The 71,364-nt window shown below is 43.5% G+C and overlaps 3 protein-coding genes across 4 annotated transcripts in view; 2 read left to right on the top strand and 1 right to left on the bottom strand.

The window, feature by feature from the left end:
* Positions 1–24,848: 24,848 nt before the first annotated feature.
* On the top strand, positions 24,849–44,963 carry lzts2a (leucine zipper, putative tumor suppressor 2a). Its single transcript, XM_053436302.1, has 8 exons — positions 24,849–25,176; positions 36,555–37,178; positions 38,286–38,948; positions 39,068–39,190; positions 39,374–39,520; positions 39,812–40,321; positions 40,708–40,812; positions 40,963–44,963. Exons 2-8 carry the CDS (start codon positions 36,588–36,590, stop codon positions 41,143–41,145), a joined length of 2,322 nt encoding a protein of 773 aa, XP_053292277.1. The 5' UTR covers positions 24,849–25,176; positions 36,555–36,587; the 3' UTR covers positions 41,146–44,963.
* Positions 44,964–46,346: 1,383 nt separating this feature from the next.
* Positions 46,347–62,261, bottom strand: LOC128453573 (PDZ domain-containing protein 7). The gene is made up of 16 exons (XM_053436545.1): positions 61,951–62,261; positions 60,014–60,819; positions 59,486–59,623; positions 59,199–59,373; positions 58,613–58,789; positions 58,373–58,520; positions 56,779–56,839; positions 55,842–56,363; positions 53,899–54,054; positions 53,341–53,513; positions 52,902–52,993; positions 52,710–52,801; positions 52,076–52,144; positions 50,242–50,910; positions 49,836–49,936; positions 46,347–46,660 (listed from the first exon to the last, which is right to left on the bottom strand). The coding sequence occupies exons 2-16, from the start codon at positions 60,201–60,203 to the stop codon at positions 46,490–46,492; spliced, it is 2,934 nt and encodes a 977-aa protein (XP_053292520.1). The 5' UTR covers positions 60,204–60,819; positions 61,951–62,261; the 3' UTR covers positions 46,347–46,489.
* A 1,283-nt stretch (positions 62,262–63,544) lies between these two features.
* sfxn3 (sideroflexin 3) overlaps positions 63,545–71,364 on the top strand; it is a 9,032-nt gene continuing 1,212 nt past the window's right edge. Inside the window, exons 1-11 of one of the 2 annotated variants that reach the window (XM_053435903.1) lie at positions 63,545–63,653; positions 65,590–65,762; positions 66,076–66,246; positions 67,194–67,292; positions 67,829–67,904; positions 68,005–68,090; positions 68,175–68,302; positions 68,800–68,849; positions 68,997–69,046; positions 69,144–69,191; positions 69,297–71,364. The exon at positions 69,297–71,364 is cut by the window's right edge and continues 1,212 nt beyond it. In XM_053435903.1, coding sequence (XP_053291878.1) covers positions 65,599–65,762; positions 66,076–66,246; positions 67,194–67,292; positions 67,829–67,904; positions 68,005–68,090; positions 68,175–68,302; positions 68,800–68,849; positions 68,997–69,046; positions 69,144–69,191; positions 69,297–69,393 — 969 coding nt within the window. In that variant the 5' untranslated portion in view covers positions 63,545–63,653; positions 65,590–65,598 and the 3' untranslated portion in view covers positions 69,394–71,364. Of the gene's footprint in view, positions 63,654–65,143; positions 65,199–65,589; positions 65,763–66,075; positions 66,247–67,193; positions 67,293–67,828; positions 67,905–68,004; positions 68,091–68,174; positions 68,303–68,799; positions 68,850–68,996; positions 69,047–69,143; positions 69,192–69,296 lie in introns of those variants that run through there. The other variant, XM_053435902.1, reaches the window with a different exon arrangement.

Raw genomic sequence — 71,364 nt, 5'->3', positions numbered from 1 at the left:
GTGCGGCCGCGGCACAGAACCTTGTTGAATCTGATAGAAACTGATCTGTCACATTGGTTTACAGGACCAACCTTGACGAAGAAGAGTTGAGGGGCTGAGAACAGACAGCAGTATCACAACAGAGATGAAGCTGTTTTCTGCCCCATTTCTCTGATTCCCAGCCACACTCATTCCACTTGCAGACAAAGAATTCAATATTGGATGAGCTCGCAGGCTCCAACCCGATTTGGAATTTGAGGGAATAAAGTGTTTCATGCTACGCTGCACTGTCCTGATTCAACCATTATGGGAATATGGAAATAAAGCTTTAGAGAATACATGCAGGACATGCCAGCTCTGGGATTGAAGGGATCTAATTGGGAAAAGAAATGCCAGGGCCCAAACTAAGATAAAGGGATTATTTAATATATCCCACTTTATTGTTTTGCCTGGAAGATTCATCCTGGACGGCCTTAGAGCTTCATTGTTTATTGAACATCTAAAAATGTCCCACTTGGCAAATAAGGTAGAGTAGTGAAGTGAAAGAAAATAAGTATGTTGAGGAGTTCCTTAATTTGGAAGGTGCTGCTGGTTGCTCTTTGATGTTTCTGAATCATGTCGAGGTTGTTAGGTCGGGCTTTGGTCAGGTGTCCTGTTCTGGATGAAGACCCCGGGGGGACAGAGCATGTGTGAGTCATATGATCCAGGCTCTCAGCGTCCACGCAGACGGCCACAGACAGACAGACCAAAGCGGATTGGAAACAAAGGCTCGCAGTGTATTATTTCTGCCGGCGAATGAGCGTGAGGAATTCTCCATTAATCTGTTTCATCTTGTTTTACGAGGCCCTTACACCAAACAGTGTGAGATGGATCAGATGGGTTGTTTCTCCGAGTCCCCCCCCTGGGAGCCCCATGGCCGTTCCCACAGAACTGCTGGAGGCTTGTGTGCTCCACTGTCAAGACATGTGTGTACTACATACCGCAGCACACATGGATACTACAGCAGCATAGTGTGCATGGAGGCATGAACATATAGCTGAAGTGGGGAGGCGAAGATATGATTCATCAAAAGCCTGTTGTTACATAATGCTGATATAAAAAAAACACCTAACTTGTGTTTGGCCACAGAACAAAGTGTAACCAGAAGACGTTGCTGCAGCCAAAGTCAGGAGATCATCAAAATTATTATAATTCATCCTCTGGGGAACATGAGTGTGTGTACTATTTCACAAAAAGACATGAAAATACAAAAACATGAAAATATGAACTTCATTGTGGTGCTAGAAGTTCGAGGAGTGTCAAAGTGTACACACAAACACACACAAACACACACACACACACACACAGCAGCAACCGCGTACACACATATTCTTTGCATTCCGTGTCAGTAGATAATAAACTGACTTGGCTATGGTAATACTGGAAAAATATGTGTCATTCGATCCACAAACATGAGGCCCAGAATATGTCCAACTTTAATACTGTCGTCTTCTGCAGCCCTTTAAAAAAAACTCCACCCATCCCAGTCTAATGAAGCAAACTCTAAAGGACGCCACTGGGGATGAGGAGAGGCTGCAGCACATTTGCACGTTTCATTTCAGCTGGAAATCATATTAGCGTTTGTGGGCTGGCCAAGCCTGAAGTTGAAATGAACCGTGGAGGCGATTTAAAGGAGAGAAGGTCTGAGAAAGGATGGGATGTGGATGGCGCGTGTGGAGGGGGGGGGGAGGTCGGTGTTGGGGATGGATGAAGGGAGCCTGCGGGTGAAACTACAGATGAGGATGTGTTCCGCAGGCAATGGGATTAAGGTGAAGAAGAGGAGGTGGTGGTTTATACTCTGAGGGGACAGAGGAGCAGGAGGAGAGGAGGAGGTGGAGGTGATGGCTCCACACTTGGCATCGGGGCGGGAAATAAATTGGTGTGTCGTACGCATGCAGCGGAGGAGAGGTCAGCGGGAGTTCAGCAGTGACAAAGCTCCTGCCTGACGAACATCAGACACACGAGGTGAAGCCGTGCACGCCGCGGTAGAATGAAAATAAAGCTTCCTGTCTTCATGTCTGAGCTGTTTACAAAGATGAAGTCACACACGTGATGAAGATGTAATGCCGCTCTGCAGTAATATTAACCTTAACGAGCTCTTTAATGTCACAACGAGTCAGGAAATATCTCTAAAAGAAGCTGTACCGCTGTGATTTAGTATTAGAGCGTTAAGTTTTAAGGTCATCCAAATCAAGGCTTCTGCAGGTTTCCAAAAGTTAAATTTAAGATTTATAAACTGATTGATTCACTGAACACACATTGCCAGAACTTAATGTAAGTGGTTATTTATACAAACTATATTTTGGTCTAAATGTAAAAGTAGTAAAATAGATGCAGCTGTCTCATCCATGGATTTTTTAAGTATTTTATACATTATCCATATATCGTATGTATCTGTTTATTGTTAGTGTCCAGTCTAACTCAGTTCATTTTGACTGGCAGGGATTTTTTGCATCTTAATGACCTTGTGGAGATCAATCCATACTTCTCTCAAACAAATTAGGTCATTCATGCATTCACACAGCTCCTCTTTCACGGGTGAATCAGGCAGGTGGAGGTCTATTGTGGAGAGAGGAGAAAACTCCATATTGTGTTTCCAGGGTGTGTGTGAGTGGACAGGTGGTGGTGGGCGGGAATCTGTCCGCCTGAGAGTTCAAAGCAGGATGTTCACCTGTAACCACCTGGCTCAGCTACAGCTTTCAGAAGGGAGGATTACACAGAATCTATTGAACAACTTGGTGGAAAGACATGTGCCGCAAAAGAACGCTTAGATTTTAGGGTGGATCCGGACAAAGGGGCAAGTCCAGGTTATTTATCTTTGACAAAATAACATTTATTTTACATTTTTACCAATTTCCCATGGATGGATTCATTGATATTGATTTGAAAAAATCTAGAATATTTAAGGGGATTGATATGAGTGTGTTTAAGGGAATGTTGTATTAAGTCTCTTTAGGGAATAATAGTTTTTCCTCAGTGCAGACTGGAAACTTCCCCTCAGAGTTCAAACATCATGTAAATGTAACATCCCTCTGTGGTCAAACTGTGTGTACGTGCACAGTCCATTCACATAAAGCTTATTCTGGCAAATACCACAACTGAATAAACAGAATACAACAAGACGTTAGGATGTGAGACATGAAATAACCCATTTGATATTGTCTCTAACAAAATAGTTATTAAAACATTTCCATTGTCCTTCGAATGACAATTCTCCAATAAACGTTATTTATCAACAATTTAAAGTGGACTATCTGACTTGCCTAATTTCAGACAATAAGGTATTTGGAATTTACCTGACTGCTACTGTGAAGGGTGACACTCAGGAGCAAAAATCAGTCTTTCATCTTAACAGAAATATTTATATAATGTTACATTTATCATGATAATTATTGATATCGACTGAAATGATGATTTTTTTTGGGCCGAATAAAAAGGCATAAACAACATGGATGAGAATAAATAATAAAATTGAAAGACAATTGTAATTGTTAGAAATATCTAACATCCCTAAGGATACCCTCTGTCCATCGCACCCCGCACGTTAACCTTGTCACCGTTGCGGATGAGCAGCGGTGGCGCCCCTGCTGGAGAGCTGTCAGAGAGCCCGCCCCGCGGAGCAGCGGACCGGTCTGTGGCGGTGAGAGGAGCGAGCACACTCCGCCTGAGCAGCGGCCGCAGCGGATGTACCGGAGCTGCTGCTGAGACCCGCAGGAGCCGCTTGTTTGGGGGAAACGTTTCAGGGATCCAAACTACAGCAAGGAACGAAAAGAGGAGTTGATTTCTTACAAAGCCAGAGGCTGCTGTTTTATTGAAGGAGAAAGTTCCGCTGACAGTAGACGACGGGATCATTTTGGGGGGTTTGCAGTGCGGGCTGCTGGAGGAGAACATCTTGTTTTAAGGTGAGTGCAACAGTGATCCAGGCTGTGCTGTGTTTTTGTGCTGTGTTTTTCGAAGTCTTTTTTAAAATCTTGTTCCTGTAAGTGTCAGGTAGAATGAGAGGAACTTATTTCATGATGTTGTATTTGTTTTTGTGCTGTATTTTCTAACAAGGGGTTAAATAAAGTTATTGGCTTCGATTCAACGACCTTTTATCCTGTTTTCCTACAAATGTTGTTTTTTGTTTTGATTTGTTTGTTTGTTGTGAGACATAACATTAAATCGTGTTGGGTTTGTGGAGCCTGAACACTAAATCTGCCTTGTCCTGATGGGACTGATTCTGCTGCATGGATTAGTCTCCATGATTAATTGGTTACTGATAGTTTGACTCCTCTGAGTGATTAAAGTATTTGAGTTTAAGCTGTGCTTGATCCAGATGAATGGAGTTTCCCAACAGTTTAGTTTCAGCTGTTTCTTTCCTCAGAGAGAGAGAGAGAGAGAGAGAGAGAGAGAGAGAAACTAGAGAAGAAGTATTGCTCTGTTCTTCTCCATCCAGCTGTTTGAGTGAATGGGGTTTTTCAGCTGCACGCACACATCTGCTCTTGTACCATTTGATCTTTTTCGTTTGAGTCATGCAGTTCGTTTGATAAAGACATAAAGAAGCCTATAGCAGGGGATGAAGGGAGTGTGATGAAAAGTAGGGTTCACAAGAGAGAGAGAGAGAGAGAGAGAGAGAGAGAGAGAGAGAGAGAGAGAGAGAGAGAGAGAGAGACCCCTGAGCACCACTTGTTTTATGCTCTCAAGGTCTACTTTAATATATGGATTAGCTCTGACTTGAACTGGAAGCGCCCAGAGGTCTGATTGGACCATAAATAATCCCCACAGGAGCAGATATAAACGCTGAAGGAGCAGCAGCACGCCTGAGACGCCACTCCATCTCCTTCTCGTCTGTGTTGAACTCCCCCCCCCCCCCTGCACTTTTATTGATAGGGCTTGCTTGGACGTCATGTTGTCGCGAGCTAAGAGACGTTGGCTGGATTCAAACATCAACTCAAATGTGCAGACGTAAATTGTTAGACTCTCCCTCCTCCCCCTGCTCAGGTCAGTGCCACCCACCTCTAAACTTGAGGCACATCACTCGGAGACCCTCCATCATCTCCTGTCCTGTCACCACAGCACAGGCAAGGAGGAAAGGAGGGTGGAGGAGGGAGGATAGGTGGTACGACACATCCCAAAGGAAGGAGGGAGAGGTGATAACCATGCTGTCAGGTGATCAGGATTGGAGCAGTTAAGAGGAGAAAGGAGGTGTTTTTGTCACATGGCTCCAATTGAAGCCCTGGAGGGGTGTCACGGTCAAAGTTCTTTCGATAGCAAGTAATCCCTAAACACTAAAGCGACCTCCATCCTCTCCATCCACGTCTGCGTTGAGTCAACAAAATATGTGTGAGTCAAAACTAGAACACAGCCAGAGGTGCAATCTCAGCCGAGGCACACATGTCACCGCTCGGCTCTGAAGATCCTGAAAAATCACAGCGACGCCCACTGTTCAAAAACGCAGCAGCTTCATTTGCTCATTGATGTCAGCTGAAAATATCACACACATGTGCACACAGGGGCACATCTTTGCACTCGGGAGAACTCTTACATAAGTGAAGGAAAATCCCACAAACAGTTTGTCTGAGCTCATATACGGAGAGAGAGAGAGAGAGAGAGAGAGAGAGAGAGAGAGAGAGAGAGAGAGAAGAGAGAGAGAGAGAGAGAGAGAGAGAGAGAGAGAGAGAGAGAGAGAGAGAGAGAGAGAGAGAGAGAGAGAGAGAGAGAGAGAGAGAGAGCAATCTGATCCCTATACCTGTGATGCTCAATTAGCAGAATGCCTCTGCAGCCATCTGGAATTTGAAGTCATGACGGGCCTCCATTTCATTTTTGCTGCAGTGACACCGGTGGCGTAGATTGATTGGATCTGATTAAAAGCGTGGAAGCAGCATGTCGGCATATTTAATTCATCGCCATCCATCATGGTGTAACATAGACCCCCAAAAGCCTTACACAACACAAACACCAGCTCACACTGCTCTGATTAAACGCCACTTCGTCTGAGAGAAGCCAGGAAGTGTCTCAGGTGAACAGTCTTGTGCAGGGAAGCTCTGTGGGACCCTCGAATTCCACTGAGGGAGCGGCGCGGACAAATCAGCTCAACAGATGTTTTCTTAGTTTTTGTCTTTCGTCTCCCTCTGCAGCCCATTTCATATCTGAGGTCAGACAAGCAGCTCTGCTTGATGTCAGGCTGCAGTTCAGTGTCTTACGTGTGTATGTGTTTGTGTAGATCGTGGGAGTATTGTTGTTTCTTGGATCGAACTTTTCTCTCGATTTCCCCGCAGCTGTGGATGTGTCGGAACAGCAGCGGGAGTGTCATTGAGATTTCTGTCATAGTTTCATAGTTTCTCGCTGTCGGCCCATTAAAACAGGACAAGAGCAGGAGCACAGCAGGGGGGGGACAAGCTGCCAGTCAGACTCACACACAAACACACAGTCTCTCTCTCACACACACACACACAACACACACACACACACACCACACACACACACACACACACACACACTCACTGACAAACAAAGACTTGCCCTGTATGTGAAACTGTAATTAGTAGCAGCCATGGGTTTTACAGTGGCCCATTCTGGACTCAAAGTGCAGCCACAACATCACTATCGCCTGTGACTGAGACATTATACATGAATGGATTATTTTTCACTGCTAAAGTTGAATTTCAACATTGTTTCCCATTAATTATCTAGACTGTGGGTGCCTGCCGTATTCTAATTGGTCCCGCCACAGTTTCATAATGAACCAAAAACATATAATCATCATATAATCATAAGAACTTTATTGCTGCTTTGTATATCTGTGTGCAGGGCTATTTGCTGCGTGATTTGCCGCACAACCTCGCTATTGTCCATGAAGTTGTTATCGTCCACGCAGACAGTCAGACCTCAGTTGCAGCTGCAAATTGTGCAGGTAACCAGCAAGTGGCCTGTCATGTGAGAGCTTGTCTTTCACTTGCGGTCACACATACTCATATGGAGCAGTGGTGACGGTATGTAGGTAAATGCACCATCACACATAGTGTTTACTGCTACAAAGCACCTTTGCTACCTGGCTTTCAGTGAGTGCCATACTCACCTAATCCTCATAATCAATGTTTTAAAGCTGTAATTTGTCTTTTGATCATGATCTGTTTTTGTCAGTACAGTTAAAATTTAGAACAGAATAAAACTCCTGAAACTGAGAGTCGTATAAAACGAGTTCTCAATGTTCTGTTAATTTACTGTCTGTGGTTCATTTGGACGCATTTTAATGGACTCGCGTTCCAGAGATGTTGCTGTGGCTTGAATCAAAGTCCTGCAGGAAACCACTAGCAGCAACCGCAGAGCAGAGGAGACGACATATTAGACTTTAGCTTTTACAGTTTCTCAATAGAAAACAGCACACTGTTAAAGAAGAGACAAACTTCTGCCATAAACATTTCCCTCCGAAACACATTTGCAAAGTTTAAGCGGTTTGATTATTTTAGATTTGGGTGAGCCTGTCAGTGCAGGCACCATGTTTACTTCAGACTTACCTTTAATCAAGTGGAAAACACTAATCTTCCCTCGTTCACAGTGACCTGCAGGCGTCCACATGTTTGTTCTGCTATTGTAGCTTGAGTAAAGTTTACTTGACTTGAATAGAACTAGATATTAGACGATGAATACTGATTCAGACGTCACACAGAGCCATTGATCTCATGGCTTTGGATCTTCATACCAAAAGAAATGTATTATTGAACCACATGATTGTTTTGATTTAGATTTTCAGCGTTGAATTTCTTTACTCAGCTTGAGGCACAGCTTGAAACAAATCACTCACAAATGTGATGTTGTTTTTTTTAGCATTGTGGGTCCTCATCATGTGGCGTTTCACTTTCCTTCATAGTTCATTTAAGACGAATTAATGTTTTTTTGCTGTAACCGAGAACAGGACATTTAGCTGCATGTTCTCAATAAATATTATGGAGGTTTTTCACAAATTAGTTTTTCTGTTTTATTGTCTGGTCTCAATAAAAGTACTAAATTCTCAGACATTTGATTCCCAGTCTTTTCAGACATTAGGAGAGTCCAATCACAAAATGAAGAACATCTCATTATGTGAGTGATTTCAGTTGGAGCCACCAGGTCTCTTCAGTGTAATCAAAGTGAAAAATACTGTACAGTCATTTCTGCCATGAATGGAAAAAAGAAAGAAAATTGAATTACTTGCTGGGAAAACTTAAAATGATATTATGAAGCTTTCCTGGCTTTAAAACATAAAGACATTACTGTCTAGATGAGTGTTTAAGCTCTGTGTCAGAATCAATCTCCATCCACACTATCGCATACAAATGCATATATCAAATGACTATTCATGTGTGTAAACAGAAGACAAGTAATCTATTTTCTTGGACCGATGATGTGGTGTAAATGTCACTGAAACTATTATGTACTTAGAAACACCTTTAATTTATTATCCACGTTCCATTCAATGCTGGTAGTCGAGTTGTGACTCATGAGACCCAATCAGTAAGTGAACATCAGTGTAAACATCTTCTTTTCCAAACGTCTAAATTTCTGCTCGTCCATACTGAGTTTTCAACCGAAAACCGAAGAAAGGGGCTTGTAAACGTAAGACTAGTGGATGTAGCCTTAGTATTTCACTTCTATAAAGTACGTTTTTTTGACTACTATCGAGGCAGTAAAGGCTTTTGATCTTTAGTGTGGGTTTAACATTTGATTCTTCAGTTCCAATTATGTACCTCAACAACATTTTACATTAGGCCATCTCTCCCTGTTAAACTAAAGCGTTGTCTGGGTTCTGCTTTTGGGTTTCAGGAGGCTCCCATCAGAGCCACAGGAGCGTGAAGACTAGGTTCTCTGGCTGAGTTTCATCCCCTATGATGGTCAAACTGACCTTTTGTGAGCAAAATCAATAGACTGCCCTTTTGCGTTTGAGAACATGGCTGAATCAAGCTTTGTTATGTTTTACCAAACAATTCAGGAGGAATGTGGAGCTGTAGTTGCTCACCATTACATCCGCCCGGCACAGCTACTCATCAGCCCCAAGGTGTTGCTGTACAAACTCGGGTTGGACCACGTCTGCTCTTAGTCTCAGTTTGTCAGTACCCCTCTTTGACTTTTGCAGACTTGAAATTGGCCTCATGAACTTGTACACTTCCATCTGTCTATTATCCTCCATAAGAAGGACATTTCTGCAGAGTGAAGAGGAGACTCAAAATGTCTAAGTGCATGAGTAGATTGCAGGTCAATCAAATTGCTTTTTCATATCTGATAGCTGAGATTGCAGGCGGAGATGGGCTCTAAAAGCCCTCACAGTCGGTAAGAAGACACGGAATCAATGCAGAGTGGAGTAAGTCTGTGCCTATTGGACATTAGTGGGGAGGGCTTGGCACAGATCACATTAGCACCAGGAGCAGTAAAGTCTGCCAACTGCTCCAAACATCCATTATTAGGCCAATGAAACTGTACAACAAACAAGTACTTGTTCACCAAGTCCCTGTTGAGAAACTTCTAGCATTCGTTGAAATTGCAATTTGAGTTTCCAGACAAAAATTTGTAGGGAATTGCCTTTCACATATGAAGATCACAGCAGGAGATTGTCTGGTTCAGACACGTTCACAGCCACAGGAGCATTTCTGGGACATTCAGGCGACGGGTGGCGCCCGGGCGGAGCACGAAGAAGGCAGAATGTTAGTGTATCAATTTGTATTCTTACATTTTCCTATCCATGTCGAGTTAAAACATCATCAACATGCCCACTTGCTTGTTGTTCAATTTCCGGACATTTTCTCTCATACAGCACCTCGGGGAAATGTTCGAAACCAGCAATCATGTTATAATGCAACCAAATTTAAAATTACTATGTAAATTGTGTATCAACCTTGGCACTGTATACGGAGCAGCTGTCCTGTGAGCACAGACTTCACCCACCCGATCACACCACTCTCTTTCCCTCTTTCCGTTTCTGTGGAGAAGGTAAAGTGGCCTCTTATGTCACAAAGCGTCACTTCACTCTTCAGGGGGTTGATGTATGAGGGCAGGAGTGGACAGTGCTGAAACAGCAGACCACACACGCGCACACAACTGCACACAAACACAAGATTGATGGATGACACGAGTATTAGTTCCAGGATTGAGGCTCATTGCTTGGTAGCAGATGAATGGTTTTGGGAGGTGGGGAGCCGACTGGACGGAGACGAACCCACGGCTGCAACAATTAGAAGTTTTTTTTATTGGCAGCAATCCTTTCTCACTTAGAAATCCTGCTCTGGTTTCTCTGCATCGTCTTGTCAGGAGAAGTTTTTCTTCCTTGAGCTTGAAATCAGTTTAGAAATCCTGCTCTGGTTTCTTTGCATCGTCTTGTTAGGAGAAGTTATTCTTCCTTGAGCTTGAAATCAGTTTAGAAATCCTAAACGTGACTAATAAAGCTCATCACAAGTGTGAAAACCATTGATTAAGCTGTTTGTTCATTTTCATCGATTGAAAACCTGATTTGTGCCAGCAGGAGAGGCAAAACATGAATTATTGATCTGGTGTGAAGGCTAATAGGCTCCTGCTGGGTTGGTTTAGCTGTAACGTCCTGTGGATCTCGGAAAGATTCTATCTGTACAAACACTACCCATTTAGTTTTTCCCTGCCCCGTCTGAAACAACTGCCTCAGCAGAATTGGATCAGTGAGTTTTTCAGCATGTCACAGTGGGACACCACTGAGCTAATAACATAAGCAAAGGTCTGTTGACACCCAGTTGTTTGGACTTGTGTCTGATTTATGGATTAGATTTCCTCCACCCTCTTGGCGAGCGACTTCCCGTGTGTGTTTGTGTTTTGCTCAGCAGAGAAAAGCCTCCTCGGAGGAAGCGTCTGCCAGATGACCCTTCAGTCGAATGCGTACCACATAGCGACCCTCCCATTCCCCCTGTCAGCTGACTCGCTTGGGTTAACTGTGGTCGGCTTCTCTCATGGAAGCAGGGGGGGGGGAGAACCACAGGTTTTAACCATGAAAAAGTGTTTACATCACAACCCTGTCATATCCCTCCAACTGTAACTCTCAGCAATTAAACTATGGAATCAATCCCTCCTTTTTTAATTGGCGACAGATGTCTTCGACCTTATTGTCCGTGACTCCATCCCTCTCTTTCTCATGCACACATACTGGGCCCCAATGTTCCCAGAATTCTTCTGGGAACCTCTGGGATGCTGTCCCAGCTGTGGTAACATAACTCCCACCGCCCTCTCGTCTGAGCCAGCCCTCATCCCCCTGCGGTCCCGTCACAGAGGGCTGGAAGCGGTCCTGCGCTTATGAAACATTTGGCAGATTTTTAACATAGTTGCAGTTAACAAACTGATGCTGTCACTGCTTTGCGGCTCAATTTCCAATCGGACCTGGGCCTTGGCTGACGGGGCTGAATCCTGGAGGTGGTGTCCGCCCGTGTGTCCTGCTGTCTTTGTCTGCTCGGCATTATCCTGCAGAGAATTGGCTTTGGAGGATCATATCCATCTGCTGAGTGAGATTTGTTGGAAACAAGAGACAGGGTATGGATAAAAAGAAGGACAGGGTTTGTCTTGTGGCTGATCAGCAGGAAAGTGAAATCAAGTCCCCTGCATGACATTTACAGTATCGGTCTGTCAGTGCCCGGCTGAGTTTTAAATATACAATAATAACAATGAGTGCAGTGTGATTCTCTCACATCCACGCGTCCTCAAGCCTCCCTCGGCTTCCCTCTGCGGTTTGACATTCAAAAGATGTATTGTCCAAGTAAGTCTTTGATATTCAGATTATTATTAACAGGCTGGATCAGCATGAAGCTCACTGTGTTTGGGGTCTTGGGGGTGTTTTTCTCCCCCTGAGGGCCGACAGAACTAGGTCAAAGTTTAGTGAAGCGTCCTGTCTGGGCAGGAGGATTGAAGAGGTGCAGTGGGGGGGGGGGGGGGGGGGGGGGGGGGGGTTAAGGGTGTTGTTGGTACCAGGGACCGCCTGTCCACGTCATGAGCGCTGCCCTTTAGTTTAGTGAAGTTGAAACAGGAACATTTAACCCATGTCAGGGACTAAAGGAGGGTTTAAAAGTTCTTGCTTAAATATTAATAAACTAGAGTGGTACTTAGTAGAGCACATACCTGTATCTCTGCCAAGGCCCAGCAGTCCCCTTAAATTCAACCAAGCTGCACCAAATTACACAAAGTCCCCTAAATGTGCCTCTTTTTTTCCCCATCAAAATCCATGAATTATTCTCTGAAAAAAAATAGTAAATAAAGGAATAAAAAAAAATCAGGATCCTCACGATAATTTAATGGGTTCTTATCTGACCCATACCACATCCCCCGAAACCTATTTCATTGTAATCCACCCAGTAGTTTGTGCGCAATCTTGCTGACAAACAACCTTGACCTTGATGAAATGATAAATTCCTTTGGCAAAGGTAAAAATGGAATGAAGTACTGATGTTAATCCGTAATAATGTTGAAGAACATTGGATGTCATCTGGACTAATAATCATCATCTTTTAATTAAAGGAGATTCATTTTTGAGAAAGAAACATAAAAACCCAGAAGAAAAGTGGTTGCTCAGTAGCACTAAACACAAAGTACTATTTCATACTAAAACTTTAATACGTGATCGGCTGCTCGGGGTCATGGGCTCACTCTGCCGCCCTCGTTGACCCACGTTGAATAAAGCATAACTCTGCCGATCAGGATGATTGGGAGTCTTGTGAGCCGGGATTGAGATGAGGTGGGTCAGACTGTCTGTCTAGAGTTGAGTGGAGAGAGGCCCTTAGGGGTGAAGGTCAAATGGTGGTGGTGGTGGTGGTGGTGGGGGCTGCTAAATTATTGTTTCATGAGTAATAATCCAAAGAATTGTATGAATGTCTAGCAAACAATTGCAGAAAGGATCTGGGAATGTTTATGTGTGGTTTGATCGTGTCCCAATTCCTTCCTGTTCTTCTCGCGCTGTCCTGATTGCCTTGTGTTATGTAAGAGAGCTTTGAAAGATCAGATGTTATCACCGATATCTGGGGGGAAATGAAGAGGGAGGATGGGACGCAGATTTTTGCAGGAACATCTTCATGATTGAACCATGAATTATATAATAACTCATCTGCTGTGTGTCAAACTTCCGCTCATTGTCAGGCTGTCTGTGATTGGCTGGTGTGTTGCAGAGGTTGAAATGTAGCTTTACTCTTCCCAAAATGATCAAGTAAATACAATCAAGGTGGCGGGTGAGCAGTTTGGAGGGGTGGCAGCGGATACGGAGATGAACGGATGAAATGAGGCCAGTGTCATCCTGTCTCATTTACTATCCAGGGCTGGGAGGGGATTAGCCCCACTTACATAACTTTGTCTCCCCCCCATCCCCCTTAACTAGCCCATCTCCCTCTCCTCTCAATCCCCCACACTCTTCTTTACTCTTCTGAGACCACAACATTAGCCTTGTCCTGTTATTATTATGTTTGATCTTTTCTTGTGCTTCTCTGTCAAAAATAGAAGAGGGGGCAGGAAACATTAAAAACGCTGTGGAGAGAGAGAGCGGGCGAATTGTAAATAAAAGGGCTGCAGACGACAAAAAGGAAAAGAGGAAACAGGAGAAAAAAGGGGGATGGGGGGAACATTGGAGGTGGATGAGATGGTCTATTTATAGTTTATCCTATCCCTGCTGTTGGGTTAGACCGCCTGGCCCCGCGCAGCACAGCTCAGCATCCATGTCAGTCCTCTTGCCGCTGTCCATTAGCTTTATATACACACGTGTGTATATCTGGAGGACAGACATACAGAATGTCACGGAAATGTCGGGGCACTGACCTTTGCCTCTGAAGTACTGAGAAAATTAAAAGTCTAATGTATTGTGTGTGTGTGTAGAATCAGTCATTCGGCGTGAGATATGACTATGCTGTGAAATAGTGGTATTGCGTGCCACTCAGCTCAAACAGCTGAAACAAGCGACACACTTCAATGGGTTCAATTTGAAACACACACACGCACACGCACACGCACACGCACACGCACACGCACACACACACACACACACACAGTTGTTTCTCCATGACTTCAGAGGACAATAAATTGACTAATGTTGATTTCCTGTGGACTCACTCTATAACTCCATAGTTACTTAAGCTTATACCTTAACCTTTCACAATTCACATCTTACCACTAACCTTAACCAGGTCCCTAATGTTTTGCCTCACTGGGACCAGACTCATCTCCCTGATTCTACTTCTTAATCTTGGGAATAAATTAACTGTAGATCCGCTCCCATGCCCATCTAGTTCACTTTTGCATATCTACATCTTTTTTGTTGTTCTTTCACACACACACACGCTGAGCGACACGTGCAGGTGAACACATGTGTTCCGGTAGAGAGAAAAACGTTTTCCCATTACAGCATCTAACTGTGGGCTTCCCTTCTGCTGACTTTGACCTGACTTTGATGACATCACTGCACTTGTTTATTGTACCTGCTGCAGGCAAATACACACATATACACACACGTAAACACACACGTAAACACACACGTAAACACGGGATGATATAATCTATTTGTGTCACAGGCAGAAGAAATTGTTCTTATTTAAACCAAACACAGGAGATGTTCAGTGTTTCTGTAAATAACGTCCAGTTAGCAGGACGACGCAAAAACTGCTCGACAGATTATTTCGAAACTTGGTCGAAGGATGAGATGAGATACGTCACTTTCTTTAACATTTCAAGTTTTTGTGTTTTGCAATTTCTTAGAGAGCAATTCGTGGATCTTGATGAAGAAAAATCTGGCATATTTAAGAGACTTGTGTGTGTGTGTGTGCAAGTTGATTCAGATCCAAATAAATATCTGGATCTAGTGAATTTATAAGTGGGTTTCATAAGAGGACTGTTATATACTTATTTATTGTCACAGTATTCAGAGTCATTTTTCGTCCCAGATTTTGTTCTCCTACACATAAAAGCTAATTTGCTTACATTGTAAATAACACTAATTTAAAATGGTCTTAACCAGCCCACTATGGGAAATATGGCATGGGAAAGTTGTGGAGGTTGTGACCTGAAGGTTGTGAGGACTGTGGCCAGCTGCTGTGTAAGTTGACTGATGATTCATGGGACAGTCTCAGAGTTGCACAGGACCTCGTTTGTTTCTGCTGTTCCTGCCCCCGGCTCACTCTGCTCCAATAACACACATTATTTGGCTGTGGCAGAGGACACACATTCGTGAATTCACATAGATGCAAAGTACTCACAACATGCACATGTGCAGGCGTCTACGAGACGGATCGTTTCTACTCGCTCTCACGTTTTCACTGCCTTCATGTACTGCTGCATGTTTTAGAAGCAGACCTGGGAATTATCTCAAGGCTTCAGACATTTGTTTTTTATATCTTCTTCTATCTGGTTAACTTTCCTTCGCTCTGTAGTATCTTACTGTTCACAGACTTGTGCTGACGTAGAGTTTTTTCCTCAGCCGTGGAACAGTGTAGCTCGTGTGTTGCAGTGCTGGGAAGAGTTGTACATTTGAGGTCCTGTGCTACTGTGTTAATCCACTAGAGGGCACATCATAGAACTCAAACCATACAGAATTTATCGCTATGCCATTTTTACTGCTGACCCTGTCATTTACTGCCTCTTCCCTTCATGTGCGAAGTGTATCTTGTAGTATTAAATTCTGAGGACAACCTTGCACCAGATGGACACAAGGCACATGAGGCAGCCATGCTGTGTATGAGTGGTTATATCTGTGGCCTGTAGAGGTCAAATTTAGACACAATTCACTTATGATCCCAGAACCACAAGGATTAAACTACATAGCTGTATATAAAAACAACTGACCAGCATTAATATGCAACGTAAACATGAAAACCTTATATTCACTTTAATATTATCTTACAAAATGTAACCAATCAGAGTCATTCTGTGTAATATTATCTTCTAATTTCCAGTCTGAATTTTTTTAACAGAGCTCAGGACTTTCACTTGTATTAGCATATTTTTCAATCGATACATTTTGATTTGTATAACCCATATTCACCAATCAAAATTTGTCTCATAGGGCTTAACAATGTGCAACATCCTCTGTCTTAAACCAAAACAGGATTTAGGAAAAACTACCCAAAAAACGTCAACATTGATTAGAAATAAACATTTTGTCACATAAAAGAAAAGTGTGAAAATGTTTAAAATATTCATACCCAAGAAAATGTGTGTATTCTCACATTGCTGTATTATTACCTCATTAATAATTTAAGAAAACAAACAATGCGCCCTCAGATCGGTTTCCCCGTGTTCTTCCTGTGACATCACCAACCATTCTGTGGTTGTAATAGATGGTGAAACGTGACGGAGGTGAAAATCTTCCAGGTCTCGGCAGCTGGCTTGAAGCGTGACAGCAGTGGCTCTCCTGCTGTTTGTCTCATTTCAGCTTTCTATTTCACTGCACAGTTCAGCAAGTGCAGCCAAATACTGACAGGTGCTCGACTGTGTTTCTGTGAAATATGTTCAGACATATTGCCTGGCAGACCCCCATCGCTCCCCCCCGCCCTCCTCTGTGGAAACTTCACCATGCGTTCCCGCTCCTCTGGGCTGAGACAGAGGGAATCTGAGGGCGTTTGAAATAATGGAAGTAAAGTTAAAGACAGGGGGACAGGGAACCGCATGAGAGGAGACAACGTGTGTGAATGAAAGAAGATGATTCACATCCTCCACACAGATACATTGTTACAGAGCTGGAGACAGACACAATCACAAGATTTAGCTTTTGGCTCCATCTGAAGGTTCAAGTGCTGGAAAGCCAAATGAAAACTTTCCTACAGTGTTTCCCATGTCTCCATTTCTTCTCCGCGCTCCTTGTATTTCCTCTGTGTGGTCACTCTTAGCTCCTCCTGCCTGACGTGTCAACGTTTTCCCACAGACGAACCTCATTAGTCATCAACTGTCTGTAAACACAAAAGCTCCTCCTTTGATTCCAGTGAGACTCCAGTGAGACGTTGATTGTGTGTGTGTCTGTGTGTGTGTATTTGTATCTGTCTATCTATCCATCTATCCATCTATCCATCTATCTATCTATCTATCTATCTGTCTATCTGTCTGTCTGTCTGTCTTTCTGTCTTTCTTTGCATTTCTTTGCATTTCAGGATTTAATATTGTTGTTGTGAATATTATATACTTCTGTGATTTCTAAAATACTACACATTGTTTAGGATTAAACCAGAGGCTTTCATCCTTTTTGGGTTGTGACCCCTTTCAAAATATGTGTCAGTATCTTTAAATATATCTTTCAGGTCAAATTAGCTGTTATTTCAAAAGAGGATACAGAGAATTGGCCAAACTAAGCTGGACAGCTTTTCTTCTTCTTAATAACCCTTATCAATAATTACAGGACCACCCAGATTTATCTTGTGAACCCATGGGGGCCTGACCCCTAGGTTGTAAACCACTGCCCTCTAGTGAACAGTACTGGATCTGCACTGAGCCAGACCTGAGCTGAGCTGAAGCAAAGTGCAATCTATCAGAACTGGAATGTCATGCGCTCAGCAGATAGAGGTATCAGAGCAGCACAGGAACAAGCACCACTCACAGTTCTTGTCTTCCTATTAGACGAGTGGCCCTCATTAAACAAGGCCATTTGTCTTGGGTTGTAAGTCTAGAGGTCAGTGATTAAACCTCGTTCTCTGTATCGGAGCCAACTCTCTCCCTCTCTCCCTCACGTGGAGGATGAGAGGAAGAGTTGGGTTTCGCCGCTGCTCCGCTCCTCTTTTCATGGCTCTGATGTTGTCTGCCACCAAATCCCTGCTGAATAGAAGTCAGAAATTGAGGCAGCAAATCATGTTTTATGTATGTGTGCTTACACAATGAAAGCAGCCTGGAAAGTGGGCCAAGCATCACACAGGGCATATTATGGCAACAAAACAGCTTTTCACTATCCCTCTCAAAAAAAGAAAGAACGACTGCAGAAGCCACCAACGTCTTGGGCACAGAGTACAATGTGAGGGTTTTGGTTAATGACAGAGAAAAGGGAAAGAGGTATAGAAGTGGTATCACCTGACTGAGTCTATTCCTGGAAGGTGTTTTAATATTTAATAATACTTTGATTTTGTTCTCTTTTAGAAACTGTGCTGTTGACATCGAAGTTTGTCGATCATCAGTTTTTTTTTTATTTGTACATCACCTAATATCTCTGCTTCTATCCGGCTGAGGCTGCAACGAGTTATTATTTTTCATTATCAACTCTTTGGTGATTATTTTATTGATTATTAACGATTAATGGTTTGGTTCATGAAATGTCCAAAAGGCGCTTTACAGTACGAGTCGCTATCACCGTACGTTTTCACAAGGACACTTAGAAATGCAGACTGGAGTGGGCAGGGATTGAACCACCGACCTTCTGGTTATTGGACAACCCTCTCTAACTCCACCAAAGCCGCCCATCACCTCCAGTCACCATATACAGTCTATATTAAGTTTTCCCTATCATGTGTTTCAGGACTTAGCTGAACTTGTCTCTCGTTTCATTCTGTAGGAGCGACCTTGGCACTTTTGTGTGATGGCAGCTTGTTTCTCCGTCACCCTCCTCTACGTCTCCTTCATCTGTACAGCATCGCTCTGCCTGAAGAAACTCAATAGAGAGCCGGTGTAACCCGTTAACAGTAACATCAGAAGCACGGTGATTAACAAAGTGAACCCAAGGCAACCAGGCTGCACAAACCTCACAACACCCTCAGTTAATACTGCGGCACCCTGTGTGAACACGGCCCTGAGTCAGAGTGTCATTTAATTCACATAAAGTGTCGACCCTGCACCGAGGACATATGCTGCCATAGTGATATAATCTATCTACCACTGATCTAAAGATTTAATAATCTCTTTCCAATCTGCACCCGCGGGTTCACATCAGCTGATCATACAGGCTGAGATGTCATCCGCTGATTAGAGGTTTGAGTGAGTGTGCGTGCGTGTGTGGGTGAAAATGAAATCTATGAAATAAATGCATTACCGGGAGAAAGAATCAGTTTAAGGGAGGAGGGCTGGGGCTTCTAAATAGACTTAACCCCCCCCACCACCCTGTTATCTCACCAATATACCCTCTGCCCGACCCCTGTGTCCCCGAGGGAAGACCTTCACCATCTGTCCTCCTGGTGGCTCCTCGTCAGGACACACTCTGATGCGTTTACCCCCCCCCCCCCCTCACCCCCTCCACAGCTTCAGATGATCCCACCGTGTCTCACTGGTGTTCACGGTAACAGCTATGAGGCACATGGCCATCAAATCATGCCTCCAACACAATAATCATCTAATGGCAGAAATCCCGGATCCTGATTGCCACTTTAATCAGCCGCGGCCTATAAAGCCCAACTGACATTTTTACGGAAATCTATTCATGAGTTTATAAGATTTTCTGACACACACCAGCGCATGATTTCATTTCCTGGTTGTTCTATACTGATGCCATGTCAGCGTCATAAAACCATCAGGTACAGCTGTAAGGAAATCCTAATGTTTATCAATAATTATGTTTTATCTGGTTATTTGTCTGAGCAAAATTGATTATATTGATTCGGTTTAAACATTTTATGGTTTCCAAATAGGTTCCAGAAATATGGTTGAGCTTCTGTTGTAGTCTGCGTTTTGTTTGTCTGGAATTTAGCAAAATTATGTAAAAAATACCAGTTGGGTTACCACAAAACCTGGTTGAAGGATGCAGTTTGGGTCGAGGTAGAACCCATTACATTTCTGCATGGATCTGGATACCAGATCAGGTGTTTTTTGGACATTTCTGCAGATTTCCCAGTGTATAATTTACAGATCTAGATTAAAAAAATGAGGCATGTTTAGGGGGCTGATATCTGTGAGTGCGTGAAATGTTGGTGCAGCTTGAATGAATTTAAGACGTCTGTTTGGTCTTGGTGGAGGTAATATGCCCTCTACTCAGTGCCACTCAAGTTGTTTCATGAGTTCATTTATCAGACTTAAATTTAATAAATGCATTTTAGTATTATGCATTGTAACCTGTTTTCCAAATATAATAAGCATCAAACTTCTTTTTGTCTTCTTCTGTATTTGTAGTGATTTTATTCAGATTCTGCTCCACCTTAATTATCTTTGTTAATGTCATTAAATTGAGACAAGTACTCCCCTCGGCTCATGTGAGAACAATATGATGTTTCCTCCATTGTTGATCAAAGTTTGACCCAAATAGCTGAATTTGTGCGCAGCCAAAACAAATCACCAAACTGCGGCTGACGCGATTTGTCTTGACAGTACTTTGTGTAAGAAGGAAAAATCTTGTCAGCGTGCCTGTCCCGTTTTCGACAGTCTGCCTGTTTGTGACAAAAGCTGCGAAAGAGCTCGGTCAGCAGCTGCTGGTGGGTTCCTGAAAGTAGCTCCGAGGCCCGGCTTGGCAGTCGGCCGGTGTGTGGCAGGATCGACCCCTGCACCGGGACACAGGGACAGAAATCAATAGTCGTATCATATCACTTATCAGACCGTATCAAGCTGACTGATTACCTCACCGGATGCTCGCGTCGAGAGAGGAGGGATGTTTGGGAGGAAGCAAAGAGGGAATGCTGATCCTCACGACATCCAACTTTTTGACCAGATAGATAAAAATAGATATGTGGATATGATGAGCTAAAAAGGAATTCATTGGTTCTTTTACTCTGCTAGAAGTCCGATAAATTCAGTTCTGTTGAGCTCTTACAAGGAAAACCCAATTTAGCTCAAATCAATACAAACTCTGTCTCGTTACTTCTTTTTCATTTATAAAGTTCTGTAGAGGCCAATAACAAGACCAAGAGATTATTTGTCAATACTGGGTTCACAGCTTGTTTACACTGCTCCAAAGCAGCCAGAGCAATAAGCTATGGCAGCTTTAACCTCACGTTAATGCTGCAAACTTTAGTGGGATTTTGAGTTAAGAGGTTAACAACAATGTTTTGTGTTTTATCTTTGGCTAGAACTCAGGAGAAGAAGCCCAAAGAGGAGCGAGGTCCTGGGATGAGAGCTCTCTGCCTCCTCCCCGTCTCCCCCAGGCCCATAGGAGGAGAACGCTGGGTGGCACGCTGAGGTAAAAGGCCACACACACACACACACACATACACCCACACAAAATAAAACACCCTCTGCAGACAAAACCCTTCTCTGATGACGTTGACCTTCAATATTTGCTGACTCAAGCGCCCCCCCCCAACTCCTCCTAACTCTCTTGTTCTTTCTCTCCCTCGCTGTCGTCGTTGTTCTTTTTCTCTCCTGTCTTTCTGGGGAGACGCGGACATTGATCAATGGTCTGACTTGGTGTAGGCTCAGTTTAGAGTGACCCGCTGTGGTCACTTTGTCACACACACACTCACACACATTTATGGAAATAGGGGTCTTGGCCTCCCTCTTTGAAGTGTCCATTTAGGGATTGGGTTTGGAGATGGATGTTGGTCAGAGTGTGTGGCACTGGGGGGAGGGTCAGGGGTCAGGAATTTGTGGCGGAGCTTGTGGTGTTCCATACGGCAGCCGGGTGACAGCAATGCCCCCGAGGACTCAGAGAACATTGGTCTATCAGTTTGCCTTTGCCTCAAATCAAACTTTCTCGCCGGTGACACAATTTCTCTGGACAACACTTGGAGCAAAGTTTATTTGTTTTTTCAGCCTCCACACGAAGCTGAATCCTGACATTAGCTCCTTGTCGTCTCTGTCAGCTCGAGGCTCCACTGTAAAGGCCAGTGAGACATGTGGGCTGATAATAATGTGTGGTCAACACAGCAGCAGCTGTCTTCTTCTCCTCTTTCTCTCTGTCTCCATTACAGATCCGCCGTCTCCTCTGCTCCCCGTCTTTCCTCTTAGTCGAGCCCAGCTGTCCCCTTCCTTCATTAACTGTCTCACAACACAACACTGCCCACCGCCTGTGTTGGAAGGTCACTTTCAAAACACAAAGGAGTCTGTGCAAATACTCCCCAGTGCTTTGTTTATGGTTGATGCGTGTATCTCACAAGCAAAAGCTGCAATAATGAGTAATTTCATGTTAAACATGAAAAAATTGTGAAATACCTGATTAACCATAGGCTGTATATAAAGGACGCTATATGCTTCCCAAAAGTGAAGCCAAAGCATCTTGATTGCCTCTTGCTGACTGGCTGCAGTATAGGTCACAACCCCTAACTCCTCCATGTTGGTGGATTGGACATGAACCAAATAAAAAATCAGCATACATGCAAAATAAGTCATAAATCATTTTGGTAAGTTCTTCACACTGATGTTTGTACAAATGCATATTTTGCCCTTAAGTTTGGATTTAATTTGTTCTTTGATGCTAAATGTCATGATTGACAGCTGAGACTTACTTTAAATTAAGTTTGGGCAATTAACCGAAAATGTACCAAAAAACAACATTTATAACCTCTAACCGCCTTAATCTTGCTCATGTCGGTTAATTCAGTTAATACTTTCACGACATCATCATTTAAAACTAAATAAACATGTGATAGTAAGTGACAGAGACGAGAACACACGCAGGAATAAGTTTGAAATAATTGTGATTTTGAACTCATATCGCCCAGCCCTACTTACTCCATCCCCTTTTCAATACTGCGCAAACTCTGGCTCCAAATATCCAGGATGGCATTTGCATCGTGGATATTTTAGCTTCATTTCTGGATAGAGGGAGGAAGAGAGACACGTCATCCATCTTTATTGCAGTCATTTCAGTGGCTTGTTCTGCTGCCTCCGAGTGGCCAATTAAATCTGTTACTGCAGGTTGATTGGCTTATTATTAAAAAATACCTCATAAAATTACCTCACCTGGTTATTGTGTATCAAGTTGTTTGGCACTAAAGAGAAGCAGCTGAGGGAATAAATGATGACTGCAGTTGCAGAAAAAGAAGTAAGAGTGTGCGTGTGTGTGTTATGCTTCATCCCTCTTAAAACGCCCACCTATAAACAAGTTTAAACTTCTCTTCCTACTTTTTTGTAAACATCACATTCACCCTCCTGCTCTGCACCGTCTCATAAACTGAGCTGAAAGATTCCTTTAGTTATTATTACCTGTTCGGAGGCTGAAATAGAAAATCTTGCTTACTTTATCTTTTTCTCTCTCACACATGCAAACACGCAGCCACTGTCACACTAAGCGAATCGAAAGCTTTCTGGTGTTGTGTTTCAGCATGAAAAGGTGGGCCGTGTTAATGGCAGTAAAGTGCAGAGTCAGGGAGCAAAAAGTGAACTCTCTTCTCACTTCTCACTGTGGGACTCAGAGGGAGGTACAGGGAAGTTCCAGTAAAGAGAGAAAGACACACATACACACCCACACACTTACACAAAGCTTCTCCCAGCATTACTCAGTCCTCCTACTGGTTTTCCATGGTAGCATACAACAATAAAGCTAAAGTAGTTAGTGTTGCCTGCCCCACAGCAGAGCAGTGTGAGCTATTTATAAGTACTTTAGTGCTTGGTGCTGCTCAATTACTGAATTAAACGCAATCGCAAATTGGTGGAAAAATCATTGAACACTTTAACGATCCTGAAAATCAAATAATTGTTTACAGCCATGCTAGAAGGGGTGCGAGGCTGTATGTGAGCACAGGGCTGCTTTATTGGGTTAAAGGCTGACAGCATGTTAACATGCAAACATGATCTCATTAGCAGGAAACAGACTGATTGGAATCATTTGTCACAGTATTTAACCAAAGTTACTAGACAATTTAAACCTTTGACAGGGTGTTGACTCTTCATTAAAAGTCAAAAATCACCGGAGGGTTAATGTCTGTGTCTGTAATCAGTCTCATTGCCGTTTTCAGACATGACCTACGGGTAAAGCCCGGAGAATTGGGTCCGGACTTTACCCCCAGTTTTCTTTTCACACGTGCACAACGCAGCGGGAGGTTCTCTACACAATCCTCTGCATATTCAGTCGAGAGCTGGAGCAGCCGGCTGCAGCAGGCAGAGGCAGGAAGTGATGACACCGGTGTCGGCTCTCATCACCACAATACACATACCGCTGTTAGATACGTTATATAAGTGTTTCTTTTCAATGCACTGGTGTCAGATCAGTGCTCAGTAATGTAATAAAATGCTGTTTTTATTGAATGTTGTTTTGACATCACTTTGAACTCATGGAAGGTAATATTAGTATTTCTCACTACTTCTTCACTCTTGCTGAGACCTACTAGAAACTGCAAATGTTAAAATAAGCATCTGATTTACTCGTGACTACTTGAGAATCATTAGTCTCAGCTCTCATGTGTCTATCCCGCATCACACACACTTCACTTTCCACCATCATTCTCTCAATCTCACCTCAAAAGTCTTCAACACATCTCAAAGTGCAACAGAACCTCTACACCAACTTTTGATTTGACTTCACGCTCGTGCTTTACCTGCAGCATCACTCGTGCTCACCTTCATGTGCACGAGAGAGTGTGCAGCATGTGCGAGTAGAAGCAGCACAAAGGTGTTATGTAATTTACTGGTTAATTGACCCGCCCCCATCCGTCTGTAGGGGCTTCAGCTCTTGTTGTTGTCCTTCTCCGTTGATAATTGCACAAAAGACTGTAATAGTGTTGTTATTTAGACAGACACACACACACACGGATGTTGTAGGAAGGGGGGTTTTCCCCTGATGCATGTGGGCCCATCACAAACCCATCAAACTGACCCAGTGGGAAAAACTGCTCATGAAATGTTTCAATCTGACGCAGGATTGTGATGATGCAGTGAATATGTATGTGTGAAAGAGAAGGGGATGGATGAAGATCAGGCTTAAAAGAGCAGGGGGAGGAGAGAGAGAGAGGCAGAGTGTGTGTATGTGTGTTAAAAGTAGAGGGAAACTAGAGGCAGGGGGGCTGGCAGACAAAAGTATGAGAGGGGTGGGAGGAATGAGGAGGAGGAGGAGGAGGTGGGGGAGGCGGTGCTTAGGCTGACGGCAGGGAAGGAAAACTGAGAAGAGGAACAGTGGAGTGGAGTGAATAGAGAGAGAAGGAGGACAGGACAGGAAAATAAGGGGGCTTCCATTTGAAATTCCTCGCGTGGGGATATGAAGTCCTGGAGCAGTGCAGAGGCAACGGCAGGAAGGTGGAGGGTGAACGAGAAGAGGTCGACGACTGAGGGGGAAGAAGAAGGAACGACGAGGAGAATCTGAGCTCACAGAGACTGGAGGGATTCTTTTTTCCAATTTTTAATTCCTTTGCAAGAGAGACAGACAAGTGGAGGCAGCGATGCAGGGCTCTCACTGGGGTGAGTGTGTGCGTGTAGGCATGTGTGTGTGTGTGTGTGTGTGTGTGTGTGTGTTTGTGTCCTAATCCTCTCTAATTAAGATGGTCTTTGTTTACATGGATTCAAATCTGCTTGAGGAAACTTTGGGTTCACAAGCACCATGAGTCAGTGGGAAGCCACTTAGGAAGGTGTCATTTGCGATAATGCCGTTAAAGGAAGGTGTTAAATGGAAAAGAGTTGGAGACCAAAGTTGTTTGGCAGGCCCCTCCACACAGAAAGACTGATTTAAACAGCACTGGAAACTAGTGGAGGAATGCTGGACAAGGCCAAAAAGTCTGTGATGATGACTAAACTAAACTCTGGATAAACTGAGATCTGAATGGTGAAGAATCTCTGGAAAACTTGGTCTCTGGTCCTTTTTTGCCAGAGATTGATTGAAGGCAGCTGGATGATTCAGAGTCAGCTGACTGGTATTGACTTAAAGTGAGTTTTCTGCAGTTGTTGGGACTTTGGCTGTTCTAACTGACCCCCGGCCTGCAGGGAAGAACAGGGCCGTTAGCTTGGATTTATGGAGGTGAGATGATGAGGTTTTTGGTTGGTGTGTGAGCTTTTTTAATCCTGGCCTTGGGTAATCTGCTCATTACAGACTGTTGGGGGGTATTGATTTGAAATTTCAGCCTAGTAAGAAAAGCTGTTCCACCCTCTGGACAGTTGGCCTGGTGGAAGAAGAAGAAGAGGAGGAGGAGGAGGGTGATATTCAATCTGTCTGCACACACACACACACACACACACACACACACACACACACACACACACACACACACACACACTCCCACTGAAGATAAGAAGAGCAAGAGGCGATATATATACATTCTTCTTCCAAAACAGACAATTAGGATCCATCTCCAAAGTGTGACCCTTACAAAACATCTTTTGTTTTTTAATCCAGAGGACTCAAAGGGAATCTTTGAGTTTTCTTTTGATGACGAAGCACTCGGGCAGACACAGGCTGCTGCTGTTTCTCTTCTGTCTTCCCTACGCGTGTAATTACAAGCCTCGGGCCACATATTGTAGTTTCTCATCAAGTTTGTTATGGCCCCAGAATGATGTGTCAGCAGATATGTTTATAGCAGGAGCGGTTGGAGGGGCCGTCCATTCAAGTCGACTCTTTGTAGTAGCTGCCTGTTTGACCGTGTCATGTCGAGGTTCTCGTTCGAGGGAAGGCTGTAATTACTCTAACTGGATTGTGGCGTTGACCTAGAGGGACAGATGCAGGTGTCGAGGCGTGAACGCTGACGTAAAGTTTAAGTCGGGCGCTGAGGTAGAGGGGAGCAGTGGGGACGGACGACCGGTTACCTCATCTGCTCCGAACAAAACAAATGAGCTAAATGTGTGTTGCAGGTTACATACGTAACCCCGTCCAGCTGTGTTGGCTCATGCTTCCTGTGTGCTGTATATATTTACAGTATTAAAAGATAATAAAGTAGCTTGAAATGAAAGGCAATGGGACCTATCTTCTTTCTCTTTCACCTTCAGTTTCCCCCTCTCTATCCTCCTCTATACTCGGGCTGATAGTCTGTTCCATTTTGGAGGCAAATGGTAAAATAATAACCTCAGCAGGCAACAAAGCCTTTATCGAAATTATCCATGGTTGCTCCTGGAATGACTCTTGGGCCGCTTTTGACACGACAGTCATCTGCAAAGAAAAAACACTAGTGACCTTCAAACTGAGCCAGACAAGGACCAGGATGATCCGCCTTAACTCAAACTTCAAAGTGTGGATACAAAACGAAACCTCGATGAAATGCTCTATTTGTTTGAGGGTACTAGAGGCGAGGGAACAAAGGAGATAACCATTACTACCCTGCTTAGATATTATATTTATCTACCATCTCCCATGTAAGACTTTATTTGCAGACATGGACAAATGGGACAATTGGACTTTCTCTGAAGTTTTCCTCTCACTTATAAACAATGCAGCAGGAGATCGTACAAGTCAGACATGTTCACAACATGACAGCGTCATCCAGGAAGTATCCAGGATTTTTACTTTGGGGCTGGCAGGAAAAACTCTGGAGAGTATCCGGAGCATTATGCCATCATATCCATTGTTTCTCACATGTAGCAGCATATGTCAGAGTAACAACTTTTTTTAAGTTTGCATGTTTGATAACTTGACAAGGCCAAGTTTGTTTTTTTGTGACACATCAGAATCTGTGACCTGCAGTACAACAAAGGCTCAGGTAACGTTAGATGCATTGTGCAGGCACAAATCGATGGGATTTATTAAGTTGATCTGTGCAAATAGATAAAGTAGAAATAATATTGTTTTAACTTAAAAACACTGCCTAGAGATCTAAGTGGGCAGAGACGTCTTTTATCACTTCAGACTCACAGAGGCTTCCAGCACGTTAGCAGAGAACTGGGAGGAGCAGAAAAATGAGTTGGGACACAGTTTAAGAACCGAACAGAGCGGTGACAAAGCATGGGAAGTAACTCCTACAACCTTTCAGCACAGTAGAATCCTTGTGGTTGAGGTGTGACACTGAATAAAATAAAACGAAGGATGCTACATGTTTTTGAGTTTAGTTGTTTGATCGTGGGATTCGAAATCATTCAGGATTGTATAAGCCGATTCCAAACTGGATTCAGATCCGAGCTCCAATCATTTTCCAGTGGATCCCGTCGAGCTGAATCTCCTGCCAGGTGTTTATGTAAAGCTTCCAGTATGAGAAGCATGGTGGACGACTGAAGGAGCGAGACGGAGGAAGACTGAGTGAGAGATTAAACGTCGGCCTGGCCTCTGTGCAGTTTGCTGAATGAGTGTTTTCCATGCCAGTCTGTCCCCCCCCCCCCCTCCGTCTTCCTCCAGTTTACAGAGGTTGTGGACAATATGTCTGAAAACGTCTGCACATGTGCTTCTTTGCCATGTCAGATATTTCCTCAGATGAGTGGAAGTGAATTATACATGGAGGCTGGCACCGTTAAAATGAGGCGTCGCTGCTTATGTAATAGTTGCTGTGGAACTCATTTGCAGGGCTGTACTTAGCAGCGTGTGTGTGTATGGATGTGGGTGTGGCATTATGTGTGTTAGGGTCTGATCAGTGATTTCACACTGAAGCTGTGACACCTCTGCTAAAATGATTTCTTTGAAGCTGATCCGTGTCAGATAGTGTCGCGTCAGTGAAGCCCGGTCGTAAGGAAGCTGCTCTGCTGCAGTCGTGCATCCTGTCACCGCCTCGCTCTCCCTCGCATTGTGGGTCAGGTTGTCAGTCAAAGTGTGGCTGCTTTCAGCGTGAGATAACAGGCTCTTTCTCTCCGCTCCCTGCCCTCTGTTCCTCTGAAACAATGGCTCTCCACTGTGCATGCAGCGAAAGCAGCAGGGGGGGAAGGAAGGGAAGTTTAGGAGGGAAAAACTTTACTCTTCTCGCCGCTGTTGGGACAATGAGAGCACCAGGATTTTCCAAATCTGGTATACAACCACGCTAAGACAGGATTACCTGCTCTCGCTCTGATAAGAAATTGTTGCCACTGTATTAAGTCCATAAGTCATTGATCCTCACAAACAGTAGTGCACAGGCCAGACTAATCCCCGTCTCTACCACTGGCATCCTCGGTATTTCCAGTGTCTGCGGGTCTGACCACTGGCCACCGCTGGATAACTGTCAGTGGCTGGAGAACCTCCTGGAAAATCCGACATGTGGAGCGGACCAGGAATGTCAGCCATCCTCCACTTTTTCACATACTGGTGCCTCGATTTCCTGTGGTGCCAGCTGACTGCAAACCAACAGCTCTACTGCTGTGAGAGGCTTTGTCCAAAAAACATCTTAATTGATCAGATAGTTCCTTCGTTAATTTAAGATTTTACCAGTTCTCAGTGCTACGTTTGTGTACAGCTGTTCCTGTTTAAAAAACATTTAAAGAGATTTATACTCCCCTTTGTTTTTGCAGTCTCATTACCTTTATTTAACGTTGCCAAATGATTTTATCAATCTTTGCTTCCTACCATGCTCTACTTTGAATCCAGGCATGTGTGTATGTGTAGCTTTAAAGTTTGCTTGTGCACATAGCCGAATTAATCTTTTATGACCAAACCATTAATAGCACAGTCAAGGTCACATAAGTCCTGCTAAACCGCCCTATAATGCAGAATTACCGAAATATAATTTTTTATTATATATAATATAATGTTATAATGATGGCTAGCTGCAAAATTTCCCAAAAGGTTTCACTATTTCTCTAATATTTTGGAAATTTTGCTTCTTTTGATGACTGAGAAACATGTTTGAAGATATTCAGATTTTTTATTTTATTTATAGTATCAATACTGAAACTTTGCCCTGGTTTCCAAAGCTGGCAAATGAGCCTTGTGATGTTTTAGAAAAAATATGAACATTGCAGTCATTTTCTTCATATGGCTAAACTTGACCAGGGCAACGATATTTCATTGGCTACCTCAACTGTTTTAATTAGCTGATGCTCTGCGGAGAAACAGGAAGACACACAACTCATTTCACTGTCCCTCAAATACGCGTTTGACTGACAGTTTGCGTCCCTGAATGACCACAGTGTTTTCACAAGGCTCCATCGCTACTTTCATGTCATTGCCATCTAACTGAATCTCGTTTCAATAGATGCTCTCTGGCTGCTCTCTCCCTCAACCCCCACAGGGACTCGGCGAGTTCCTCTGCAGCTATGTGTGCGCTTCCATAGAAAGAGACGGAGGCCTCGGTCACCCCGCTCTCCGGCAGCCTCTCAGGTCCGAATTGAGGCCAGATGCTTTGAGATGCTAAGGAGCCAACCTGCCCGCTGTCAGCCGATCACAAGCCTCCCACTCCCTCATTCACCTATTCAATCACTCTTTCTCTTTCTTCCTTCCTTCCTCTTTCCCACTACTCCTCTCTCATTTTCGCCCCGTGCATGGCCTCCGCTGCCATGGCGACGCCTCTAAACAGAGCTGGAAACTAAAGTCTGCAGCACCAACCAGCCGGTTGTAAAAGAAAGGGAAGGGGGGAAAAAAACAGGACTGAGGGCGGAACCTGTTGCCAATTACTCATGCACAGACTCACTTTTTTCGAAACCGTATTTCTTCCTTTGTTTCACCTCAGAAAACCTGCTTTGATAAAGTCGGAGCCCCGCGGCAGCCCGGACGCTCGGGCAGCGTGAGTTAAGATACAATGTCGACCACGTCCCTCTGCCAAAGAGGACAATGTCTCTCTGATTTGAGCAGAACACGATTTGGCACTGAGGCGCGGCGTTAATGAGGAATGAGTAGGTTTGCATGCATTCAGAGATCTCTCACACACACACACACACACACACACACACACACACACACACACATTCTCTCACACACACAAACAAAGGCAAGCCATGTGGGGGAAGGTGACAGTGAGCGACCACTCAGACAGACGGTCATTGTGTTGGAATGGAGGCATAATATAACCTCAGGTCTTCTGGCAAAACATTAAAAGACTTCTCTCCTCGTTTTACAGTGGAGTGGGCTTACTTCATTTCAATACCATTTACTTTGCCGTTTTTGAAGTTTTACTGCGGTGTTTGTGTGAGTAGATGCCTGACGAATAAATGGGCGAGTAGATTAGGTGCGAACTGATTGACATGCCGAGGTATTGCGTGCGCCTGTGTCGCTCTTGTTCATACTTGTGGATTTCCTTTTTGAGTACCCAGCGAGGATTATCATGGATCACCTGGCACGTTTATTTTCTCTATCCGTCTTTCTCCCCCACTAGTCTCGGGATTAATCGAGGCCACCCCGTCCTTGGAAATAAAGTGGAGTATTTCTGCTGGTCCAAACAAGTTCTCAACAATTTCACCTATGATCAGAACAGTTTTGAACCTCGTCCGCACAGTTCCTGCTCCGCTTTCTCAATTTGATACTTTCCACCTGTTGCGCTCATCTTCACGTTGGCTTTGCATTCGGTTAGTCACGCTGTGGTGTTGCTGTTAAAGAAGGGCCAGATGAAAATCTAGCCGGCACAGACCAGCAAGGAGGGGGGATGGAAAAAAGACAGAGTGACAGAGGAGCGGTGGAGCAATAATCCAGCACAGGAGGCAAGGAAGAGGAAACGGGTGAAAATGAGCAGGGACAGGAAAGAGGGATGAAATCGGAGGAAGGAGGTGAAAGAGCCTGAAAACACAGCAGTTAATCAGGAAGATGTCACCTTTTATAAAAGGTTAAAGCTGCTCTAATCAGGATCAAATTACTGTAACGTGGCACAGGGTCGGCCCTGGAGATCAGTCCACAGAGAATCAGAATGACACTATGCATACCTCATACGTCAAGGCCCGATAGTCGCCTTATGAAACAACCTTTAGATTCACTAGATCTGGCTTTTTACCCGTATCTGATTCTGTGTCAAATTGCACAAACATCTATAAATATCCCCTAAACATTGGCTGTATTTCTCCATCAATACCCTTGAGTTATTCTACGAGAAATAAAGGAAAACTTTGAAAACATCCTATCTCTGTCTAATGTTTTTCTGCACCAGAATCTAATGGGTGCTTCCTTGGGTCATGCACCACCCTTCAACAAAATTTCACCGCAATTATTTGAGTCGTTTTTGCATAATCCTTTCTTTTTACATAAATTATTCTTTAATCAGTTGAAAAAATAATCCGTTAATTACTCATAACGCTAAACCTTACTAATCCTAACCCTAATCAAAATAATAATTTGTTTCAGCCCCTTCTTATTTATTACTTTTTGGTGATTAATGTGTTAGCAATGGAAGCATGAATAGTAGTTATGCTGCTATTGAAAAAGCAGAACACTTTGTCCTGATTTGTTGGGTCACTCATGTCCTGGTTGGCTTCACTCTAGAACTAATCTGCAACATGCAGCTCTAACCTCCCTGGTTTCACTGGACTGAGAACACATCCTCTTGGTTTATTTTCACAGTTAAAGCTCACATCCACTGAAACTTTACTTTATCTGACAGAGGCACTTTATCTGACAGAGGCACATGCGGAAGGAAAATGAGAAACTAGAGAAAAGTCAAATCAGTGACATGTCTGGTACTGAGCAGTAGAAGAGATGGTTTATGTTGGAAACAGTGTCTCCCTTCAGGTTCGATTTTGTCCGGAGATCTGAAGGTGCTCAGACCCCGGTGTCTGTGTGCTCTCCAAATAATGACCAAACAGGATTATAGATGCCGGATTTTCCCGAGAGCTCGGGCCTCTTTGGAGCCTCCCTTTGGACTACCTGGCATTGGAATTCCCCTATACCCCCAACCATCACCTCCACCCACCCGCCTTTGTGTCCTCACCCCTGAATCCCCCTTCCTTTTCTTCCCTCTTCGTCTCGCTCTTCGGTCTCCCTCCTGACTCACAGCAGAGGCTCCGGAAGAGCTGGAAGGTTGCGTGTGATTGCGAGGGGCGATCTGGTGCTGCGGAATAATGGGCTTCCTCTCCTGAGTAATACCGCTGTTATTAACAGACTTATCATAACGGGATTATTTCCCCATGATAGACTCCCACTTCTGGATCTTGTTAGAGAGATACCTGGGAACTTCTTGCCTCTGTCAGTAGTGCTCTCACTCATCCTCGGCCAGTTGGTGCCCTGTGGAGGGTAAACTCTCCCAAACCCTTGGTTTATTTTCAGCCCCTGTCAGAGGCAGTGAGGCTGCCTTTGAGCCATCCGGCATCATTTAATAGTTGTAGAGTGTCAGGATGCAGTGTAAAGTGCCCCTGGTTTGACCCCATAATAGCTGGCAGCAACACTACAGGAGTCTATTTTTGAATATCGAATCAAATGCCTCGCCGAGAGAAAACGCCTCATGAAAGACTATCAGAAGGATTTCAGGCACTTGAGATGTTTTCTATATTTAGTGACCATGACTGGTTCTTCTCTGCCCGTCTTGTGCTGCTGACAACAGAGAAGGATCCGCATAATCAGCAAGGTGGTGGAGGCGAGGCTGCAGAGATGGAAAAGGCATTTTCACATTGTCAGAGGAATGCAGCCGAGGAGGGCAGGAGGAGGGCTTCAATAACTCTTGAGAAATAGCCACTGAGCGAGATCAGAGGGGGAAATTAGCTTTTGAGATTGGTTGCCCGAGTACCCAGAACAAAAACAGACCCTTGGAGGTCACAGGGGTGGGAGGGGAGAATCAGACCAGCTCCCCTCTACTCATTGGGGGGTCGCAGGGTTACGGCTGTGGGGGTCACGGTTGACGGTCTCACAGGGTTGTTAATTCTATTATCCCTGCCTGAGAGGTCCTTGTCAGGGCTGGGAGGTGGGGAGGCTGGATAAGAAGGTGAAAGGAGGGTGAGACGCATGATTAAAAACATTTCTTGCATGGGAAGTTCACATCACATACCACGCTTTATCTCCTGATTCATGTGTACTCATGTGTCTCTTTTTAACTCCTTCTCACTTACTGCATTTGTATATTTATATAGCAACCCTCAAGTTACATGTAGAGCTGCCTGATCTTGAAGAATTATTACAATTTAATGAAACAATAAGTCACAATAATTGTTCATTTACTTCCTGCTTGCCCTCTTCACCTTTTAATCCCTCCACAATCAATTGCCTCTTATTGATCTGTGCGTTTTCTTCAGTATGTTTAAACTAAACTAGTTTGTATTGATCTGAGTGCCACATGGTTTGTTTCAGAAGAAGCATCTGGGAGAGCAGGCGCTTTAAAAAAAATACTTGGCAGGTGATAGGATGATCTCTCAAGTAGTCGTTAACAAACCAAGAGTTTCCACAGTCTACAATTCAATAACCGGAATTTGAGGCCTTAAAACATTTAAAATATATAAAAATACACTAGGTCTTAAATACATTTAGGTTAATTTAACGCTACTTCTGTTGCACATTAAAAATTATTTATTAGAGTTGTGTTTGGGCATCATGTATAGTTAATAATGTTTCCTTGTGTGCTAGTTCTTTCTCAACAATACAGATAAAAACACGCTGGATGAAATAAATAATAGAACTACAAACAAGAACAATGTGGAGCTGACAACTGAGAGTCTACAAACACCCCAGTCAGAATTTATAGCAGTACATTCAGCTTGGCTGTGGGAAGTTTGTTAGATAACACAGCCTTTTGAGGGTCATTCTCTATTCGGCTACTTCATCTTATCTTTAATTATGGGAATTGTAAGTAATTCTGGGACTCTGATATTCCTTCATATCTGTCGTACTTGATGTAGGTCTTACATTTCCCTCGTTGTGGTCTTATAAAAACTTAAATCTATGTTGAAGAAACCTTTCAAACTATCGCTTCTCACTGTCGTCAGCCCACAGACACACTCATAGCTGCCAGTAGTTCCTCCCTCACATGACCTTTTGGTCTGAAACGCTGTGTCTCTGCCTCTTTGAGCCTTGCAAGATGGATTCCGGCCGGGGAGAAATCCATCCGCCTCGCTAGAGTTAGTTTTATGGCGTGTGTTTTTAAATCACCTCCACTCATACCTGGCAATACTTGAAGGCAAATAGGGAGAATAGGGTCAGTCCATCCTCAAAGGAATTTACGCTGTTGAGCCTGGTTGTGCACATGAGAAGTGAAAGAAGTAAGAGGAGTTGTTTTCTCACCTCCCAATTGGCTTATCACTAACTATAGTGGGCGTGGTCACCAGATTACAAATGATGACAAGTAAAAGCATCAGTATGCTTCGAGCTTATGGTTTTTTGGAGCTTTGAAATGCGTCTTAAAATCGTAACTTTCCCAAGCTAGAATTGAGGCTTTGGGGTGAAGTGACATTCTGAAATGTCCACATCCCACAGTGAAAGCAGTTTCATCATTTGGAGCTTCTTTTGCAGCACTCTGATTCCTTTTCTTCACAATGTTTTGTACTCAGCTCGATTGCTCGTGTTTCACTTGTGCTGTTCCACCAGGAAATGTAGATCAAAGCAGATGTTTACACTTCAAGTCTATTTTCTACCACTTTACATAACTGCAGGGATTGTGTATTGGACTGTGAGCATTGTTAAAATGCAGGCGACCTAAAACTCAAACAGGGCCTGAACACCTCCTTTGTGGACACACGCACACACACACACACACACACACACACACACACACACACCGAGCATTGAAGCTGCCTCTGCAAACGTGCTGCTCACACTGCACCTCATGAGTAGACTTGAGCAAGACCCATTTCTATGGAATCAGGCAACGTGGCGCTATCTGATCTAATTCCTTGATTCAATTGTGCTTCAATAAACAAAACCATGCCCCCTTTCTATTTTGGCATTTACTTTGGAGGCAATACGTTTCCTCTGGGACTTTCTTGACTGATGCGCTGTGTGTGCGTGTGCGTTTCTATGGGTGTCAGTTTGTATGACAGCGTTAGTCCTGGCAGACTGAGTGCAGCCATAGCTGGCGTGGATTATTCCACTTGGCCAGACGGATTTGGGCTTGGCACGCCAGGCTCAGGATGTGTGTCCCCTCTCTGTCCCCGCAGGCAACCAACACTGATAATACTATCTGCAAATGGAAGACCTTAATCTGCTGCCACTTACTGTGTTGTAGTAATGTGTATCCATGTTTCTCATCCTAAAAATAGTGGCTCGCTCTTTCCAAAGAGTTTTTTTTTTTCACAGGCCTGTGAGCATTGTGATCGTGCATCAGGAAAGTGACTGGATTTCAAACGCCTTTAGAAGTAAGATACAGATGACTGCGCACAGGTTCAGCCGAGGACTTGCAGGGAAAATCACAGAGCAGCTGCAGACTGTGACGACCATGACTCATTCGAACTCCCTCCATCTGTGTCGTCCTCGGTTTTTACTAAATCCATCCTCTTTTCTTTCTTGTTTTATCTTCCTGCCTCGTTAATGACTTGGACAATTAGCGGTGGCGTCGCTAGAGATGCAGAGTGTATTTAATGAAGGATGAGCCCTCACGGGGAAGAAGTGGGGGTCTGGGGACCTGCTCCGTCTGGAGGAAGATCTCGAATGAACAGCTGTAAAGTGGCTGCGGCTAATGAGTTCTGCGAGTGACAACTGGCTGGGAGAAAAATCAATAAATGATTTGGCTTCATCGTTGCTAAGAGGATTGTTTTTAATCATAGGTTTGGCACGTACACAGTGAATCTATCTTCTTTCATTGAAGTTGAGGCATTTAATCATTTCAATACAAACCCTTTAATAACAATAACATTAGCCTCATAATTCAACACTGACAATAAAGAACTGCTGGCAATCTACCACCTAATGAGTCTCATTCATATCATTCTTTACACGTGGATGTGATTTGAGTGTCAGCGACCTGCAGGAACCATAGGGATTGTGTTTACTTGGAAAAGCACTGGTGTAAATGATAATATCTTCAAGGGAGCATGTGTGATATTCACATCTGTTGCACATAGAATATGAATTTGACAGTTCTCTCTGTGTTTTCTCTCTCTCTCTCTCTCTCTCTCCTCAGAGTGTGTGGTGTGTCTGACAGCGTCGGGCTGCCATGGCTCTGGTTCAGGCACTACCAGTGACCGTGACTGACCACTCCAATCCAGGTCTCGAAGTCCAGCAGTGTCGGCCGCTATCATCCCACTCCCCCTCAGGCCCCTGCTCTGTCCCCTGTGGGCCCTGCAGCTCCGGGACAGCCATGGGTTCTGTCAGCAGTCTCATATCAGGCCGGACGTACCAGGAGAAACACTGCCGGGCCGCCAGCGAGTTCGCCACCAAACCACGGCGCTCCACACCAGCTACCAGCTGCTTCCGGCTTCAGGATAACACCCTCCGCAGCGGGAGCTCTTTAGAGCAGTTGCTGGTTATCAGCCACCAAACGCAGCCTCAGGCCCACGTTCTGCCCCCGCCGCTGCCCACCAAGAAGCAGCCTCGGCCCGGAAACTCAGCTGCAACAGTGGGTGGCATTAATGGGAACTTTGGGTACGTGAGCGACGAGGTGGTGGTCGGGGACTGGAACGACAACCTGGTGGCAGCTGCAAGCCCCTGCAGTGACTCAGAGGAGCAAAGGGAGAACAGGACACTGAACGGCAACATCGGAGGACCTCCACCCAAACTCATCCCAGTGTCTGGACAGTTAGAGAAGGTAGGAGAAGGAGGTCGTAGAGCGACACTGACACACGATGAACAGAGGATGAAGTCCGTTTTCGAGACAATTTTCTTTTTTTATACATTTTACTTTATGATTAATATATTTTTGAGGGTATAGGGATATGTATAAAGTAGAAACACTACCTCCCTGAAATGTATAAGTATTATTCAGGCCCTATTGGTCTGAGTCCCTTTAACGTTTGGTGAATAAGAGATTTTCTGATATTTCACAACTGTATACTATTTTGTACATATATTCCACTAATTTGACAAAGACAACGCTGAGATTGGACTCAAGGTATCTGTTCACAAGATGTAAGTATCATGCGATATACGAGTGTCTCTAAAAGGCAAATTTAAGACGCGACCTTAACAGCTCTATGCTGTAGAACTGACCATGACCTCTGCCCTGAAGATATTTCCGTTAAATTACAGCTCATGATCACAGACTGACAGTTAATATTATAGTGAGGAAATTTGTTCTCTTTCCTCTCATGAACACACACTTATGCAGACATGAGTGTTTCTGCCCCTTGTGCTGAAACCTTTTACAGCAGGTTACCTCAGCTGTCTAATTGGCTCTTTATTTCCATCGATTCAGGGAGACGCTTAATCATTGGCCCGGCAGGCTCAGATGGATCATTTGACAGCTACTCACCTTGCAGACAGATCATGATGATCAATGTCAGAGCTCACTCACATTCAGCTGCGATGTAGTTAGTGAACCCAGAGGATGGCTGCTAAGCAAAATACTCACAGAACATGAGGAGTTTCTGACTCACTCTGTCTTTGTCTCGTCTCTTCCTCTCCGCTCCTCCTTCCCCTCGTTGTTTTTCTGCCCTTCAATCAGATTTTCTCTGGACTCTCCTCCCGTTCTCCCTCTCTTTTCCCTGTCCCTTCATCTTGAAAATTACTTTTTTTAAGATTGCTAAATGAAGCCCATGAATATCAATTAACCCAAATTAAAATAATCAGAGCCTGGAGGGGTGACCTGCCGTCAGATCACTCACCCCTTGATAATGAGTTTATTTGACTGTTTCTATTCGCCCAGCTTTAGTATTTTTCAATTACTAATGCTGTTCTTATAATTTTGTGCTTTCAGAACATGGAGAAAGTGCTGATCCGCCCAACGGCGTTTAAACCCGTCATTCCCAAGAATCGTCACTCTGTTCAGTACCTGTCGCCGCGGCCAGGGGGCACCAGTCTGTCAGAGAGCCAGGCCAGCCTCAGCCTCCTGCTGCCCCTCGGGGGATCCAACATCTCCAGCAGCACCAAAGTTAACGGAGGGAGCAGCAACTCCAGCACGGAAGGGAAACGCAACTCCTACAGTGGTGGTCGCAATCCTCGGAGCAGCCAGTCTTGCTCCATGTCAGATTCAGGGAGGAACTCCCTCTCCAGCCTCCCCACTCACAGCAGTACAGGCTACAGTCTGGCCCCCAGTGAGGGCTCCAGCTCTGGCTCTGGCTCCGGGGGCCAGCTGGAGCCCGTCACAGGCCTGGGTCGAAACACTTCAGGTGGAAGTGGGAGCCACGGTCACACTAACTCGGACAGTGGACGTTCCTCATCCAGCAAGAGCACGGGCTCGGGGTCGCTGAGTGGGCGCGGGCAGCCCCTGTCAGACAGCGGCTCCTGTGGCCACTCGCCACCCCTGGTGGAAGGTTACGAGGCGGTGGTGAGGGAGCTGGAGGAGAAGCTTAGGGAACGAGACCTGGAGCTCCAGCAGCTCCGGGAAAATCTGGATGAGAATGAAGCTGCTATCTGCCAGGTGAGACATGAAGCCGTTAGCCAAACCACACAGATCAAACTGTCTTTCGAAACACCAAAGAAAGTAGTTGATGTGCTTCAAATACAGATGAAGAACTCACACATGTCTTTTGCTCTCAGGTGTATGAGGAGAAGCAGCGGCGCTGTGAAAGAGAGATGGAGGAGATGAGACAGAGCTGTTCCTCGAAGATGAAGCAGGCCTCTCAGAAAGCCCAGAGGGCACAGCAGGTGTTACAGTTACAGGTATGTTAAGACTTTAAAAACTTCTCAAAACATCTACTGTATGCAATCAATCTTCTTCCAAGAGTCACTGTCCTGTTTTTCAGTATTTTTTACATATTTAATGTCATAACTGAGTCAACACTTAAATGAAGAGTTAAGAGATTTGCTCCAAGTTTGAAAGGACACGTCTCTGTGTGTCGTCAGGTATTTCAGCTACAGCAGGAGAAGAAGAAGCTGCAGGAGGACTTCTCCTCGCTGCTGCAGGACAGAGAGACGCTGGAGAGGAGGTGTGCCACCATCCAGAGGGAGCAGACGCAGCTTGGGCCACGTCTGGAGGAGACAAAGTGGGAGGTGAGAGTCAGTGATTAAAGGAACCAACAATAATGAGCTGCTATGTTCCTGTTTGAGTTTTATCAGAGAACCAATGCTGCTTTTCATTCCCCGTTTCTTTCTCACCTCATTTTCTAGTCATCTCTCAATTGTTAATGCACTAATACAAGCTGAAAATTACCCAAAATGAAAAGTTTGTCAGGGGGGACCCTACATAGGCTCAGATTTGTCAAAGTAAAGAGTAAAGAAATTAAAAAAATTACCGTTTGTAATCTGTCCTGACAAACATTTCCTCCTCTCTCCCCCCTCCAGGTGTGTCAGAAGTCAGGGGAGATCTGCCTCCTGAAACAGCAGCTGAAGGAGCTCCAGTCAGAGCTGAGCCAGAAGGCAGGAGACATTGTTGTCCTGAAGGCCCAGCTCAGAGAAGCCCGGTCGGAACTGCAGGCCAGCCAGGTTCGATCCCAGGAGGCCCAGGCGGCCGTGCGGACGCGATCACTGGAGCTCGAAGTCTGCGAGAATGAACTCCAGAGACGCAAGAGCGAAGCGGAGCTGCTGCGGGAGAAAGTGGGCCGCTTGGAGGATGAGTCGGCCCGTCTCCGAGACACTCTGTCCAATCACACCTCAGTACCTGGAAATGCAATCATGAAGGGGCAATGTATAAACCTGTCCCTACAACACGGCAGAGGTGTGGCAGGAAGGACCGGTCCCAGTCCTTCTCTGTACCGAGATGGAGAAGAGACTCATTTGGTCTGGGGCGGAGAGAGTGATGAGGCCAAGGCTCAGAGGCAGAATGCAGAAACTGTGTTGGGACTCAGGCAACAGGTACAGGATTTTTACTTTGTACTTCAGCTCCATCACATTTCAGAACAATCTACTTTTTATTTTTACTTCTCTTCTTTTATTTCACATTTGTAGTGGTTGATTTGAGGATTAAAGAGAGAATATACGATAAGTTGTAGATCAAACTACAAAAAAGTCTATTAGGCAGTTAAAATAGGCTCCTTCACTATTAATATTATTAATTAATGAATGCTACCCTATTGATAACTGAATAGTTTATATATAATTATATATATTTTATTCAAGCATCTTGACAAAAATAAACATACACATACCTGCATACATGAGCATGTCCATACATACATATAGTACATATACAGTACATATCCATACAGGTGTACAAGAAGTTCTTTATGTCTTTTTCTTAGATGGACAGAGTGAAGGCTGAGCTCATGTATGAGAGGAGGACGAGTGAAGAGCACCTCTCTCGGTTCGAGGATGAGAGGAGGGTGTGGCAGGAAGAGAAGGAAAAGGTAAAACGGAAGAAGAAGAACCATTCATTCACTTCATCATGTGAATTGTTTTGTCCATGGTATAGACGTCTACATGGATATATTGATTGATTTCTCAAACTTCCCCCACATACTCACATGCCGTTTTTTTGTTTTTCTTCTTTCACCCAGGTCATCCGCTACCAGAAGCAGCTGCAGCAGAACTACATCCAGATGTACCGTCGAAACCGGGACCTTGAGCGGGTGATGAGGGAGCTGAGTCTGGAGCTGGAGAACAGGGACATGGAGGACTATGAGGTTCACAGCGGCAGCAACGACATCCACTTTGAGGAGATCACCGCCACTGAGATCTAGACACACACACACGCATTTGCAGTAATATGAGCACAGAAACACAGGAACCCACACACAAAAAATCTTGAACTCTTCGACATGGTTTTACCTGGACCACTGAGCTCTCACCACTTATCACTGTCAGAACCTAAATCGCCCGAAGGTGAATTCTCACTCCAATAAATGCTCACAAGGGGTCCAGCCCTGGAGCTTTCAATGAGTTTCATCCCAATCCAAAGCCAGCACAAAGACTTATTTTCTTCTGTTGAAAAAGCAGTTTTTAAAAAGTGTTTCTTTTGCAGACCAAGTTCAAATCAGGGTATTGAACATCGGCGGGAACTTAAAGCAAAAAATGTTGCTAAGCCTCCAAGTGGAGTTGCACTTTTTCCTGGTAGCACATAAGGTTTCAGGCAGCGGGCCACCAGCATTCACATGATGATGCATCATGACAATTAGTCCCATCAACATCAACGCCACCACTGTTGATCACCTGTCCAAGCTGTGCTCATTCTCAACTCCATAGACTGTATATGAAGATGGATGACACTTCCCTACTTCCTCCTACTGTTCAAAAGATGAAGCTAAGATTTCCCGGATATGCTTTTGACGTCATTTGGAACCGGAGTCTCCACAGTAGTGATTGAGGGGTGGATAAGTCATTCTCAGCTTTCAACCATGACGTTTCACCACATTTTATTTTAATCAAATTATTGACAGAAAATTCACACTTAAACTAACCTCCTTGTGATTAGAACTACTGAAATGACAAAAAACTTTGTTTAGCTTAGACTCTTCAGTTAGGTCTGCATCCCATCTATTTAAGCCTAGTTCACACCACATGATGTTCAGCCCTATTTGCAACTCGCCAACAAAAGCCCCTGATCGATGCAGATCTGCAGACGCCAATTGCAAACCATCCGCAAAAAGTTGCAAACTCATATCACATTTTCAAATGTAGTCAGAGCCTGCAAAAACTCTAGCCAATCAGAGTGTAGGACGGGGTGAAGGTGGTGAAGGTGGGCGGCATGTAGTGATGAGGTGCCCCCGGATCTTTGTCAGTAATTGGGGGAAAAACAAGCGAGTTCAAAACCAAGCAGAGCAGCATGACGGGTTTGGACAGAAAAAAAAACTGAATGCGTGACTGGTTGGTCATGCTCGGTTAGTTTTCGCCCTCGAACAGGCTTGGACAGAAAAACCACGACACGAGCTGCTCTCCATTCTTTACAACTGTTGTGTCTGCTGAACCGTTTCACCTCCTCCAGCTTGATGTGTCATTTGCAGAGCAGGATGGATCTCTTAGACTGTGTCCTCTTTATGATTAAAGAAACACTAGTCAGGGTTTGTCCGAGGGAAAAGAGCAGTCGAGTAGCGCAGACTCACAGCGACTGCAAGTGTCCTGATCCTCAGAATCAAGTGTTGTGTGCGCTGCCCAGTGATCTGCTGTCTTAGTCCTGTAGTGTGAACTGGGCTTAACTTTTAAGGAAGCAAGGTATATGAATAATACTGCAGTCAGCCAACAGGGGGCGATCAAGATGACTTTCAGGGCCACGTCATTTCATCCATCTTCATATACAACACAAAATGTAACTGCTAAAAGGGAAGCAACACTATAATATTACAACATCCGCTGTTTGTATTTAATAGTGTCGAGATGATCAGTAGTTCACTTCATGTTATACAGAGGATAAGAATACTTTGGTTCTGGAGGTATTTCCTCAGCCTTGTGTATTTGAAAAGGAATGTATTGTGACTGTTACCACTCCAGAGAAATGCAGTATAAATGGGCAACAGAAGAATCGGCTCACCGAGGGATACGCGGGATTATTTTGCACAACTTCCTTTCCTCTCTCAAGTGAATCAAGCTCTCACTCAAAACAAACCAGGCTTTACATTTGGCTCTTGGTTTGCTTACACGTGGACGTCGTTTTCTGCCCTTTCCCAAACCGCAGAGGATGTAGAGGCTCGGAGTTCAAAGGAAAACGGTTTATTTGAACGCCCGGCCATGTTTTCTAGACCACCAAGAGTCTCTGCTTTTGCACTTGATCAAGGTGTCAACTCATTCACAAGCTCTGACATAAACATTTACATTTTTGTGTAGCACGAGGAAGCAGACTGTAGCATGGTAGATATCAACAGGATGCTGCTGATTCTCCTTTTTTCTTCTGTCTTCTTCCGCCTTTGTCTCTCTTCTATCTCTATATCTGCTCTTTTCTCAGCTATTTTTATAACACTGAAAAGCACCTCCGCGGTCGGTATCAGGAAACTGTAAATGGAGCATATTCCTTCAGTTTGGTCACCACGACACTCAGAGATATAAGCCAGTGTTTAAACCGTAGGCATGATTATTCAGAGTTTCCATTTATTCAGCTTCTCTCCCATTAGTGCTCTTTATTTGGCTTTTGGCAGCCAAAAGCCAAATAACATTTTTTTCGAAGTCTTCCTAGTCTCCCCCTCTAGACTATAATCTTCCATGACTGCTAATACAAGTAGCGCGACTGGCATGTCTGCATGTCTTTGTTGTATCAGATTTCAGAAGACGCTGGCTCAGTTTGCTTTGAGATGGGGATTTGCAGATGCAGTAGCTCCAGCACTGAACGTCCTCGAGGCGGGTCGGCTGTTAAAGCCCTGAATATAAACCGATGAGGAGGATGTTGGGTCGCTCAGATTGGCCACAGCGGCGTGGCGGGTCTCTATGGAAACAATACTAACGTGCTGAGAACTTTATTTTACAAAGAGTCTATATCACGGAATAATAGCTAAATGGAAATCTATATAATGGAGGAGATGTTGTATATTTTTTTATATATAGCACCTGACGATATTTTGTTGTAGTACTGGTATAAGTGTGGGTTTAATATGCAAATTATAAAGACTTATATATATACATATATATATCACATCCCAATATTTCAAATGATGGATCAATTACAAATGGAGGCAGCAGCATAGACAGAGTGCACCTAATACTGTAATGCATGATAACCTGTTTACAATATATAACCTGTGTGACACAAACTTACATTATCTGAAGACCAAACTTTGCAGCTGGTAAAGCAGTTAGAAGCTTTTATTTATGGTTCAGGTTTGACCTGTCGTCTCTCCATTCGTATTGATCTGTCACTTGATGATCATAGAGTCACAGCGGTCCGTGTCCTCATTGTGCGATTCGTCCTTCACGAGACGGGTCAGTGACGTCTTCGCCGAGTCGAGGTTGGAGCTGATGTGATGCTTCCTATTCTCGGAAATCCAATTTAAATCAAACCTCTTCTAAAGATAATGTTTCAGGATATTAAAAAAGTCTGCACTGTGCATGGATTGTTAACATGCAGCTATGGGAAGTGACTTTTGAATGGAGCAAGATGGGTTTGTCTAACCATATTCACTTTGTTAACCAGACGTAGACTGTTACTCACTCCCCACAGGTTAACAGACAAACAACAAGCACAGGTGTTGCACATCAAACCGACTCCCTAAGGTTCTGTGTTCACGCAGGACCTCCACTCAATCGTCATATCTCTTTCCTCCATATTGTTGCGTATAAGAGTTTTCTGTGTAAATATGTAAAACACTAAATAGTATAACAGAGTGACATTGTTGAGACCAAGTGTCTGTTTTCGAGCGTAGCCACTGTGATTAGACCAAAGCAACGTAACACATTTCTTTCTTCTTCTTTTTTTGTGTGGCAGTTTTCTTTTCATCCCTTTGTGCATATCTATGTTTCGCTTTCGTTGCATCCTCCATAATTCATTAAGTATGTAGTTGTCCATGTATATTTTTACGTGTACATTTCTTGTACAAATGACTGTGTTTTTAATTAAAGAACAAGTTGTCACACCTCAGACTGACTGTTGAGTTACTGTCTTTTTTTAATGCCTCAGCGCCGATGACAGCTGGCGGTCAAATGCATTGTGTGCATTGACGTTTTTGTGAATGTGATATATACAAAACACACCCTTAGGAAAATGTCATTATATCTGGCCCAAACATTCACTTGGACTCAAGGATGACCTGATTAGATTTTGGAGGTCAAAGGTCAAGGGAAATGGTGAACTCAAATACCCTCTTTGTATCAAGAATGCTTTATCTTAGGGATGTCTTGTGAAAATCCTTATTGGGAAAAAATGTCACGGCTTACTAATCAGATTTGGGGGGTCAAAGGTCACGATGACCTTATGAGTCATGAAAAAGTGTGTAGGCTGAGGCTGATCTGGTTAATGGAGGCTTACAACAGCCGGTCTGTAATTCTAGCTTTTCCCTGAAACACATGGTGAACAAAGAGCACTGAATCACCGAAGTTTCATCTTAAACCTTTATTTGTATCTCTGGATTGAGACAAGTCACTTATTAAAACCAAGTTTGTCCAGCATTTTATCAACATTTCCCCCCACTGGTCATCTGCAGGAGTAAGGCACTATGCACACTGTAGTCCATGTTATCTCTCTGCTCACATCTCCTCTAGCCTACTTTAATTCAAACTGTGCCACCGACCTCCAAGTCATGCATTTCTCATTGACATGTTTTTCCAACTCCTCCGCATGTCTGCATAAGCTCAGTCCACAGCAGGGTGTAATTAAGCCTCTAAAGTGGCGGATTGCTCCAGAGCACGAGCACTTAGGCCAGAAAAATACAGCACAAAAAATTACTGAGCAGCAATTTGGAATAATCCCCCCCAGACATCCACTAAACCCAAACTATCAGTTTTGACATAATACAGGGGTTTAATCTGGGTATAAATCTACAAATCTCATAACGCAGGCTGGGGTAATCTCCCTCTGGCAGGCCTGCAGGGCTGCTGGAGTCAGATCGTCCAGCTGAAATGTGCAGACCACTGGCTTCACTATCAGACAGAGGTCAGAGGTCAAGGAAAGGTGGTTAAGTGTCAAACAGTGGCACGATTTCAACCGAGGAGGAGTTCATGAACCACACGATCTTATCATGAAAGACCCTTTAGAAAACAGGAAGTTGCTTTTAAACGAAGTTATCATGCGGTGAATTATTTCAGTAAGAATGTTGTACAGGTGCAAAGTCCAGTTTAGGTTATACTTCAAAACAGTATCTTACATTTTATCAAAGTGAAAGTGATTTATTCTGACAAAAAATCAACTGTATCAGTCTTAAAAAATTGCTTCAAGCTTCAACCTTTGTTCGTGACAAATATCTTTGTAGTTCTTGTCACAACTCGGCCTTTAACAGGAGCGATGAGACGACGATGGTGCATCCATTCCTCTCCGCTGGGACCAGAGCTCTACCTGTCTCATATTTTCTCTCGTGCAGTGAATCCTGGAATTTATTCGTTCCCTCAGGAGCTGCAGCATTTGTTGTCCTTCATGCCCGAGTTGCAGTCTGGCTTTGAGGCCCAGAGAGGCTAGTCAGCAGGTCTCCTGGGGCTGCTGGTGGGGCTGCGAGGAAACTTGACCACAAAAACCATCGGATCTTTGGCCTTGTGGCCGAACGCACGGCGAATGACACCCACCGCGTGCTGATGAGTCACCTCCTGCATACTCTCGCCGTCCACGGACAACAGCTCATATCCGGCCTGCAGATGAGAACACGGTTAAATCAGGTAAATCCTTCATGCCAACTCATATTTCACGACTACATATATGTTATCACTTTCCTCTCTTTTTACAACTTTATAGACAGTTGCCATGAATCTGCAGTGATCATGTCCCTTAGCAGGAACCTGATTTATGACACAGAGAATTGGGGCTTTTCTGTTACTCCAGCTTATTCACACTGAAGCCCGTCACTAGTGCACATATAAAGTGTCCCCATCAGCACAAGGCTGGTGAAAACCAGAACACACACTGAGACACACACAGTTAGGAGAGTTGCTCGCTGTTTCCTGCAGGATGTGAGCAGAGAGCAGCGAAGCTTTGGACGCCCAAGGAGAGGGACTTCCTCTGATGTCATCAGCGCTTGCCGAGGATGCACCTGCCTCATGTGCTCAGCCTCAGTGAAGGTTAGCAACACATAACACTGATGCACGCAAGGCTGACAGCCATTGTTATATCTCCACCAATCATGTCTTTTTCCCTTTCCCTTTTCCTTTCCAGTCATTAGACACAAATAGGCGATTTCCCCCCCTTACTCTGTCACAGACTATTCTTTCTATTACAGGTCACATATAGAGAGGTCACATCTGCGCTGCCCTGTGTTTGTCCTGGCAGGTTTTTCTTAAAGCTCATCTGGTGTCCACCAATAACCTTATAGTGTTTTGTGAGAATTGCATCCAAAGATTTAGATCGAATTGGCCAAAGAAGAGATTAAAATGGCTTTTTTCATTTTTGAAAAGTAATTTATTTGAATTAAATAGATCACAACCTAATCTGTCCCATCCTCTTAACGGACATTTCAAGAGCGCTCTAGCCAGTGGACGTCACGATCCAAAAACAACATAGCTGGAAAAAATTACAGTTTGCAAGAAAGGATCAGTGAATCGTTTGTTCATTTTCCATTATAAACAAATCAATCTACTTTATTTAACAAAGCAGAGGAGACACGGTCAGTTGGAATCTCTTAGGTTTAACAACAATCGTGAAATAAACCCTGCTTTCGTGAAAGTGGTAATATTGACTCACACATTTGTTTCTATGCAGGATGATGCAATAAGTACTGAAACAATTTGAACTTAAAGTGGTAGAGAGATGCTGCATAGGCCGTAGAAGAACCTGTCTAATTTTAGTATGAATCCTGTTAAAGGGGCTTAGCCATTTTTTGTTGATTTCATAAAATTTCAGGCATATTTGTGGTGTTGAGATCTGTGAGTTTGTACAGTTTGATGCAGATCCAGATAATTATCCAATTTGATTGTAAGGCAAGGCACGTTTATTTGTATACCAGTTTTGTAAGCCCAGTTTTTTTGTCTGGTAGGATACTGTGGTCGACTTTGTTGAGAAAACCGTCTGTGTTTATGTGGATGTCATTGAAAACCTTAACGAGAGCTGGTCCCAGTCTGTGGTGTGATTGTAATCATCCAAACAGTTGTTTGTTGAGCTGTATTTTGTTTCCTTTATTTAATCCACCCTGTTTATATCAATGAGAGTGGTGGTGAACCAACCAATCAGCATCCCAGCAAGGACTATGGTCCTAGTTATTCTAAACAATTCACATAACACAATGTTAGCAGTTGTGCGATTAAAAAGATCAGTGGTACAAATGAAAAACGGAATCAACCCTTCAACCACATACAGGCCAACAAACCATGATGTCACATCCACTCAGCCTTCACATGCTGCGTTCTTTACTGGGCCCTCTTCCAGAGCCAGTTAAATGCAGGCATATGACACATTAGATACAAGCAGGTGTTGGAGTCTAATGCACAGGACAGAACACATGACCTCACACACACACTCACAAAACAACACTGATTGTCTGTTATCGTGTGTGTGCGAGGGGACAGGATGCATGTTAACACTGGACTGGCCTGGTCTCACTTCCCCTTACAGAGCAGGGGGAGATAGCACTGAGCCACAGAGCAGATTGGAGGGAGCCTATGATGTGATGTGTCAGGTAGAGACAACAGCTGACGTCTTTGTTTATAACCACACGGCTGCAGGGAGAGAAATGTCCCTTCTGTCCACTACTTTGATCCAGACTCAAAAACCTCTACAATGATTAGATGGAATATGAAATGTTGTGGAGTCATTCATGAGCCCTGCAGGATTAATCCTCTGGATTTGGATAACCCCTGATTGTACCTCTAGCGCCACCAGCAGGTGAAGGTTTTCAGTTATCCTGTTTTATATGGTACAGACATCGGTGAGTTTTACCCTGTCCCCTGACTTTTGGTCTAGCGCCACCATGAGGTTGACCTCTGTGGTTTTTAGTGCATGTATTTCCATAGAGAGATTCATGTTCCTCTTACGTGAGCCTTGGTCATTTCAAATCAGTAACTTGTTTTGTTTTTGTTGTCAGAGGTTGAATCTCTCGTTGGTGGGATAGGTACACTGATTTGGCATAGAAGTTACATGAATAATATTTATAAATAAAACATATCTTTGTTATATCTAACTTATTATTTTACTTATATATCCTTATACACACAATCTTTTGCAGAGCTGTGTTGTGTGGCTGCTCTTATTGTTGACTCCAGTACTTGAATGAGCCTGTGGTTAACTGCAGTGAATGTGTGTGTGTATCATGTGTGTTTAAGTGAACCAGGCCAGGATCACAGATGACTGTTAAGTTACTGTGCAGCCAATATATTACCAATACATTAGCAGAGTAGTGCTTGTGTAGTTCATCAATAATGGAAGTGATGGGCAACCTGATCTCTACTCCATCTCGTACCCAGTCCCTGCATCACCGTCAACCTCTCTCTTCTTACTTATAGCAGCAACACGTCATAACCACAGGACACGTGTGTGTGACAGGTCCTTACACTCCAACCAGCACGGACATTTAAAGTGATTTTAAATCAGGGTGTTAGATTGAGAGGAAAGTGCAATCAGGAAAGTCAAAATTGTGATAACATGTTTATCACATTTTCTTTCTGATTTAATCAGATACATAGCGATATTTTCCACAAACTGCTAACAAAACATTCCTGTTTTCTTACATTAAGATTATTATTTATTAATTTGTTGATAAATTCTTAAAAAAGTACAAATAAAACATGGTATCCATCCAGTATTTTGCTTGTGTAATGCTGCCAGCTAACACGCAAACAAAGGCTGATGAAAACATACACTTTTCATATCACTGCTCACCTTCAGAGCCTCATTTGTAGATGCGGCTCCTCCTGGGAAGATTTTCTCAATCTTTATCATGGGCTGGACCCTTGACTCCATACCTCCAGAGATACTAATACCTGAAAACAAACAGGGAACTCATTAGAAACGGAGGGATAGCTTGATAGTACCAGATTCCTATGATCTAACTTATACAGTGTATATTGTCCCTTTTGTCTTTTTCAGCTCATATTATAGCTCCTAATCCCTCTCAGTTAAATAGTCAGTGATGCCCTGACCTCTGCTGGTTAATGAATATCAAGGACTGACAACATTCAAATCTATGGCTTTACAATTGTCACTAGCAAGTTTAAATCTGCTCAAGGACCGAGAAATTCCTTTAAAATACATTCAGTCTACACATCTGTTTCTGTCTCGTGCTCACCCAATGACTGCTTGGCCTTTGAGATGGTCAACGTGCAGATTTCATACTCCTCATGTGGCACAGTGGTTCTTCTTTTCACACCATTCTGAGCAGGTTGATTCACCTGCTGACTTCTCCCTCTGCCTGAGGACGGACTCTTGTCTCTCTGGGGCTCAAACACATCAGCCAGAGGCGTTCTCCCTCTCGGCTGTGAGGGAACATGCACGCTGACCTCAGTGAAGCCCGGCTGCCTGCTCTGCCCCCTGCCATCTACGCTTTCGGGGCTCGCCTCCCTCCTCGCTCTCCCCTGGCCGTTCCTCGCAGGCGACCTCCCTCGCTCAGCAGCCACATCTCCTCGGTCAGATACGGACAGTAAGGAGACCTCATCATACTGCGACGCCCCGTTATCTCGTCTGCTTGGGGAGCGATGGGGTTGGGGCCCACGGTGGGTGCTGTGTGGTGATTCTGTGAGGAGGGAGCTGTGGGTGGGTGAGGGGCTCAGGGAGCGGGAACGTACAGAGGAGGAAGCATAGCTGTCCACAGGTACGTCCAACAAGGGGGTGAAGAGACGTGATGGAGGCAGAATTCCTGACGGCTGTCCAGGCAAACGCAGACGCTCCAACTCCTCAATCAACTGACTCTCTCCCAGTGGGTCCTGAAACGGCTGGAGGTGGAACCCACCACGGTAGTCTGTACAAACATAAAAACTGTTGGTTTCACTATAACTTGAAGGTTGTAGACAGATGTTGAACATCTGTGGAGCATCTGCACATGAACGCAGTGACATGAGGAATATTCAGACTCAAAAGAATACTATACTGTTTTATCACTGCTCTTCTACAGCATAGTCAGACTCATGATGGACAGTTTAAACATCTCAATCAATCTAGAAAAAAATGATATTGTCCTTTTTATTCCGTACATTCCGTGCCAAAACATTACCCACAATGCAACTCAATCCCAACATCTGCTTATACTGACATGAGTCTTGTCACCCATTGACTTTATATAAAGATGGACGGCATGCCTGCGCCCCAAAAGTGAAGCCACAGCTTCATTTCTGGATAGTCTTGTTCTCATCAGAACATCTTGCACCTGTCACTTTGAGTAGGTGGAACTACATATGGTTGAATGTGGGTTTTACTGAAACAATAGAAATGGAACTGAGCATCAAACTGAATTTCAGTGAAGCATAATTCTGCCTGTTTCCTCAGGACTAACTAAACTATTTGGTGATAATTCAATATTTCATTAAGAAGTAAGAGTCAGATATACAAGGTCACTCACCTCTAAACACTGACACCACACTGTCAGCTTCCCTCTCATTTCATAACGCTGACCCTTTGACCCCTAACCTGTGCCCTCAGAAAGTGAGCTGGCTTCCGTCGGCCTAAATTAAGACTCTATTGATTGTGTCTCAATGACTCTTGAATGAGGAAAAACGCTGGGAGCATCTCTGTATTGTTGAAGTGTCACACCACACAGGTCTCAGTCCTTTTCAGTCGCCCACAGAGATGTAACACAAGCCTCTTCTTCAGCGCAGGCACAGGAAACCTGAGATATTGTGCGCATACTAATGTGTGTGTGTGTTTACATGTGTTTCATATGAGTTCGGTAGGTGGGTACACCAGGGACAGGAACTCTTGACGAGTTTGACGCAGGTATGAGGAAAGGAGGGATTTGAGGAATGAAAAATAAGAGCTGGAGAGGAAAGACACAATGGGTGAGAGTTTTAAGCCCCTTCTGGGTCTCATGTTCCCTCAGGGGTCGGAGAAAAGCCACCAACTAGACAGAGAGAGAGAGTGAGAAGAAAGATGTGATGTCTGGAAAGAGAACCGGTGGAAAGAAGGTGTACCTGGGATTGGGGTGATGAGGTGACGGCGAGGGGTTCCTCTGCGAGGGGAGCGCAGAGCAGGAGATCGTACTGAGAGGAAATAAACAACCAGACACTCATCAATGTCTTACCATAAATGTCTTTTCTTTTTGTGTAATTTATTTTACTCTAACTTGATTTCTTTCTCTTTTATTTATTTTATGCCTTTCCACTGGAGATAGGGGAGAAGTGTTCCCATCACTTTCCAGAGAGAGAAGATATGAGCTGATAAAACGACAGTGAACTTTATGAGCTGCAGTAAGTAACTTCCTTTGCCTTGAATTTTGCCTCTCAGACTTTTTAAACTGTCAACCTCGAGGCAGCTTGCAGGCAAAACTCAGGGAATCTGGAGAACAATCACATCATTTTAAAGTAAGAAATGACATTAAGACACTGAGTGCAATTTTTATTTCAGTCATTAGACTACTATTAGGCTACCACTTTTACAGTAATGAATTGTGCATTATCTCTAATATTAACTTGAAAACCTTTTTCTTTTAAAGAATCTGACTCCTACTTTCTTCTGAATAGAAACCTACACTCTCACTTTCATGCAAACCTAATCTACATGAATTAAAACCTGTGTAAGTGTTGTGAAGTGCGTTCCTGTTCTTACTCGAGCGACTCTTGAGAATGTCATACGCCTCCAGCTCAAAGGGAAGGACTATGCTGTCAAACCGATCCAATTTAGTCGTCGGTATCAGCATCCTGCAGACGATGATCACAGTCAGTCATTGACACATACTTGTACAGTATGTACACGTGTAAAAAATAGCATTATATTATACCAATGCTTTGTGTATCCCACCTTATTTCTCTGAAAAGTAGCAGTTTCTCTGGCCTGTCCAAGATTGCCAAAAGAGGACGTACCAAGTCTTCAATCATATTGTCGGTCAAAAACTGTGGAACAGACGAGATTGGTCAACTAATGAGAGGAGAAGAATATGGAGAGACCAACTACAGAGTTGTAAACTCTGCCTCTCGACTCGATACCCTCTGCAGCTGAGGAGGACCGGCAGTAGAGAGACAAGCGGATCAGATGACAGCTGATATTTGATCCTAAGCATAAATGACAGCTCGAATCTGTCTCTTGTCTGAGCCGCTGCCAGACACACCTGTCACCGAAAGGGGACTTAGCAACAAAAGGGACTATACTGCACACTTGAGCCTTCAAGTAGGGATTTTCCATTCACATGTGAGAGCACCACTGACGTGTGAGAGATGGTCATTTCAGATCGGGAACTCACGCGATGACAGTGTCTCATCACGGCAGCCACCTCGTCCTGGCTGAGCAGCCTCTTTGCCACGTCCTCCACGTGATGCAGGGTCTCAGGCCGGGGCAGCGGGCTGGTGTCTTTAACCCCAGCTCGGGACTCCCTCGGTGAGGTCAATATCTGGAGAGGACGGCCCCGCTCTTTACCTGAGGAAGGGAATCATTACCTTTACACAAATGGTCACTCATTTGAAGAGCACCACTTAGGCACCCAGGCAACATCAGCATATTCTTTTAAATCTCTTCTTCAGACTCATTTTTATCGTACGGCTTAATTTTTGTTGTTATCTTTAAATTAAGACGTAATTGTAAAGCACTAGTGAATAAAGTTATTATTATTATTATGGCCAGAACTGTACCCCCAGAAATGATCAAAAAGCTCATCAGAACCACTAAAGCCAGAACTATAATGTGAAATGTAACACTGTATAATTTATACTGGTTTCAAACCTCTGAAACAGAGACATTTAGCTATATTTAATAAGATGCAGAACATGTGCCGGTGAAGAATGTCTTGTGACCACAGCCTCACCTTTGTCAGCTCCCTGGGATAGGGACCTGGAGCGACTCTTGTCTTTACGCTCTCTCTTAAATAACAGGTTGACAAAGGTTTTGGAGCGCTGCAGGCTTGTTTTACCCTCTCCCGAGCTCTTCTCCTTCTTCTGCTTCTTCTTCTTCTGCCTGTCCTCTAAAGGGAGAAAGTGAAGTCCCTCTAAATCAGAGTATGTATTTTCTAACATTTCTAGGACTGCAGAGCAGCACTGAGCGGTCCCGAGCACATGCATTTTGAAGCGTTGCATGCGTTTTGCCTTTTGTCTGAAAAAAATAAATAATGACTGAGGAAATATTGACACATAGAGCTGTTCATTAAAATGCACAGTGGAGTTATGACAACATCGTCTCCTTTGGCGAAGGATGAACCTTCGCCGTACCTCAATGTTTACACGGTTTGAGGAAATGTCCTAATTCTGAGAGAGAGAGAGAGAGAGAGAGAAGTCACCTTTGCAAGACATAAATATGATTTGTGAGGCCGCCATTGCCATGACCTTTGATCTCCAACATGGTCAGTTAATGGTCAGGAGTCTAAATTAACATTTGTACCACATTTAACCACATAAAGCGCCTTCTGAAAAGAATATCCCTCCATACATCCATGAGGCAAAAAAGGGTTTAATCCACATTCTAATCAGATCATTCTTTGTTCCAAGTCAATGTTTGTGCCGGATGTAATGAAACTCCCCGGGTGTTCGCATTGTGTCACGTTCACATGAACATGGGATCACTGTGACATTGACCTTCGAACAAACAAACAACTGAAAATATAATGTCTCCAACTACTGGTTGTTTCTGGCTTTACAAAAAAATGCCAACTATTTATTTTACTTATTATATAATTAACTTACTAATTTAGAGCAGGCAGTTGCATGTTATCTTTGGTTCAATTAATCGTGTTTGTACTTAAGAATAGCCCATTCTGCATATGTTGAAAAGAAAACACAATCCATTAGGCTTTAGACGGCTCCATGCTCAACAGGTGGCCAGTAACACTGGTGATAGACACTCTCCGCTACCAGTTTAAACTCTTCATTTCTCTTCCAGTCAGCCCCTCTGTTCACAGCAGTAAATCTGCCACTGTGGAAAGTAACATAGTAACACTGATGAATTGCAGCTACACCAACCTGAACGCACACCCCACATCCATTTGGAGCATTACAGTGAAGTGCTCCGGCTTATGTAACAAACGTCCAATCAGCCCTGGGCTCTGCCCCAAGCCTCCGCCAGGTCCTGGAGGTATGAATGAGCTGGATAAATTGAAAAGGAAAAGCTAATAACTCCCCCCCCCCCCCCCCCCCGCCAAGGCTTGGATGAATAATTCTCCGTATGCTTGTTCTTATTTATTTCTCACAGAGGCACAACGAGTGAGAGTAAAGGTCGGTGATTAATCATGAGTCTGTGTTATCTTTATGCTCCTGGACAGGTTCAGTCTGGAGCTTAAATCATCCGTCTGGAGTCTGGATGTTCTTCTTTACTTTATGGAGGGATGGAGGAATGAGGGGTCTTCAAATCTTCTGATGTCCTGCAGAAAGATCTGTGAAGGGTTTTTGACGGCGGATCTCATCAAGTGAATGAAGGTGGTGTCACAACAACTGAACCTGACTGGCTGCAATATCCACAGTGCTGTGATCCTTGAGAGGCTGATTTGTCAACTGTGATGTAGAATACTCCACAACACAGTGGAGTATAGCGTGACTGATACTGGACACAAAGGAGTTTATAAAATCTGCTAGGGAAGCATCGGCCTATACTGATGATACTAATAATAAACTATTTTTATTATTGAAGAGGGAGCTTAATTTTGTTATCTATAAGAATGTGTCCAAGATCTCTTCTTGACCTTTGCAAACTCGTCATTGTTCTCCATCAGACTATATCATAAAGACACTGTTTTTAAATAAGTAAGTCTTCAGGTCTCACCTGACTCAGTGATGTGGCTCTGGGAACGTCTGATGGGTTTCCTTGGTCTGCTCAGGGCCATCAAAGCCGCCGTCTTAGGTGAGTCTACTTCCTGGTCCCCACTCGACATCATCCTCGTCCGTCCCCGCCCTTCTTCCCCAGCTCCTCCCATCTCCCTCGGCCCTTCCCCTATCCCACGTATGACGGTGTCCTTCAGCAGCACTGTGGCACCTACACTCCGGCTGGTTTCTGTCCCCTCCAGCCTGTCGGGGTACGATCCGTTATGGGAGCGGTGGTCCGTGTAGTTCGGAGGGTTGGGGTCAGTTTGCATGGCAGTGTCAGCAGTTTGTTCTGCACTGCTTGGATGACGGGAGCGGTCCTCTGTGGAGATGGCCACATCTACCATGTCCAGGCCAAAGACGGGAGGGAAAAGGACCTGGGAGAGACCACTGAGGGAGCTGAGAGGGGTGCTGGAGGACAGCGAGGACACAGAGGAGTTGGAGTCTGAACCCTGAGGGAATGTTGAAGGGCCTCCGTTGGCCACTGTAGAAAACAATCCATACTTGAATAAGTACTGTGTGATTACAATACCCTCTGAAACTCTCCAGATGCTACAACAACACACAAATGCACTCAGAAGCGCCTTCATTTCCTTATTTTACACAGTGTGCTTTGTTTGGATTAAACCCTGTCTGCCCTCTGTTAATCCTCCGAGAGACAGAACTACAACCTACAAAATGACTCAGCATCTTGACCCACATATGAGGTTGTGCTCTGTTCCAGATGACTGACGAGCACTCAAGATCACTGAATTAATCCCTGTCTATTCTCAGAAGTGCTCGTATCGCAGTGGACCACAAAGAGTTTAAATATAAACTGAATGGCTGACCCCACTCTCCAAGGAGAGTACATATACACGTATTTTGTGATAAACACACTTTCGGAACAGTCACCATACATTTGTCGAGCCAGCCGTATTCTGCCACCATCTCCTTGTACGCAGGGTATCGGCCAGCTTCCTGTTGAAGTGCAAAAACACGAAATCATCAGCATGAAATATTTGAACGCCAACGTCATCAGACTAGAAACACAACAAGTTAACCAGCATCTCAATTGTACATTTTAATACTGTAGCTTTAAGCTCCTTGTGGGACACAGATATCAGCATTGTCCAAATTCACAATCAGTGACTATTGACGCTATTGACAAATTCATATTTGTTATCTTCAGAGTACATCCAGAAGAATTTTAATACTTTGACACAAGAGTACTTAATTGTTGCGATATTTTACTCAAAACCTCACATCAACCTCATGGTGGCCCTTGAAGAACATCAAGAGATCATCAATGTCAGTAGGTTTAACCCTCTGGATGCAATGAGGTCAATATAAAATCTAAAAGGAATCCATGCAGCAGTTGTTAAGATATTGAAGTTACGACCAAAGTGGTGGATTGACATGAAGACTGATGTTTCCATCCATGAATAAGGATGCAAGGATTTGTCATAGAGCATGTTGCACTCAATGTTCATTGCTTTGCTAATTTGTTAAAACGAATCCTTACAATAGAGTAAGAGTGAGAGTGTGTTAATAAAACTAACCCTGGCTCACTATATGTGACTCTAACCCATAATGTGTCTATGACAGGAGAGAAGGAAGACATGAAATTTGGCTTTCTGTTGATTATAACCTGATCCCTGACTGCCTTTGAATAATGAACGTCGTCCCTGGCTGTTTTTCACACGTGGAACCTGAGATCAGAGGAGTAAAATGAGCGCGCAGCAAAGTTAGATAGCTAAGAGCGCACACACAACACAACACACATGTGCCCATTGATACACACAAACATACACACATGATTCCTTTTAAATGACACAGGTTAAGTGACGTGATCTTGCACACCCACATGCACACAGACCCATAAGGAATTCAAGGGCCGTGAGCCAGCTGTCTGCTCTGATGGGCATATTCATTCTGTCCACTCTTGAGAAGAGCTGGTGTTATTTAACAGGCTGAGTCATTTATTATTGTGTCATGCTACTCAAAGTACCTAATCAACTGTTATGTTTAAACCTGAGTGGATGAATACTGCTTCTTTGCAACGCTGCATCACATATTTCAGATCAGACATAAACCTGCATTAAATCATTTTTACAAGCTGTAAAAACATTGACATATTATTACCTTGTTAGTTTGGCTAAGATGTTGATGCTCATTAATCAAACAGATATTTAGCAACATCAGCGTTCATGTGGAGTTTGTTTCTGACAACAAGATGTGCAAGATTCACTTTCCTTTAAGAAACCTTTTGCTCTCAACCAGCCTCTGGTGCATGCTGGTCTACGATGTTAAACAACTAGCTGCTAAACTTGTGTGTTTGCGTTTTAGTAGTGAGCAGGTAGTGCTCCCTCAGAAAACGTATTGAAATCCGAAACAATGAGCCCAAAGAGGCAAAAACTTGTCATCGAGCATTTTGTCTGCTACAAACATGAATCTCTTGATTACCCCAGCTTTAAACCTGACCTCAAGTTTATCTGTAAAATTGTTCCTCACCCTGATGGTCAACATCACATGGGTGTGGCTCTTCAGGACCTCGACTGCATTGCTGTGGGTGATGTCTTCAAAGCTCACCCCGTTGGCCGCAAGGATTTGATCGCCCATTTTGATGCCATGCTGCTCTGCGAGCCCACCTGGGTCCAACCTGCAGAGAAAATACAAGAACTTGGGCTCCAATAAACGAAGAATCAACCAGCTCGATCTGTCCGATGTTGATTGTCACTTCAAGTCTCATACTTAGAGACGTAAATCCCCAGTCCGAACTCTTTGCCTCCTCTGATGTTGAAGCCCAGACAGTAGTCGTCTGACGTGGTGAAGAGATGTACGATCCTGCGGAGGGCGCTGTCCGAACTGGCATCTGATGGTGTACGGCCGCTTTCCTCCACCACCATCCGCCGGTGAATCAGATCCACCCTTTGGAAGAGGGAACACATACATACACACTAGAAGACATTCAACTAAACAAATTTCTCTTTCTCCACTGAACTCAGGCCTGTCAGTGCTGGTTGATCAAATAGCCATAAAGGTCAGAGCGGTAATCCATCCACTGCTGCTACATGAAACCAAGATACAGTATATCCCAAAAGAAAGACAACCAGAGTGACCTATGGTCAAGTGACAAGACTACACAAAACAAAAGCCATGCAAAGGCCAGTGCTGCTTACAACAAGGTTGTACATTGTACAATGCATATTCATATTTTCTTAATCTATTTGGTTAAGCTGTGAAATTAAATGTGTGCTGTAAATATTCAATGGTAGATTAGAATAATTAGTCTTTTCCTCATTGACAAAGCCTGAGCCTCTGAGGTGTGTGTCCTCACCATGTGGTCTTCTCCTTGGAGTAGCGGATGCCGGGGATCTTTCCAACCCGTCTCACCACCATCCTCAGCCGGTTGTTGCCCGTCAGGACCTTCACAGCGCTGCTCATGGTGATGCTCTCCAAGCTGACAGCGTTCACCTCCACCACCTTATCGCCCACAGTCAGCCCAGCCTCCGCTGCACACACAAGGTGGAACCATAGGGTGGAACTCAGGATGGCACACAGGAGTAAAGGTCTCGTGTACACAACATGCCCACGAAAACCAACATAACCACACGTCCTCCAAACCTGCAGAGCTGTCATCCTCCACCTTGCTGACAAATATACCAAGTCCATGTTCAGAGCCGCCGCGGACACTGAAACCCAGACGCCCATCAGGACTCTTGTCTACTGTCACTGTGTGAATGTCTTCACTTTCATCACCTCCTGCAAACACAAAAACACACACACACAAGCATACCTGTGTCTACAATAAGGTTTGAACATTTTACACTGAATAAAAATATAATCATATGCAGAAAACAATACTAAACAATTTCTAAACAATTTCTAAACAATAGAAAATGTATAATTTTTTAAGGAGTAATACAAAAGTGCAATTTAATATACTTGGTCAAAGTGGGGCTAATTTTAACCACGGAAATGTGCTGTTGGGTAGTTCATATTATTTTCCATCAATTAAATAATTTATTGACAAAACTTCTCAGCTCTAGTATCTACAGTGTATTGTAGCATTAAATATTGGCGTGTTCTTAACTCTGCCAGCGGTGCTGCGTGTGTTACCAAGGCAACAGAGGACCATGATCATGTCCTCACCATCAACAGGTGCGTTGATGAGAATGACCCGGCCCATTGGCGAGGACGACCTGCGTCTGTGGCGCCGCTGTTTCTTCTTGTAGCGCGTGTTGCTGTGGGAACACCCCGCCTGGCCTCCATTGTTGAAGTGGGGGTTCCCGCCTCCGTTTGTCATCTCCCTCCCTCCAGGGGGGTGAGCGGAGTGAGCCATGCTATGTATCTGCCGATTCTTCCTTTCGTCATCCAGACAGGAGGATGTCTGTGGTCAGCTGCCAGGAGGGAAGAGGTGCAGCCTGGGATTTGGGGGAAGGACGTGGTCCACAGGTGTTGTAGGGAACTGGACTTGTTTGAAACTGCTGGTCCAAAGTGGATGATGTAGTGATAATAAATTACTTGCTTTTCACTGAAAAGCCAGTTTACAGAGGTGTGGGCAACTCACCTTCATTGAAAACAGTTTAAAACCGTAAATAAGGCTTTAGAAGAAGAAAATGTGACATAGAAGAGGTAGGATTTAAAATATTTCCACACATCTGAATGAACGAAGTATAAATCCATTGGAAAATGATCGCAAAAAAATAATACTCTGTCTGAACAATGGACTCTGGATTTCCAATTTTCTCACTCCTGGATGGAATCCTAATTTTCTTAATAGTTTAGTCATGTTGTTGTAATCCACAAGAGTCCTTTGTAGCTCTGAATTCATCTCCACAGAGTCCACGGTGCGTGGCTGTTCTCCACTGCGCCAGCTGAGCGGCTGCAGGCCTCTCTGAAGAGGAGTCAGCGGTGCATGGTGATTCCCCTTGGGTCATGTTTAATTAAACGGATATCTGTAGTGAGAAGAATAAGCAATATGTGGTCAGAAGTTTGAGATGGGAGAATGCAACTCTCTCGCTGTGAAACAGGTGTGACCTTTAACCCGGGATCTTTAAAAAATGTGCTAGTCGTTCAACCTGTAGCTTTTTATAACCAGTAATAAAAACTATTACTGGCTTCTACCACACTCCACAAGTGCTTTCATCTATTTATGTGGTGTAAACTAAACTAAACTATCTTTTTAACAATGTACTGTTTGTCCACTTATCTTCAGGCTACAGGCAAAACACATTTACTCTGGTATAACAACTTTATTTGACTTCTTGTTTCTATTCAATAATGGCACAGTTGTAATATTATATAGTACATCACATTCAAAAGCATTTGTTCATTAGGTGCACCTTGCTGAAAATTATCCTGTCTAAACAACAATCCTTTGGAGGGTGTTGTTTGTGCTTCTGTTGAACTGTGTCATGCCAACGGGTGTTTCTATTATTTTGTCTTTGTACTAGGATAAATTCTGCAATCCATAAAGTCTTTAACTGTCAAATGTTGTGTATTCTACACATGGACTTTGGTCCAGATGTCGTGCACTCCTGTTTTGGGAGGTAGCCATTCAAAGAGTACATTGGAGGGGTCTGAAACTGAAACTATGAATCAAAGAGAGCTAAAGATGAATAAAATGATGGAGGAGGATATTAGATGAGAACACAAAACATACTATTGTTAATGGCTTGTAATATAAAATAAATGGTAAATATGAATTGTTTATTACAGCTTATAAAGGCTGTATAAATGGTCCCCTAGCAGACAGTGGGGCTGAGAATAAACCTTCCCTTCCTGAAAACACCTGTTGTTCCCTCACCTTTCTATCAGTCAACACCATGGACAGCGACTCAGATAGTGTAGACTTCACAATCAACTGAAAATGTTTCTGTTTATTATTATGAATTCATCCGCAGTAACTAACCATAACTAACTAACTTAACCTCTGGATCACCTGTAGATGACATCTGCCTCCGTGTTAAACTGTAACATGAACACAGTCTAAACTTTTTCCTGTGATACATTAAACTGTTAAACATTAGATGAATATAAGTATCCTGACATTGCGTTGTGAAGTGTAAGAGAGCGGTGCCTTTTACCTGTTATGTCCGTGTTTTGCCGGACGAGCTCGGGGGCAGAGACGCTTCAGTGACACCTCCGGAGTATTAGCGTCACCTCATTTGTTCTCCGGGAGACCATTATTGTCTTAAGAGCTGTAAGCCTTTTACACAAAGCCCCTGCAGCTGTACAGCCATTAGCGCCGCACCGATGACGACTGAGTGCACTAATTGCACAACATTACACAAACACGGGCTCGGGTCTGCGGCCGCTTGTCCTCAGGTAAACCTGACTGATCACCTGCTGATGAAGTCCATGTTTGTGCAGTGAAACTCCAGAGAGGTGGAGGTGGAGGTGGAGAAAGCTGAGCTGACCGTCTCCACCCTGAAGGCCACACAGATGAGTAAACAACCCCACCCGGTGGTCAGGGATGTCACGTCGGGTCTTTGTCTCATTTGAAACTCAGTCTGGAACAAAAGTATTATTTTCGGCTAGTTGATTAACACAATAAATCCAGTCCATTATTAATACATCAAAGTTTGAACAGAGTTTTCACATGTCAGCAATTGTTAAACCATTCCAAATACAAGTCAAAATAACCTTCAAAACAATTAAAAGAATAAAAATAAACAGAACAAATGAGTAAATATGATAAACCTTTAGCAGTGCAAATTCAGTGCATGTTCTGAATCGAAGTTTTTGTAGTTTGCATCACTTGAGTATTTATTATTTCCTGCAACCTTATAATCTAATACTGCTCTTATTCCATCAGGCTGAACTTTATTCACAAGTTACTACAATCTGTATTGTAAGACTCTGCATATACAAAACAAATAAATTGTAGAATGTATTTTTTATTGATTGATTGGAATTAGCCACATCATATAAATATACTTATCACCCAATACTTTTACCTGTTCCCCTGTACTTGTCTACTTCTTATAAATATTTTTTATTTGTACATCTATCTATCTATCCATCCATCCATCCATCCATCCATCCATCCATCCATCCATCCATCCATCCATCTATCTATCTATCTATCTATCTATCTATCATCATCCATCTGTCTAGCTAGCTAGCTTGCTCATAGATGAGCTAGCTGACGTAGCTAGCTGACGTCGGGGGGGTTTCAACCAATTATCTGCCGTCTTTGCTCCACGCCCACCTCCTGATGCCCTTCATGACAACAACCGCCCACAGCAGGTGCTGCTTTCAAAGACCCACACAAGCTCGTTTTCTAAAATACATGTCTGTCATGGTTGAGTGTGTTGCTGTTTTACTTTAGATTGATCAAATATTTTATCTTATATCTTATTCCATTGGGTTGCATGTATTTTACAAATGTATGTATTACATACCCAAAATGATCTTAAAATAGGATACATTGTCACTCAATATTGTAATATTGATCACATGGATTGAATTACAACCACAGTAATGATTGCCGTATACGTATTATGTTGTTGTGGTTGGATTAATGTTTTTAAAAAGACGTTTGCTTTGTTTTTATGCCTAAGAACAGTACAACCAGGCAAAGCCAGATCATGTATCAAATCGTCACGAAACTTTTTTTTACATTTCCTATGATCTCTCTATACAGTCTATTTGATCTCCCCGTCATTTGCAATGAAGCTGTGTTTTACGACACTCTGTGGAGCATTCGAAGGCGACACAGGTCTACCCGGCGCGGCAGTGATATTGAGAGGTCAAACATTTGCTACAAGCACCGGGAGCCGAGCTGGTGAGTCTCTGTGATGACTGCACACACTTGTTTACCTGATTTAAGTCACAATACGACTTATTGAACTAATGTTCTGTGTCCACACGTTCTCCTGGAACGCTAACTGCAGTGCTAGCATGTCAGCTAGCGTTTAAGCTACCTGTCATCCCGACAATATTTACCCAGTAGTGGTTTGTTTTGACGGCGTGATGAAGCTTCTCTGTCCCGTGGAGCTTGTTATTGAGCTTGTTATTCACGTGTTAGGGGATTTAATGTAGTGTTATTGTCATGTGTGTGTTTGTGTGTATGTGCTCCAGTGGTTGCAAGCTACTCAGGTTAGCCGCCCCGGCTCAAAGGAACCGAGGCAGCTTGTCGTGACTTCTCCAAATCCATGTGTCACCCCTTTTTTTTTTTTACACGCTCAGCACCTTACACTGTGACTCATGTAATTTTTATGAATGACTCCCTATCAGCAGATCCAACACCCGTGTTTACAACTGGGTGAACGTGTAGTGTGATGTGTGGTTTCAGTTTCTCCAATGGTCCAATCAGCTGACCTAAATTCCAACGTGCTGCTCGCCAAAGGTGACATGTAAAAATAAAAATGGTCATAAAACTGGGATTTAAAAGAAATACAACCATTAATCTACAATTATTAAAGGATATATATTGTAAATATGTACAGGAAGTGGCAAGTGTTCTACTGAGTGCCTGTGCTTTCTCTTTTGTCTGATTATAAACCAACTTTTATGGCAACTACTGTGATGTATGGAGGCAACAGGGCCAATTGTTTTGTTTATTGGAAAAAACGATTGTAGTTGAAAAACTTAAAGTTGAAGTTTTGTTTAAGATATAATGTTTTAAAAATAAGGTTGAGTGTAGGATTGTTTTCAATTCAAATATCATTTCGGTAAAGTTCTGGAAATATTTTGAATTTGATTTTTCAAAATGAACTGACATGCTAGAAATAAATCAGTCCCTAAAGGAAGCCACCGGCACAAATGGGGAACACTCAGATTCTACGATCTGAGCACAATAATGTGGTTGTACCTTCCTGGGCGAGACACTTGGCGTGTGATATAATTTGGCCAATCAGCAAGGCCATGTAATGGGTAATCATTGTGTTGGTTTATGAACGTGGCCTTGATTCACATCATTAAAGTAGATTAAGTACATTTGGTAAATTTGTACAACGTTTACAAAACTCTCATATCACCTGCACCAAACTGGCAATTTAACCGAAAGTAGACATCTTTCTCTTTCTTTGCACTAAGTGGTGGTATGTTTGACTTATTAAAAAAAAATATATATATATATTGACCTACAGTTTGAAGAGTTTCATTTTGAGTACAGTTTTCCCGTATCTTGTACTCGCAGCCAAAACTGATACGGGACATTTGAGATAAGCCTCCTGGGTAGTGGATACTCCCAAGAACAATCTGATAACAATTATCTTTATTTGACATAATATTAATAACTTATCCAACACTTCACTGTACATCCCTTATTTTCGCTTAACGCGCTGAGAGGCAGGACGTGCTGATGGAGACTAAACCTGAACAACTGGTCTGTGTGGTTTAATTTTCTCAGAGATATGTGTTCAGTGTATGTTCTAGTTTGTGTGTTGTTTAGTGGTTGGGCCGGGGGCTTTGCTTCAATACAGCAATACAACAATTTCCTGTACTGCAGCAAAGTGATTAATTGAGCAGAGGTGGGGGCTTAGTTGTGCAGCAAAGGTTTTTTAATTATACGAATTTCCTCTAGTGCTGGGACTCATCAAATATATGAGATTTGTTGTGTTGATGAGATATGCTTCCCTTTGAAATCACAAGCAACATTTAACATGCTAGAACACATTCTGTTGTTAAATTAAAAATAAGGTTTATAGAAACATATACCGTCAAAGCAAATAATCAAAACGGTTTTATTAATTAAACATTTGTGTCATTGATCATAGAAAGCCACGATGTCTGGAGAACTGTCCCTCAACATAAACATCAAGGAGCCACGATGGGACCAAGGAACATTCATGGGGCGTGCCAAGCACTTCTTCATGGTCACAGATCCAAGGACCGTCCTGCTGTCCTCTGAGACCCTGGATGAGGCCAAAGTGATTGTGGACGACTACAGGTAAAGTGTCAGGAGGTAGAGGGTGGGGTGGGGGTCTAAAGGATTATGTTAGAGTGAGTTCATTGATGTGAGGCATGGATAGAAATGAGCACAGGTAATAACACCAGTGTTCCTTGTTTAATGGGGTAAAACGACTCAAAATGAAAATGTCATACTTTGTGTTGATACGTTTGTTTAAGTAAGAATTTTTAAATGTATCTAAAACTGAGAAGGTAACACTATTTGTTGACAAACACATTAGTAGAACTCCCTTATCTGGTCTTTGTCCTGTGAAGTAAAGACTCAGTCTCTCCACCTTCTTGCCTTTTTTCAGGGCTGGGAATGCGAAGCCTGGCCTGACGGAGGACGAGCTGTGGAGAGCCAAGTACGTCTACGACTCTGCCTTCCACCCCGACACTGGCGAGAAGATGTTTGTGATCGGGCGGATGTCGGCTCAGGTGCCAATGAACATGTCCATCACAGGCTCCATGCTCACCTTCTACAGGTACAGCGCACATTTCCTGTTTTACTAAACACAAAAAGCAAGATTTATGATTTAAAATAGAGAAATGGAAATTTGTGATCGGCCAAAATCAAGAATAAATGTGTGTGACAGTTTCTATGTGACTGTAAATTCAACAATATGGCAGTCTGCAATAATGCATAAAAATAAGAGATTTTAATCCTTGTAGTGAACAGCATAGCTATGGACAATTATCACAGCCTAGGCTAAATCAGTTAGCAATAGGTGGTTAATAATGGCCCAGAACAAATATATCCCTGATAAATGTATTATTTAGTGCATTTTATAGCAGTGTGCACTGCTGTAAACCAGGGGGGGCTAAAGTCAGAAATTTCCGTTACATGGTGGTTTCAGTTTTAGTTTCATTATATGTAAAGTTGGCACAACAAAGAAACAAGGATAGGTCAGAGATAAAAGGTTTTATCTGAGAAAATAAACTAAATACTTTTACACACATCACATCAGAGAGAAGTTCTCAGATCAAAATCTCAATGTGAAAGTATAAATACAATATGTTTTTCAAACAGGGATGAGGGTTATGTGGCTGGTTATGTGCTGAATAAATGTGTGACTTTTCCTTCTGAATAACATTAAACAGCAACGATCAGTCCACATCCCGGTAAATATCAACAAAATGTAGAGTAATTACAAATATTGTTTTTTAGCCCAAGTGTAAGCTGAATTTTGAATAATAACAGTGTGTGACATTTTATAAAAGAAACAACTGCAAAAAAAGTCAATATAGCCTTGATTTAGTGGGGTTTTTCTCTTATTTTTTAGATCTGCTTATGTCCACCCTGATAGATCTATTGAAATACCCTGAAGATGCTTTGCTTGTGGTTTCTATCTCTGACGTGTTAAATGTAACACCACAGTTTTGACTGAGCAGTGTGAAATCTCACTTCCTCAACGTTCCCTCGTGTTCGCAGGACTACTCCGGCCGTGGTGTTCTGGCAGTGGGTTAACCAGTCCTTCAACGCAGTCGTCAACTACACTAACCGCAGCGGAGATGCCCCCATCAGCGTGAAGTAGGGAGGACTTCTCACCTCACATCCACTCTAGATCATTCCTGTCCTCCCCCAATACTAATGTCTGTAAGGAGGCTGTGGGAGCTGCCGTCCTCTCGGTATTACGTTCCACTGTTAAGCATGTTCAGCCCCATGTGACCATGCACTCATGTTGACATAGGTTATCCCCGTAGATGTCCGGTCAACTTGCATTTGCATTCTCTTCTCATTCTGCCAGAATTTGCACCTTTTCAGATGCTGCAGAAATACATTGAATGCATGAGCTCAGGACAAATGTCACAGTGCCTTCCTCTGCTTCTGTTTCTGTATGTTCTTGTTTGTTGAGCTTTGCATATTGATACATAGCATGAATTTGCACCCCAGCTGAGATGACTATTATTTGAAATATTTCACTCAAGTGTGACCGACAGATTACCAGCTGCACTCCTCGTGTTCTGTGGCAGAAGACAGCTATTTATGATGTGTTAACAGGTGAATCTTCTAAAAGAGGAAGTCGGTTATTAACGTATGTTTCTGATGCATCCGTCTCCTCGCAGTCAGCTCGGCGCAGCCTACGTCAGTGCTACTACTGGTGCTGTAGTCACTGCCTTGGGATTCAAGTCTCTAGCTAAGGTAATAATACCTGCGGCTCCAGTGAATCCACACATTGAGTGATGTGTAACTCAGATTCTGTTTTTCTGACCGTGTCTCTGTTTCGTCCCCGTCTTTGCAGCGTCTCCCTCCAATCGTCAGCCGGTTTGTCCCCTTCGCTGCTGTCGCTGCTGCTAACTGTATCAATATTCCCTTCATGAGACAGAGGTAAGAGCTCGAACATGAACCTTTCAGTAGCTTTTAGAGATTGTGACAGTGGCTTCACATAACTTTTGTTTTTGCTTCTACCAGGGAGTTGAAGTACGGTATCCCTGTGACTGATGAGAATGGAAACAGGTTAGGAGAGTCCCCCACTGCTGCCAAGCAGGCCATTGTGCAGGTGGTGGTTTCGAGGATCGGAATGGCAGTACCAGCAATGGGTAAATCATCTACTGATTCGATAAAGCAGCTGTTCTGCTGCGCCCTTCAGCTTTATTGAGCTTTACAGTGAAGTTCAGCTCTATGTTGAGCTGCCCAGCCCACAAGTTATCAGTTTTGGTTCACTCTCAGTTCCTGACTGCCTCAGCATAAAACATATTTTTCTAGTAAATTCACTTCACTTCAGACACTCAGCAGACAGACAGATTCGGGAGTAGCTAAATAGTTAAAGAGTCAGATATTCTTCTCAGGAGCTGGAAGAGACCAGTTAGTGAGTAATACAGTTAATCTGTGTATCTAAGTGACATAAAACCTGATGTACACTCAACTTATCCCACCCTACTTATCGAAACCAATCATCAGCTGACTCATCCTGGATGTTAAACTGTTGGTTTGAAAGTTGAAAAATAACTGTAACTAAAGTCTGTCATTTATCATCTTCTTTGCTTTTGTTCCTGAAGCAAAACACGTTACATTCTTTGTTGTTATTGTCTCACAGCCATCCCTCCGGTTATCATGAATGCTCTGGAGAAGAAAGCGTTCATGAAGGTGAGCATACTGCATGTATGACTGTCAAATATGTTTGTTTTTGTCTGTGGTTTTACTGGTGGTGCTGGTTTTCGTGTTTGTCCAGATGATGAATGAGTCCTGTCACATGCCACTTGATACACAGTCCTGTGTTTTCTCTCCCTGCAGCGGTTCCCAATTCTAAATGCTCCAATCCAGGTGGGGCTGGTCGGCCTGTGGTAAGTTATTGCACCAGCACTATCTACGGCCATGTTTTTATATGGACTCGAGCATCTGTAACTAACAAACCATCCCTCCTCTACATCTTATTTTCAGCCTGGTGTTTGCAACTCCTCTGTGCTGCGCCCTGTTCCCACAGAAAAGGTAGCGACAGCCTCTCTCACATCACTCTCATTGATACCTGTTGTACGTGTGTGTTTACTAAACCGTTGCATCAAATCTAAAACTTGTTCAATAATCCCTCTGTAGCTCTATGAGCGTGAGCGGGCTGGAGGCAGACCTGCAGGAGAGGATACACCAGACCAGTCCCAACACCACCACCGTCTACTTCAACAAGGGCCTGTAGGACCAGCCAACACATCTCCGTACACACGACACGCAGACACGCACACATATATGCACATGTCAGCTGGCGTGTGGGCACAAGTGGGAGGGCAATACAAAATGAATTTATGCTTTTTTTTTTTTTTTTGTTATTGTTGGTTTTGTGAAACTAGTGTATTTTTGTTTTTTGAAAATCTGACTGCACAGAGATTCTCCGAGTGTAAGAACGGAGGCTGATAATTATTTCGGAGGAGTCACTGAAGGGATAAGGAAAAAAAAAACTTTGAGAAGGATCATGACAGAAAGTTCTCTCTGTACATAGATGACACTCCGTAGAAAAGACAAACTGACTCCTTTATAAAACAGTGTCGTGTTTTCTGTCTTTGTTTAGTCGAAACTGCCTCTTCACTGGCGGCACTCGCTGATTCATGTTTGACTGACTTGTATATCATGTCGAGTTCAGGTTCGTACCAGTCCTATGATCTCACTCCAGTTTAAAATGAAGGCTTGTGCTCCTGAGTCATATATGTATCGTAAATATTAGGATTATTCTAAGGTGGTACAACTTTTTTCGCTTTTCCAGTTCTTCCCTCGTCATCGTCACATTATTCTTTTGTGATATTTTAGGTTAATAGACACTACCCATGTTTTGTTTGAATTGCCGCAGTTACACTGGAACAAAAGTTGTGTTAATCGGCCCTGAATAGTTCAACCTTCGATGAATAAGTTCCTCTTTTGTTGTTCTCTGCTTCCTCGTTTACTGTCGCACCTTCTTAACTCTGTTCATCTCTCCTTAAAGTGTACTTATGCTCCTCCGTTCTCTTAGACCAGGCGGTGAGGTGCTAGGTAAAGTTGGCACATGTGTAGGAATCATATGACAAAAGCTTAGTAGAGTGCGTCAGAGGGTCTGTTGTGTGTTCTGTGATCTGTCAGCGTAAACATGTGCTGTTTTTATATGGCAGCCTGTTTCTGAAGGCCTTTAATTATTTGAGATCACTTTATGAACTAGTGCAGTGGTTAACTGTAGTAGCATATTGATGAGTTCTTTGACTGCTCTAGGCCATGTTTGCTGGTTTTGTTAGCTGGAGAAGAATGTCCTATGTTGTGTCATTGTTTTGTCGCCAAGAAAAATATGTGATCATAGACGACGTGTCGCTGCAATAATGCAACTTAGACTCCAGTTTATTGGATTTATTGTTGGAAATACAGGGTTATTAAGTGCAGCAAACAGCCAGCCACCTGCACTGGAGCCACTGATGTTCCATTGTACCAAATGAACGTAGCTAGTGGGACGGACGGACGGAGAGAGAAATATTGAATACTTATAATATCCAGATCGTGTGTGTGCACAGTATTTGTTGATGCTTTGTCGTTGACAGTTTGGCCGAGTTTCCTCTTCTCTGATCAAACTCCTTCACGTTGTTGACCAAGCTATCAAACACAAACACACAGCTGTCTGCCGGGATTAGATAGTGAGGACCTATCAGCTCAGTTTATTCCAGTGCTGTCTGACTGATGTAAGAATAAGTATATTTTTCTCGGATGTATTTATAGAAAATATCTATACTAAATATATAAATATATGAATATATATATATATGATGTGTAATGTATGGAGCACATATGCATGAGGGATTTTAGAGATTTTATCATGAAGGTGGGCCTCTGTTCGCAAATCCACCAGATGGCCCCATATACCCTGTCAGGTGCTTGTGTTGTAGGAGCACAGAGGAGCAGAGTTTAATAAGCTCCTGCTCCTCCTGCTCTAGACCCAATGAGCTCTCACTTTAGATGAATGAGAACAGGCACAGATCACCAACTATGATTCACTGTTTGTGTTGTGTCATGTGCAGAAACAAAAACTAATCCCAACAGTAGGATTGTACAAGTCGAGGTCATACTTGAATTCATCACCATTTGGCATCACGCGAGTCACTTGAGATTGTTTCTGAAATTTGAGGTTGAACATTACAATAACAGGATTGTAGCAACT

The sequence above is a fragment of the Pleuronectes platessa genome, chromosome 12, assembly GCF_947347685.1.
Source record: "Pleuronectes platessa chromosome 12, fPlePla1.1, whole genome shotgun sequence".
In the NCBI taxonomy this organism is placed as follows: domain Eukaryota; kingdom Metazoa; phylum Chordata; class Actinopteri; order Pleuronectiformes; family Pleuronectidae; genus Pleuronectes; species Pleuronectes platessa.
The sequence above is the reverse complement of the archived record's forward strand: the minus strand, read 5'-3'. Positions and strand labels throughout refer to the sequence as shown.

Excerpts from the sequence above, each read along its gene's own strand:
- lzts2a (XM_053436302.1), top strand. The coding sequence starts at position 36,588 with ATGGCTCTGGTTCAGGCACTACCAGTGACCGTGACTGACCACTCCAAT. Across the intron at positions 37,179-38,285 it reads TGTCTGGACAGTTAGAGAAG|AACATGGAGAAAGTGCTGAT; the intron begins GTAGGAGAAGGA and ends TTGTGCTTTCAG. Across the intron at positions 40,813-40,962 it reads GGCAGGAAGAGAAGGAAAAG|GTCATCCGCTACCAGAAGCA; the intron begins GTAAAACGGAAG and ends TCTTTCACCCAG.
- LOC128453573 (XM_053436545.1), bottom strand. The coding sequence starts at position 60,203 with ATGGCTCACTCCGCTCACCCCCCTGGAGGGAGGGAGATGACAAACGGA. Across the intron at positions 59,374-59,485 it reads GGAGGATGACAGCTCTGCAG|CGGAGGCTGGGCTGACTGTG; the intron begins GTTTGGAGGACG and ends TTGTGTGTGCAG. Across the intron at positions 46,661-49,835 it reads CTACAAATGAGGCTCTGAAG|GCCGGATATGAGCTGTTGTC; the intron begins GTGAGCAGTGAT and ends TCTCATCTGCAG.